Source organism: Musca vetustissima, unplaced genomic scaffold (assembly GCF_032173495.1).
Source record: "Musca vetustissima isolate MV318-11 ecotype Yass unplaced genomic scaffold, APGP_CSIRO_Mvet_v1 utg25102, whole genome shotgun sequence".
In the NCBI taxonomy this organism is placed as follows: domain Eukaryota; kingdom Metazoa; phylum Arthropoda; class Insecta; order Diptera; family Muscidae; genus Musca; species Musca vetustissima.
In genome coordinates, this window is record NW_026889474.1 from 48,143 (window position 1) to 120,231 (window position 72,089).

General features: G+C 34.9%; 3 protein-coding genes across 3 annotated transcripts; 1 reads left to right on the forward strand and 2 right to left on the reverse strand.

Annotated features, from left to right (window-relative positions):
- Nucleotides 1–9,084: 9,084 nt before the first annotated feature.
- Nucleotides 9,085–40,031, reverse strand: LOC133337182 (phenoloxidase-activating factor 2-like). The gene is made up of 3 exons (XM_061545436.1): nt 39,952–40,031; nt 39,652–39,706; nt 9,085–9,918 (listed from the first exon to the last, which is right to left on the reverse strand). Exons 1-3 carry the CDS (start codon nt 40,029–40,031, stop codon nt 9,085–9,087), a joined length of 969 nt encoding a protein of 322 aa, XP_061401420.1.
- On the forward strand, nt 30,769–48,418 carry LOC133337183 (synapsin-like). Its single transcript, XM_061545437.1, has 7 exons — nt 30,769–30,890; nt 39,957–40,324; nt 44,335–44,495; nt 44,564–44,635; nt 44,712–44,855; nt 48,247–48,351; nt 48,401–48,418. Exons 2-7 carry the CDS (start codon nt 40,087–40,089, stop codon nt 48,416–48,418), a joined length of 738 nt encoding a protein of 245 aa, XP_061401421.1. The 5' UTR covers nt 30,769–30,890; nt 39,957–40,086.
- Nucleotides 48,419–48,831: 413 nt separating this feature from the next.
- LOC133337181 (tissue inhibitor of metalloproteinase-like) lies at nt 48,832–52,432 on the reverse strand. The gene is made up of 4 exons (XM_061545435.1): nt 52,300–52,432; nt 51,782–51,867; nt 49,131–49,349; nt 48,832–49,035 (listed from the first exon to the last, which is right to left on the reverse strand). The coding sequence occupies exons 1-4, from the start codon at nt 52,430–52,432 to the stop codon at nt 48,832–48,834; spliced, it is 642 nt and encodes a 213-aa protein (XP_061401419.1).
- Nucleotides 52,433–72,089: the final 19,657 nt, after the last annotated feature.

Sequence of the window (72,089 nt, forward strand, 5' to 3'; positions counted from 1 at the left end):
TAAATATCCCCATATAAAGATCCCGATCGGTTTTCGGTAATTTGAGGTCTAATTTTGTCTTTCTGGTGGTTTGGAGTCTGCCCTGCATCCGAAAATGATTTCTATCTCTATGGAAAATGATCTCTATAGGTTCATACTTTGTAAATAGCCGTTCCGCCCAATTTTCGGTATTTTGAGAATTATAACCGCATCTTCCCACTAAAGCGGCCTCAATTTTTGGAAAATGAAAATTTTCAATTTAAAATGTATATTTTGACAGAGCCCTCAATAATGGTTCCGTCCAATTTTCGGTATTTTTAGTATATTAGATGAATTTTCCAAATACACAGTTTATAAATTGAAATTCCAGATTTTTGGTAAAGAGAAGACTTTTCTGCAGAAACGTTAAAACCAAGTTTTTTTCTTTTTAATTTAATTCTGTCATTTTTACTTCGAAATATTCGTCATAAACTATAAATATCGGGTTCAGTATAAAATTATATTTAGATTTAGACGTTGTTGTCTTTAAATCTATTGAAACCATAGGATATTTGTAGCCGTTTTAAGAATACGATTTAGGAGTAGCATATTTTATCCAAAATATTCGCATCGTAATATTTTATCCATACTTTAATCGATTTTAAATATTGGGAATATCGGTCCACTACAAAATTGGGGAAATATTGTTGAAAATCAATTTAAGGGACCCTCATTCTCGGCTTCACTATACCCTACCCAACTATGTTGTCAGGGTATTACAGCTTTGTGCAGCTTCAAGGGTTTGTCTACCGATCATATCATATCTCTACGGCTGATTCGATCTAAACATGCGTGTCCGTCCGTCTGTCCATTACATTTTGAAAACACGATACAGGTCTCAGTTATAAACCAATCTTTGCGAAATTTCGCATGTAGGATGGGTTCTTGCCAAAAAAGACCCCTATTGTTTTTTTATAATGATCCGTTAATAATTAGGGTATGAAAGGGAACAACAGTTTTATTTTTGTCGATTTTTCCTGGTCACTCTAGAGGCCAAAATGATGACCCGAACATCACGAAATTTTGCACCAGGAAGGGAATCTGGGGAAAAAAAATAAGGATGACTGTTTCGATGGAGATCGATCAATATAATATAGGGGGTCAAATGGACCCAGACTTTTGTATGAAAAATGACAACAGTTTTATTCTGGGGCGTATATATTTACTTCTGAAGCACATAGATCCTCGAAGTTGATAGTATATCCAAGAGGAGTTGTTGACCTATAAATTAATACTAATTATATTGTTGTATGTACTCGGATGTGTGGGTTATACGTGAATATTTAAAGGTGTCTATGTGTTATGATATTGCTTATTTTATTAATTTTACCAAGGCAAGGATGACGCCTATAAATTTTTGGTGATGTGGAAAGAATCGAAAACTTTATTTCTGTCCGATTTTCTATTTGCTCTAGAGGTCATTATTATATGCAGAAGATCACATATTTTATACGGTGAAGGGGATCTGACCAAATATTTAGAACGGCCTTTTTAGATAATGATCGGTCAATAACCAAACCAAAACCCAAAATGACAAAATATTTATTTTACAGCGTAAATATTTACCTCGGGAAAACAAGATTTGAAAAAAGTTCCAGGGTTAGAGAGTGGTGTTGTTGACCTATATTCGGTCAAGAGGGTGCAACTATGGCAAAATATTACCCAGGTTCAGAATATAAAACGGCAGAATGTTAGATTTTTGAGGTAGTTGTGTAGGGTATCATATGGTCGACCTCGTCCTACTATACTGTTCCACTCACAGTTTTTTATATCATTCGATCCTTTAATTATTCAAGAATGTCCATTTTCAAATTTCAAGTGAAAATCTCAACAAAATTCATTTTTTTTTTTTGATGGCGGGCATGATAACTCCTCACTGGAACATCGGAATCCGAAAATTCCAAAGGTGTTAGAAAGAGTACATGTCTGGCTCTTGTACGAACTAGGATTATTGACTTCGCACAAAAATTAACAAAATGGCGGAACTTTAAAAAAAAATTGTTGGAAAATCGCCTATCTTCGACCACAAACTAAGTTAAAAATTAGGGAAGATCTTCTCCGATTATCCTAGTTCATACGAGAGCTATACACTCCCAGAAAAACGTGTAAAAATTTGGAACCGATTGGATTATTAGTTTTTGAGTTATCGTGGTCGCCATTCGTAAAACACTGTTTCGAGAAAAATGCGTTTAAAGTTTGAGAATCACTTTTGCCGTCACTTGATGCTGTCACAAAAAATCGGCTATATCTTCAAGAGTTCTTGAGATTTTCACTTGACAATTTGTAGGGACATTCTAGAATTAGAACAGATTCGAATAAAATTAAAAAAAAATGACACCGAGAATGGGAGGGTCCCCTTAACAGTGATTGTGAAAATAATTTATCACAGAATATGATTTCGGAGAAATATTCCATGAATATGTGACTTTCCAAAGTATAGTGACAAAACATGTCGTAGATTGATTGTGGGAGAGTTTCATAATGATCAACACAATCATCAGATCTTTACCCTATAGAAAAATCTTTGGAATCATGGAATAGTATATCCAAGGATCAAATTATTCATTTTATTGATTCAATTTCTCATAGGTGTGCTCCCGTAATTAAAAATGATGTCGATATCTAGCAATTACCCAAAAAACAGTATCCCTATAGGTCCAGAATTTAACATACCCCCATATAAAGCTCCAGCCAAATTTTCGGTATTTTGAGTGTTTTAGCCACATTTTTCAAACATACTTCTCCCCCGATAATGTTGAATATACAGTGGGTCACTTGCATTTTTTTCATTATAACAAGTAAAAAGTGGCAGTCGGATTTGCCGACAGATATATACCCTCAGCCTATGGTTTACGGAAGTCTTCGGTATTAAACACAGGTATTATTAGTCGCTTAAGTTTTGATCGAATCGGTTATTCTATATGCTTCAATTTAATAAATTTTACATGTTTATAAAATATTGACCCTTTCTGGTGGATGACTTGATCTAGGTTTTGTAAAGATAATTGAATCGCCTTATATTGAATTTATAACTGTTGAATATTTGACCGTTTGTAGGAGTGGGTCAATGGGTCCCATCTTCGTACTCTATCTAGGCTTGGTGAATATAATAGGTTGTGCAAGGTTTGTTTCAAATTGGACAATTCATTCCCATAATATATTGGATTTATCAATATTGAAAATCTTGACCATTTGTGGGAGAGGTACAAGAAGGAATTTGCCAATAGGGGACTCATTTTCCTAATTGATATAGGCTTGATAAAGATAATAGTTTGTTCAAAGTTTGGTTCAAATCGGACATTCCATTCACCTGATATAGGTTTTTGTAAAAATTGAACATATTGAACACTTTGTGGGGGAGGCACCAAAAGGAGTGGACCAATGGGTCCTATCTTCATACTTGATATAGACTTGGTAAAGATAATAGTTTGTTTTGAAAATGTTGGCCTTTTTTGGGGGAGGTGCCAGAAGGAGTGGATTAAGGGGTCCCATCTTTCTACTTGATCTAGGCTTTGTAAATATAATAGGTTGTGCAAAGTTTTGTTCAAATCGGAAAGTCCTGGTTGTTTTCACAATTTGCCCATTTTGTGGTGGATGTACCCAAAGTAGTGGACTGATATTCCCCATTTTCGAACTTGAACTAAATTTGGAAGAAATATTAACATGTGCAAAATTTGGATGAACTCGATTACTCCCTTCGTGCGCACCAGCTGGCCAGACAGACAGACGGACACACTGACGGACGGATAAACATTTGTTAATCGACTCCAAATTTTCTGAAACGAATATAGACCAAAAAACATGGGGTCTAAAATCAATATTTCTATGACGCAAATTTTCACCGTATCAAAGTGTATATCGTCATCATAAATGCAAACGGACGTAACTACACTTTTACAATTTTTACAGGAGAAACAAAAAACGTTATAAAATCTATAAAAATGGAGCATGGCTGGAAATTTGTTCACAGTTTAATCGCACTAATCCGAATTGGATGAAGTTTGGCACAGGTCACTTATTCGGCCCAAGGACGAACCCTATTGAAATTGGGAAAAATCGGTTCAGATTTAGATATAGCTCCCATATATATTTTGGTCCGATTTAAGGTAACGGGGCGCCAAAGTCCCATAGGCATAGCGTACTGAATTAAGTCTAGAATGATGTGTGCAAAGTTTCGTGAAAATCGGTTTAGATTTAGATATAGCTCTCATATATAGTTTCGTCCGATTTTAGGTAAATAGTTCACTAAACTCCCTGGAAATCTTTTGATTTGCACGAAATTTGGCATATCATACTGAATTAAGTCTAGAATGATGTGTACAAAGTTTCGTGAAAATCGGTTCAGATTTAGATATAGCTCCCATATATAGTTTCTTCCGATTTTAGATAAATGGTGCACCAAAGTCCCTGGAAATCTTTTCATTTGCACGAATTTTGGCATAGCGTACTGAATCAAGTCTAGAATTATGTTGCTAAGCTTCGTGAAAAGGTCCATAGATAGACCAATTGACACAACGTACTGAAGTAATATACATACGTCTCTGGCAAGTTTCCCTGAAATCGGTTCAGATATAGATATATAACAAAAACCCGACGTCTGTTGGTTACATATGTAGAATATACCCAAAGTGGTGAAGGGTATAATATAGTCGGCGAAGTCCAACTTTACTACTTTCCATACTGGTTCCTTTTTGCGTTTTTCGTTCTCATTTTCTGGAACCGTAAACCAATTACTACAAATATTCTACACAAAAAAGGTCCCTCATTATTTTTTAAGTAGCATCCTCAAGGACAAGAAAACTATATCTGGTTTCATTGATCTTTTCCTCTTTTACCCGGCACTTCCTCAGATAATAAAAATACTAGTCATGGAACGGTTTAAAGTAATCGATTAAACATATCACTCATTTGCTGCAAGAGAGGCATAACTCACAAAACCCGATTTTCGAGTTAATGATGCACGATTGTTCGCTATAATAGAACTCATGTTGTGTAAAAAATTCATATGAATATATCTCACACACTATAATTGAGAAGCTATAGAAGTTCCTCTGTCCCATATAAAGTGTGAGTAAATTAAAAATTTAAAATGCATTTTCTGCAAAATCGATTTTTTTGAGTTTTATTGCAAATGAGCGATATAATTTTAATGCTAATAAAATTTGATTACTACATGGACAAAATAGATACAGTATAAACTTGATAATCCGGACCTCGACAATCCGGATTATTCGGTAATCCGGACTGCATTTCACAACCCATTGCGTATCCTATAATCCGGATTGATTGACCTATTTGACTCAAAAATCCGGATTGTAAAGATACGTTACTTTTTATTTTAATAAAAAAATCGTTGCAAATTTAATTGAAAATGGTACCTATTATATTCAAAGTTCATATTTTTGAAATGAATAATTTTCATTTTTAATAAAAACATAAAAATACTTAAATTATCACCAAATTAATATAAATTTAAACCAATTAATAAAACTCGATAATCCGGAAATCTCGGTAATCCGGATTGGGGTCTGCAATCAATTATCCGGATTAGCGAGTTTTTACTGTATGTAGTACTATTCAAATTTTGAATTTTTATTTTGTGGAACTTATATTTTATCTTTTTAGATAACGTATCTGCACACAGCCATTTTATTGGACTGTGGATATCAATTTCTATATTTGTTTAGCTAAAAATAATTATCTTCAACATTTTCATTGAAGCTAGTGGCAACATTCTGTAATCGTTAAGTGTGGTTAACAACCTTAACAGGGTACGTCAAGATATTAATAAATAACATCACTACCAGCAGGTGGCGCTCTCTGAGATTTACCATCATATCATAGAACCTTAGCAGGAAAACCACAAAATATGGTAACATGACATTAGTCGTTAAGAATATAAAATCATTCGTTAAGTTTTCTAAATGTCAAATTTCAACGTTAGATGGCGCTTGCATATTTTTTGTATTCCGGTACAATAAATGGATGTTGTGGATTTTATGAATATTTTTCAAACGTTTAAAAGAATTTCCAAAGATATTTATAAAAATGATTTATAATATTTATTATAGGTTTTTTAATTACGTATTTCTTATTATTTTTTGACTAAAGAAATATGATGTTTTTAATAGATGTAAGTGCAGATTAAAAAAATCCCTTTTCCAGTATCCATAAACATATATTTTTAAGATATAATTTTTTTTCTAGTAGTAGCGGTTTTTTAAAAATTATTTTACTAGTACAAATAGCCGAGAACATTTTAATAAATTAGATTTTTTAAATAACATATTTTCTGCTTCACGAATTTTAAATAAATGAATATTGAAGTTTTTTAATTGTTTTTTTAATAGCATGGTTTTTTAATAAAATCCATATTTTTTTAAATATTTATAATATCCATATTTGTTTGTTCATTAGCTATAGGCTTGAATTTTTTTTAATTTATTATTTTCCTAGCAGCCATACGTATGATTTTTTAAAATTAATTTGTATTCAGTAGCCATAGGCGTACATTAAAAAAAATCTAATCGCGATAGGCCTGGATTTTTTAAAATTATGTTTTTTTTCGAAAATTCATAGTCCTGGATTAATTTGAAATTCGGTAGTCATAGGCGTGGATTTTTTTAAGGGAACCCCCCTCATTCTCAATTTTTTATTTTTAAGATTTTAAATGGGCTGGTAAATGAATACCAATGCTTGTTAAGGTTTGTAACTTTGCACAATTTTATTTGAAGATTTAAAAAGAAAGAAAAATAATTTACAAAAAATTTTTGTTGTTGTCTTGTTCTTGTTTTTTGTGATTGAAGAAAAGTCCTTATTTTTGATGGCGGGCATGATAACTCCTCACTGGAACATCGGAATCCGAAAATTCCAACGGTGTTGGAAAGGGTACATGTCTGGCTCTCGAATAAACTAGAATTATTGAATTCGCTCTAAACTTAACAAAATGGCGGACCTTTGAAAAAATATTTTTAGAAAATAGCCGATTTTTTACCAAAAACCAAGTTAAAAAATAAGGAAGATCTTCACCGATTGGCTTTATCCTAGTTTATACGATAGCTATACACTCACAGAGAAACGTGTAAAAATTTGGAATCGATTGGGTTATTAGTTTTTGAGTTATCGTGCCCGCCATTCGCAAAAGAGAAAAACGCGTTTAAAGTTTGAGAAGCCCTTTAGCCATCACTTCATGCTGACACAATAAATCGGCTATATCTTCAAGAGTTCTTGAGATACTGAAATTTTGTAGGGACATTCTTGAATTAGTGTAGATTCGAATTAAATCAAAAAATTTTTTGACCCCGAGAATGGGGGGTCCCCTTAAATTCATTTTTTATTCCACCACACTGTGGTGCAGGGTATTATGTCTTTGTGCATATGTTTGCAACAAGCAAAAGGAATCGAGATAGACCCATTGTTCCTTTTGAGAATATGCATAGAATCACTTTCTGAGTCGATTTATGCATGTCCGTCTGTCCACCCGTCCGTCCATGTATTTTTGTGAACAAAGTACAGGTCGCATTTATGATCCGATTTGGATGAAATTTGGCACATGTGACTTATTTGGCCCAAGGACGAACCCTATTGAAATTGGGAAAAATCGGTTCAGATTTAGATATAGCTCCCATATATATATATATATATATTTAACCAATTTAATGTAAACGGTCCCTATATATCTTTCGATTTGCACGAAATTTGGTACAGCCTAATCATTTAGGTTTAGAATGATGTCTGCCAAGTTTCGTGGAAATCGGTCCAGATTTAGATATAGCTCCCATATATAGTTTCGTCCGATTTCATGTAAATGGTGCCCCAAAGTTCCTATATATCTTTTGATTTGCACGAAATTTGGTATAACGTGCTGAATTAAGCCTAGAGTGATGTATGCCAAGTTTGGAGAAAATCGGTCCAGATTTAGATATAGCTCCCATATAAAGTTTCGTCCGATTTCATGTAAATGGTGCCCCAAAGTCGCTAAATATCTTTCGATATATGGGAGCAAAAAGAAAACGTGGACTTATATACTCCATTTACAATACCAAACTTTCAAGTAATAACCATGAAAGCACGCATTGATAATTATACCCTTCACCACACTGTCGTACAGGGTATTATGTCTTTGTGCATATGTTTGTAACTGGCAAAAGAAATCGAGATAGACCCATGGTTCCTTTTGAGAATATGCATAGAATCGCTTTCTGAGTCGATTTATGCATGTAAGTCCGTCCGTCTGTTGATATTAAATTGTAAATAAAGTACAGGTCGCATTTAAAATCCGATTTGGGTGAAATTTGGCACAGTTCACTTATTTGACCCAAGGACGAACCCTATTGAAATTAGAGAAAATCGGTTCAGATTTAGATATGCTCCCATATATAGTTTCGCCCGATTTAATGTAAATGGTGTACCAAAGTCCCTATATCGTACTGAATAAGGTCTAGAATGTTTTGTGTTAAGTTTCCTGAAAATCGGTCCAGATTTAGATATAGCTCCCATTTATATAGTCGTCCGATTTAATGTAAATGGTGTACCAAAGTCCCTATTTATCTTTCGATTTGCACGAAATTTGGCACAGCGCACTGAATAAGGTGTAGAATGATGTGTGTTAAGTTTCCTGAAATCGGCCCAGATTTAGATAGAGCTCCCATATATATTTTCCAAAGTCCCTATATATTTTTCGATTTGCAGGAAATTTTGCATGGCGTACTGAAATAAGAGTTGAATGATGTGTGCTAAGTTTCGTGAAAATCGGCTCAGATTTAGATAAAGCTCCCATAAAGATTTTTTACGATTTGATGTAAAGGGGGGCACAAAAAACACAAAGTTACGCCGATTGTCACAAAATATTGCACAACGTACCGAAGTTAGAGGAATCTAGCTTATGGCAAGTTTTGTTTAAATTGGTTCAGATTTGGATATTTGTTTAATATACCCATAGTGGTGAAGGGTATCATATAGTCGGCCCCGTCCGACTTTACTACTTTCCTTACTGGTTTAATTTTTATTTATTTGCATTTACAAATATTATATCAAATTAAAAAATGATAAGTAGTTCCATATATTTTACTCATATGTGTAGGTTGAGGTTTCCAGTCCATGTTCTCTCATCTGCGAATCAATCCATCCTCGTAGTCGGGCAACATTGGTATAACCCCCGGGAATGCCAGCAAAACATGCCGCACCAAAAGACGTGATTCCAATTTGATGATAAATTTCCTCCTCCGCTTCGATACGACTTACCAGCGGCGCACCAGAATCGCCAGCACATGTATCATTGCCATTTTGCCCCAAGCCACATATCACTGAACTATGTAATTGTGTATTCATTTCTCTCTCACAAATCTCCCCCGTTAAACTTGTCAACGTTACAGGCTTCATTCTGCGACTTATATCACCAAACATTGATTGTCTACCCCAACCGGTGGCATAGCACAGCGTTCCATTGGGTGTCACATAGTCCGCTGGAGGCAAACACACGGTGTTGATATGATCTGCCAACACAAATGATTCATTAACTATCACCAAAGCTATGTCGTATTTTCGTGCAGCCATCTTCGGATGAATGATGAACTTTTCAATTGATCGCACTTGATAAGGGTAGCGTTCATTGTTGTCTTCGCGATCCCAAAGGCCAGCGCGAATTGTTAAATTTTTATTATCAATTTGTCGCAATAGGCATTGACCTGCAGTTAGTACAACTTTGGGATGTATGAGAGAACCGGCACACAGCAATCTCTGATTATTTGTAATGTCAATGGTCCAGGGAAATTCTCCAAATTTACTTTCACCTGGGGGGCCAGAGGGAGGAATGGCGAAATTGAGGGCTCCCAGAACACCTTCCTTATTTCGTTGGCCACATTTAATTGGTTGGGTTTCCTCAGCTTGGCTACAGGGGCACTGTAACCAAATAATTCCAATAAAAATTAGAATCCGAACTAAGGGTCTTTGAAATCTGCTCATCTTCTTCGTGGGATGTGGTGGTTACTTTAGCAACTCGCGTGATAATGAATCATTTTTATAATTTGCAAGATTTTTATATTCTTCACAGGCATTCATTTTTTTTGGAACAATTAATTGATAAGGTCCGAAAATTTTCGCCGAATATTTGTTATGAGTTCAAATGCCCCCATTGGAGAAATACGTAAATATTTTACACAGGCAAACATATTTTGTTTTTATTAATTTCTCTTTCGAGATGAGCTACATGATCGCAGTTGCAATGAAAAGGTAAGCCAGAGAGATACTACATTCCCACCACTATGCGACGCGTTTAACCGTTGGTTATTTTTGCCTAGGAATGTTGTTTTCAAGGTGTCAACATAGGCGTGGATTTTTCAAATTCATTTTTGCCTAGTAGACATAGGCGAGGATTTTTTAAAATTCATTTTTTGCCTAGGAAACATTGGCGATCTAACACAACACGGAAAGTCGACGTCGAAAAGCTGCAAACACAACAGGTAGCCAAGGCCTACTCCGCTCAACTTACCCACCTGCTTGATGAAAGCACTTCTTGTCCCGATAATAGTATAGAAGCACAATGGCAAAGAATTGCCCACTCCCTACAAACTGCAGCAAAAGCAACACTTGGGTACCACAAACCACCAACAAGAAACCCATGGTACTATCAGGTGTGTCATAATGCTACTGATGTGAAAAAGGCAGAGTATAGGGCAACCCTGCAGACAGTAGCAACAAGTAACGTGATGGAAAATTATCGGGAGAAAAGGAGAGAGGAGAAACGTGTTTTCAGAAAAAGAAGAAAGAACAAGAAAATACGTGGGCGTGAGCAAATCGAGATGTACAGGAGTCAGAATTAAGTCCGGAAATTCTACCAACGACTAAACCGAAGGCTTTGTTGCAGGCACATCCTCCTGTATAAATGAAGAAGGAAACCTGGTGACAGATACAGACAACGTGTTGAGGATCTGGAAGGATCGTTTTGAAAAGCTTCTGGTATCAAATAGTGGCATTGAAGAAGATACCCCAGAACCAATAAGAGATGATGGTATAGAATGTATACCACCTAGCCAAGATCAGGTCATAAAAGCAATTAAACGGCTCAAGAACAATAAAGTAGCAGGAGCCGATGGGTTACCAGCCGAACTATTCAAGATTGGTGGCCAGATGCTGGTCAGGAGCATGCACCAGCTGATTAGTACAATTTGGCTAGAGGAATGCATGCCCAATGATTGGAACCTCAGCATCCTGTGTCCCGTGCCAACTATAGAGGAATAAGTCTCCTTCCCATCGCATATAAAGTGCTATCCAGTGTGCTGTGTGAACGATGGTCAATGTCATCATTGGACCATACCAATGCGGCTTCAGACCTGGCAAATCCACCATTGACCAGATTTTCACTCTGCGCCAAATCCTGGAAAAGACCCACGAAAAACACATTGACACATACACCTATTTGTCGACTATAAAGCCGCATTCGACATCCCTATCCGTCCAGAGGTGTTTAAAGCCATGTCTGTGTATGGTATTCCTGCAAAATTAATTCGGCTATGCAGGATAGTGGCACAAGGTCAGCAGTTAAAGTAGAAAAGGACCTATCGGGACCCTTCAATACCGAACGAGGATTCAGACAAGGTGACAGTTTGTCGTGTGATCTTTTTAACAACCTGCTGGAAAAGGTCATACGACAAACAACACCAGTTACTCGCCTACGCCGATGACATCGATATAATTGGTCGAACATTGCGAGCGGTAACAGCTACCTTTGAACAAATTGAAAAGGAGTCTGCCAATGTGGGTCTGGCAGTAAACGGCGAAAAGACCAAGCTGACGGTATCAACGCGCAAGACGTCCAGTAGACTCGGACCAACTGTGGAACTTGAGAACTACAGCTTCGAGGTAGTCAAAGATTTTATATACCTTGGTACCGCCATAAATAAAACGAATGACATCAGTTTTGAAATTCGGAGAAGGATAGTGATGGCCAACAGATGCTACTATGGTCTAAGTAAGCAGTTTAGAAAGAAGACCACCTCCCCCCAGACGAAACTCACACTTTACAAGACGCTGGTACTACCAGTGCTATGGATCTGAAGCATGGGTACTTGCGCAGCTCTTGGGGTGTTTTTAAAAAAGAAAAATACTCCGAAAGATCTAGGGGCCGATCTGCGTCGACGGTGAATATTGGCGTCGAATGAACCACGAGCTTTACAATTTATACCCAGACATCGACATAGTCAGTCGTATTGAGCTGCAGCGACTACGCTGGCTAGGCCATGTTGTGCGAATGAATGAGAATGCCTCAGCTCAAAAGGCATATAAAAGCGAGCCTACTGATGGTTCCCGTAGAAGGGGAAGGCCACGAATTAGATGGAAGTTAATGGGTCAAAATTTTTTTAGATTTAATTCGAATCTACACTAATTCAAGAATGTCCCCACAAAATTTCAAGTGAAAATCTCAAGAACTCTCGAAGATATAGCCGATTTATTGTGTCAGCATCAAGTGACGACTAAAGGGCTTCTCAAACTTTAAACGCGTTTTTCTCTTTAGCGAATGGCGGGCACGATAACTCAAAAACTAATAACCCAATCGATTTCAAATTTTGACACGTTTCTCTGTGAGTGTATCGCTATCGTATGAACTAGGATAAAGCCAATCGGTGAAGATCTTCCTTATTTTTTACCTTGGTTTTTGGTCAAAAATCGGCGATTTTCCAAAAATATTTTTTCAAAGGTCCGCCATTTTGTTAATTTTAGAGCGAAGTCTATAATCCTAGTTCATACGAGAGCCAGACATGTACTCTTTGTAATACCGTTGGAATTTTCGGATTCCGATGTTCCAGTGAGGAGTTATCATGCCCGCCATCAAAAATAAGGACTTTTCTTTAATCACAAAAAACAACAACAAGACAACAACAAAAATTTTTTGTAAATTATTTTTCTTCCTCTTTAAATCTTCAAATATATATGTGCAAAGTTACAAACCTTAACAAGCATTGGTATTCATGTACCAGCCCATTTAAAATCTTAAAAATAAAGAATTGAGATAGGGGTGGTTTATAAACATCAATAAGTACTATATAACCTTCAAATATACCTCAACATTCGCCATTTATATATAAAAAGCAATTGCCATCAACAATACTACAAAAACAACAATAAGTCCACAATCAATAAAAACAGCAACAACAAATGTAATGTTTATTCCACAACAACAGCAACAACAAATGTAATGAAAAAAAAGGAAGAAAAAATGAAGGAAGTAATTCATCGATTTATGCTTGCTTGCACAGACTACTGGTCGTGGAGTTTTTTTGATGTCAGTCGTCGTTACGACGATATACACGCATACTCACACAGACCCTCACACTCAATGACATAACGAGATTATTGAGGATTTCTTGTGACAAAAATATGGGTAGTTGATAGGCCAAAAGCCATTGCCATTGATATATCCTATGATGCGGAAGTCCTTTGGATGTTTGACTTCGTTTGGATTTTTATAAGTATGTGTGTAATTATAGAAAATTATTTTTTGTTGTTTTCTTTATTATGTTTATTTGAACGTATGTTGGATTAATGGATATATCGTTTTCGAACATTTTCGTACTCTTGACATTCGACGAACGTACACCATGATATATGAGTTTAATTAGTAATAAATTTTGGGGAGACATGTGGTGTTCTATCAGAAGAGGCCTCCATCTATAATGTTTCTTTCTACTTATAGAAGACCTGTTGGAAATAGGTCATAGGTTTAATATATAGAAAATCAGCAGGAGGTAAATGTGCATTTAGGAGACAAAAAAATCTTCTTAAAAAATCCATGCCAAAGAATGTGCCTCAGAAAAAAAATCTTTTTTAAAAATCCACGGCTAAGTCAAAAAAAAAAATCTTCTTTAAAAATCCACGCCTAAGTCAGAAAAAAAATTTTCTTAAAAAATCCACGCCAAAGAATGTGCCTCAGAAAAAAAATTTTCTTAAAAAATCCACGCCAAAGAATGTGCCTCAGAAAAAAAATCTTTTTTAAAAATCCACGCCTAAGTCAAAAAAAAAATCTTCTTTAAAAATCCACGCCTAAGTCAGAAAAAATCTTCTTAAAAAATCCACGCCAAAGAATGTGCCTCAGAAAAATTTTTTTTTTTAAAAATCCAAGCCTAAGTCAGAAAAAAATCTTCTTTAAAAGTCCACGCCTAAGTCAGAAAAAATCTTCTTTAAAAATCCACGCCTAAGTCAGAAAAAATCTTCTTTAAAAATCCACACCTAAGTCAGAAAAAATTTTCGTTAAAAGTCCACGCCTAAGTCAGAAAAAAATCTTCTTTAAAAGTCCACGCCTAAGTCAGAAAAAATCCACGCCTAATTCAGAAAAAATCTTTTTTAAAAATCCAAGCCTAAGTCAGAAAAAATCCACGCCTAATTCAGAAAAAATCTTTTTTAAAAATCCAAGCCTAAGTCAAAAAAAAAAAAATCTTTAAAAATCCACGCCTAAGTCAGAAAAATCTTCTTTAAAAATCCACGCCTAAGTCAAAAAAAAATCTTCTTTAAAAATCCAAGCCTAAGTCAAAAAAAAAATCTTTAAAAATCCACGCCTAAGTCAGAAAAAATCTTCTTTAAAAACTCACGTCTAAGGTCATGTTTCAAAAATGTATTCTTTAAAAATCCACGCATCCAAATCTTGGGAACATTTAAAAAATACTTCCCGAAAAAAATCTATTTTTATCACACTCCGAATTGTCAACCAGCTACCAGTGTATATAACGATTAGAAAATTTGAGGAATTGCAATCAACCACGAACTTATTGGAATATTACCTATACAGATATTTGTCCCTTGCATCGGAATTTGTCCCGACATATAAGAAAAACGTATTCATTTCTGCTTCTTCACACGAAGAAGTGTCATTTTGGTTATATGCATTCTGATTCTCCTCTGTTGTTCTATGTATGCTGAATAATATTGGCATACGGCCTGGGCGACTACATCTGTATAAATGCTATTCAGACCTGCCAGATAGTCCTGTTGATCTAGAGCTTCACATTTCTGACCTCTCTCTATAGATCATGAAGACCTCTCCTGACGAGCCTAAGCGGATGAAGAGTATTCCCGACGATAAACGGGTATGATCATCACCTACTCATGAAGACGGTTCACCGGTGTCTTGAGGAGAACCCCTATTGCACTTCTAAGTTAGGCCAGAATATTATTGTATCACTTGTACTCGCAAACCTCTCTGACGTCGCACGGCACATCACTGACCAGTCTATTACTTTATATGCCGTGTTCTTGACAGCAACCCCAAGGGTTGCCGGCCAGCCTTGTTCCTACTTCTCAGGTGATCGTTAGCAGCAGTTCCTTTCAAGGGCGATTTAAATCTGCTCCCCATCGGCCGTTATATTCAGCTGGAGTTTCACTTCAACTGCCCAAGTGGTCACTGCACAGAGTGTTTGATTTGATGGGCCGGATACACGAGTGTTTATGGTCAATGTCCTGTGTGGGTGTTTAGACCGATGGGAAGACGTGGGGCTGTTGATCGCTGGTGTCTGTATGCTGGTGCCGAAGCGTCTATATGGATTTTTTTTGGCTAACGACTTTTGGTTGTTATTTTCGGGTGCCTAGTCCGATGGGCTGGATAGTCGTGATGGTGTCTAGTAACTGTCCTGATTCTTTGATCCGACGGGTCGGATACACGAGTGGTTATGGTCACTGTTCTGCGTGGATGTGTTATTAGTTCTAATGGTAGTAGTTTCGGCTAAGTGCAGAGGCACGCTTTCGTACTACCAGGATTGTGGAAAAATTTTGGGAGAGGTGGAATGCATTGTGGCTACCAATGTCGTATGATGTTGGTGATCACTTTAGCTTTTTATCCCCATTCAGAGATTGTTCCATTGTAGAGAGCCTACAAATATTGGTTCTAATGTAGCTATGAAGCTGGGCAGAGGCTATAATCTGTGGGTGACCAGTCTCGAACAGTTTCGTGTTCTACTTATAATAGCTTCCTCTATGAACCTGACCAAAGGTTTCGGTAGCACTTGTGTCAGGGCCTCTAGGTCTTCGGATTTAGCCAGGCAGTTGATGTTGGCCTTGGGGGAGCATCGTGTTGGATTTGGTTTATAACCAAATCGCGGGTTGAGTTTTGGCTCGGTGTGGAGTTGCATTACAACCGGGTGCCTGACCCATAGAAATACAGGAGATTTATATGGGCTCCGCTTCCCAAACAAGGAGGTCATCATTTCCATATATTTGTGATCGATTGTGTATATGATGAACAGTGTGACTTTGAATTTAGTGGCGGATGTTTTCATATTCATCAAGGGCCTTAGATAGGTCAAGGTCCAGCATGACTTCTGTTGTTGTGCGGTGCAATTTACGGAATCCATGTTGTTGTCCGGCTACTAAAAAACTCCTCGTCGATGGACTGTGTAGGGCCTCAAGTGTTTCAGCTGCTATCGAGAGAAGTGAAATTGGCGGGCACTATTTTCCAGGCTTCAGGAACTATATGGGTGACTATCGACAAATGGAGGGCTGATGTTAAGTACTCAACTCCAGGTTCATCCAGTTGCTTAAGCATCAACGTGGAAATTCCGTTCGGACTTAACGATTTGGATGGTTAGCATTCTTGTTCCGATCAAAATGTTACATTGCTTCAGGTGATCTAGCCAAATATTGTTCTTTTGTGCTCGCATTCAAGCCTTCTGATTTTAGAAGTAACTTCTCTTATCATTCAAGGCTCGCACGACGACGTTCGTCACGTTCATTGGCCAATACCGTAGTCGCTGCTGTGAAATTTGGTCTAACTTCGGGTATTCGTCCATCAAGTACATATAAAGCATGGGGCAGCAATAGTGAACTTTTTCCAAAAATTTCTCTCAGGTTCTCAAGGATCTGACGGAATGAGCAGCTGTCTAAAACGGCGTTAGGAAATATCCCTGAAACCTAACCAATCGGCATTCACATAGTTTAGGAAAGTACGGAGTTCAGATATTATGAAGTCAATGGGTCTGTTAACGGAGACGATGATAGAAAGGTGGTCTGACTCAAATTACTGGTTGCCAGGTTACGACATCGATTAGACCTGTTGTGACTATGGTGATATCTGGCGAACTGTGGAAATCTCCCCTTATGTGCAAAATGTTGAGCTCTTAATTTGCTCGGCGAGGACGGAATGCAATAACTCATGAGGGCATTGAAAATCCCCTGTACCCTGTAAAAGTGACCTAATATCAGGTATTTAACGCGGTTTCATAGTCGGTATGAATACAGTAAGCAAGTCTAGAAAGATAGGTATGTGCTGGACAGAATGGTGTAATGTGAATGCATATCCCCTCCGCATCTCGTACAGAGTTGGAACCATTTAAACGCATTATGCTTTAGTTCTCGGTTAGCTTGGTTTCTTGGATCGAAAAGATCAATATACATCCTCGACTCATACACTCCAGAATTTCGCTGATTTTGTTGAGGATATTAATTTAATGGCTCAATGAATTATCGAGGCGTTTAACAGCAGAACAGACGAATACTGCTGTTGAGGAAACTGCGGAGGTGTCTCGTATTCCGCCGACGATAAGTCGGACGACGAACATTGAAACACACTCCTATCGCAATATCCGGTTTAATCCACATCAAACTCGAAAATGCGCCTATTCCCTATATCCTTTGCATTACACCGATACTGTTCTGTTGTCGATGCGGTTCTGACAAAAATTATGTAGCCAAGAGTTGAAGATGTACTATCAAAAGAGTCCATTTCAAATAAAAGTGGTTTTGATTAGAATATCTGTTATATCTCTTCCAAAAATCGCCTAAACAGTTTCTTCAAAAAAATTGCCTAAATGTCTACACTGATTGTTGTTTTCTCCATGTGACATGCGTCGTACTGTTCGACGACATGGTTATGCAAATTGCTCTCCATCCATCAACGAGAATGATTTGCTCCAATTGTGGCACAAACTGAACTGAACGCACAACATAACTAACTCTAGTCCAGTGTAAAAGGAAATGTCAAAAGTCCATCACATGCACCTGTAAGCTAGCAGTCGGGACAACCAACCAACCAACCAACGGTGAGCGGTGAGTCTGTTGGAGTTTTTAATTAATCGAACGTCAAAACTAAACTCTGTCATTAATTATTGGAGTGATTTGTTCGAATCCAAAATAAATTACAAACTTATTACGGAGCGGCAAAAAGGGAAGGAAACGAAAAAGAAACAAAAAGGGTAGAAATTGTTATACACTGTAGGGTTTGTGTGTGCGAAGAGTGTTTGGGGTTGCCGTTTTGCTACCAAAATTTTTTTTTTTTGGAAATTGACCAAATGTGTGAAATAATTATAAAATAAATAAATACCAGGGAAAAATAAATAAATAAGGACATAAAACACAAACTATATCTATCAGAACCAATCCTATTTCATTGGGGTTGCCCATATTAAACGTGATGTATCATTTAGTACCTTGGGATGTGGGAAATTCATTTTGGATACGAAAGTCCTCGGCGAGTATATTGAGAATCCAGAAGAACAGTAGTGTTGGCGGGTTAGTTGTGATACCATTTGCATTTTGTTTTATCAGGCAGAATCGCAGTTTGTTGTTTTTATAATTAGTATGGAAAGTGTGGTAATGTCCACAAAGGTGTCATCCCACTGATCCCTATCAGTTCCATGAGAACATGTCTGGGTCTCGTATGAACTAGGATTATTGACTTTGCCCAAAAATTAACAAAACGGCGGACTTTTGATTTTTTTTTTGAAATTCGCCTATTTTTGACCCTTAAGTTCGAGTTTAGTATACATTCATCATTTAGAAGATCCTAGCTTAATTTTTAAGGTAAATAAAGACATTTATTGATTTCTATGTGTAGCAGAACAGAAATATGTAAATATCGGACAATATTTGATGTTTGTCAGGGTATTATGGCATTGTGTAGCCCCAATAGTTTGTAACGCCACCACCTTTAAGTATACCGATCGTCATATCTCGACTAGCTGAGTAGATCTGTGTCCGTCTGCCTGTCTATAAAAATTGTAAACACGATACATGTCACACTTATGGACCAATCTTCACGAAATTTTGCATGTAGGACCGGTTCTGGCCAATGAGGGCCCCTATTGTTTTTGTTAAAAGCGGTCAATATTTGGGGGATGACCCTGACTTTTGTATGAAAAATGTGTATTCTGGGGCGTATATTTTAGGTTGGGGAAAGAGAAATCCATTATTTTTCCGGCAGATAGCTGTACCGATAAATTTCTCGTAAAGTATCATCGATCAAAAATTTTCAGATTTATGCTCGTTGGATAAATGACATTTCGCAGTAAAAAAAAAACTAAAATTGTGAATGGTGTCTATGGTTCTGATAATGTAACAGCCAATTATGTACAATTTTGGTTTCGTAGCTTCCGTTCAGGAATTTTTGATGTTAAAGACGCATCTCGGAAAGGTAGGTCATTCGTCGAAAATGTCGATAAAATCGGAGAAATGTTTGAAGTTGATCGGCATGTTAGCAGTCGTAACATCGCCCAGGAGCTAAAAATCGACCATAAAACTGTTTTAAACCATTTACAATTTACCAGAAACGGCCGTACACATCTACAGCGACTCGCCAGAAGCTTTGGGATCTTGGTTCGCGTGTTTTAATGCATTCGCCATACAGTCCGGACTTCGCACCAAGCGATTATCATGCTTTTTTATATTGCAAAATTTATTTAATGATAAAAATTGGTATCTAGGGAGGATTGTTAAAATCGACAACTAGAGAGCAGGACTTCTATGAAGTTAGTTGTGAAGTTACCTTTAAATCATACAAAAAAACGGGGCATATTTGGACCAAGTCCTATAGTTCATATAAAAAATAATGGATTTTAAGGTTAGAAAGTGGATCTTCATATGTAATGAAACCGCCCAAAAATAGTTGGTTCTTAATGTATCCAGTCTCGCTGCAAATGTAAGATATGGTTCTCAAAGACACGAAGTCTATATCGGTATTGCCTTGATGTATTTTTATGCAAACACAATATCTGAAAATGAGTGTAGCCCTCAAACTGACATTAAACTATTGAAAAATAGGGAATTAGCGGTAAATAAGCGGATCGAATCGAAAATCTGAACAAACCCGGCACTAATTACTTCACATCATCGTGAGTTCATTGTTTTGGATGTTCACATTATCGAGACTTCACTGTACTTCCCACATATTCGGTATTTTTTGAGGACTTTGAGCACATTTTTAACCGATTTGATATTTTGGCTTCTTATCTTCGTAACAAAAATTAACATTATTGGTACGTGTTTTGGTATACTTCCAATTAATGGTCACACCTCATTTTCGGTATTTTGAAGCATTTCTCGCATTATCTCTGCCAAAATCTGTCGATATAAGTCTATGTTTTAACACAGTCCCATTTCCGGTATTTTCATATTTTAGCGTCTGTTTTTAGCAGAAGTGGCTGTAATTTGCATACTGTATTTTTGGTGAGATCCCGTCTCATTTTCCATATTTTCAAGTGTTTTGCCGCAAATCAACAATGTGGCTTAAATTTGGCAATCCCGGTTTTCGGAGTATGATAAAGATAACATCCGTAGAAAATTGTCGATATAGGTCTTTGTTTTGACATAACCCCCCATATAAAGTTTCGTCCCAATTTTCGGAATATTGAAGCCACATTTATCAAAGGAGTTGGCTGTAATTTGGTGTACCGAGCGATAAGATATTTTGAAGGTTTTTTTGCCGCATTTTCTAATCGAAAAGGCTGTAAATTGGCATTTCGGTCTCGGGAATTTTGAAAAAACATATTTGCCAAAATTGTTCAAAGTAGAATCATATTTTTTATTATAGTTCCATGTTTGTTAGTCGATATAGGCGTATGTTAAGACATAACGCGCCATAAAAAGTCCGTCCGTCACCAATTTCGATATTTTGAAGGTTGTAGCCACATTTCGAACCGAGGTGACTGTAATTTGGTATACCGGACGATACCATGTTTTGAAGGGTTTCACCCCGTTTTCTAATCCATAAGCCTGTAAATTGTCATTTCAGTCTCATAAATTTTAAAAAATATATTTGCCGAAATTGTTCAATATAGAATCAAATTGTTTAATATAGGTCCATGTTTGTTAATAGCTTACATACCTTATTTTCGGTATGTCGAAGTTCCTGGCCCATTTTTTCAATCTGAGTGTCTGTAATTTTCTCTGAGCTTTAAACCCCATCTATCTGAAAATTTAAAGCGACACATTTTTCATATAAAAGTACAGACCCATTTTATGCGATATCGATCCGACCGTATATAATGACCTTTTTACTTGCCAACTTTTATGTGGACAAAAATACCCATTTAAACGACCAACAAATTATATGGAAATTATATTCTAACCAATTTTTCCCAATGGACCCGATGTTGGCAACATTTATTGTGATACATTCCTATGCTCTTTGTAGCATTTCCAAAAGAGAGAAATAGAGAAAACCCCAAACTGAGTACAGCGAGAAGAAAGCCAAAAAGTAACTGTATCGCAATGTAAGTAATATGGGTATAACGGTAAATGCCAACGGCTCTCACAATCAGTTAAGTTTTTAACGTCGAGTAATAAAGTTGGATTTTCTCTCTAAAGAAACTGAAACAGAAATTCGGAAACGGAATTTTTTCTTCTGCTAAAAAAAATTAACAAAAAAAATCAATTCTTTTCAAACAAAAGCTTTGTGTGAAACTTAAAGTTATCCAAAGAAGTTGTAAGTTTATGGTGTAAGATATAAATATAAAAGGTATATTTGTCGTTTGAGAGGAAAGAAAAAAAAAGAAAAAAAGATTCTTTTACGTTTTCATAATCGAATCGATAATAGGTTTGTCTGTCTACCCACATTTTCATAAAGGAATTTCGTTTCGTTTTTCTTCTTCATAAAATAACGTTTGATACCAACAAAAATTTTTCGGAGAAAAGAAAAAAATTGTAGAGAAAAAGTGGCAAGAAAACCAAGCACAAAGAAGGACCCGTGTGTGTGTGACACCAAGCAAACAAGAACCAAAAAACAAAAAATCGAAAACGGAAAAAATTCAATTCAAATCAAACCGAATCGGGTGTGTGTGGTGTTTTTTCTATACTCGCATCACGTAGCACACATAGCGACCCCCCTCCTTCTTGAGGAATTAAAAAAGTGAAAAAGAAAAGAAATAAGAAACTCCTTCGTGTCCTGTTTGCGTGTTTGTGAGTGTGTGTCTGTGTGAATTTATTTTTGAGAGAGTGCGAGCAGAGAGTGATTTGCCGCAGTTGTGCGCATTTGTTCGACATCGTAGCCGTTGTCGTTATTGGAGTTGTGATAAGAAAAATATTTTTGCTTCGTCTGAGTATACACACGGATACAATCCTCCCCAAAGGATACCGCTTAATCCTCCTCGCTGCTACTACTACTACTAACAACCCCTCACCAGGAAAAGTACGCGAAGTAGCGGCAGTCTCATAATATATGTGTCACTGTGCTCCATTGAAATTCTGAGCCGCTGTGTAGTAGAACACTAAAAGGAAAAGAAAAATACAGCCGGACAAAAGGACACAGAAAGAGGGTAAGCATTTAAGGATTACTAGTTTAACTAGAAGCTCTAAAAGCATCCCTACCTCCCTCCAAACTCACACCCAGCCACCTAAACAAGGATTCGATTAAAAATATCTTCAACAGATACCAAGAAAAAAGAAGCCACAACAACAACAAAAATAATGTTAATGGACTTTATGCTAAATTTATGCAAATATTTATATAACTGTGTGTATGTATGTATAAGTGTTTGTTTGTGTGTATGTTAATGTGTCTGTAAGTGTTTGCATTTTGGACAAAAGACGACATGTGGTTCAACGACCGAACGTTTGGCTATATTATAGTAGTCGGACGTAATCGTCGGTAGTCAGTCGGCCGGATGGTTGGTCGTCATTCATACAGCGTCACCTGTAAACCATCTAAAGTCAACATTGCCATCATCACCGCCAGCCACCATCATAACTATCACATGATACAGATAGAGAAAGAGGCACACACACTCTCATACATCCATTGAGACACTTCTGTGTGTGTATTTGTCGGTATATCTATGTGCCGAAAAATATATAATTTTTTTCGATGGCATACACACCTCTTGTTGGGCATCCTATTTTTTTTTTATTGCTGAGTGGATACAGCCATTTGGGAGTATGGAGCATAAACGAATGAATGCAAAACTTAAACACAAAACTCACTATGGCTAGATTGCTATCTTCAGCGTTTAATAGCTCCCGGGAGACACATTTTATTTTAAATGAAAAATCCGTTCCTTTTTTAACTTGGGAGATTCGGATTTCTATTTTTATTTCGCAAAAGTGAAATATTTACTTTAGCGTTAACGACACTTCAGTGAACAAATACAAGATATCCTTTTAGGATATTGAAAGGGGTTTTTCGTAGGACTGTAAGCTAAAATGTTGTATGAGATGTTTCCTGTATAAATTAAATTTTGCAGATTTTTTTCTAATCTGCTTCTTTTCCTTATCGGGTTTTAAACAAGAAAAAATTTCATTAAATTCGGTAGAATTTGGTTTAGTATAGGATTATAACTGAAACTGATCAATGGTTTTATAAGGGGAAAATAAAAATTCATGGACATTTTATATATTAAAAGAATAAGTACAAGAGTGGTTAAGCTTGGCCGGGCCGAACTTATTATACCCACCACATTTTGGTTGATGTACATTCAAAATTTCTTTATAAAAGTCAGGACCTTTATATATCATTGTAAATTATCTGATAGTTTATACTTTTGGAAATAAAAATGAAATTGGACTTTATTTATCATGCTTCGGAATGTCCGATTTGGGCCAAATATGCACCGTTTTGTTGTATGATTTGTTGCCATTTTAAAGGCTTTTCTCGAGCATTTCTCCAAATATATCGACATTTGCGACGACCGAATTGAGGTGCATCTTTAACATCAAAAAACCCCTGAACGGTATCTAAGAAACCAAAATTTCACATAATTGGCTGTTACATTATTCACAATTTTAGCCGCCTGTCTTGCATTTTCGCCTTTGTCAAAAAAAAAAAAAAAAAAAACTGTAAAATGTACCGAATTTTCTCTTTGTTCACTTCCATTTTTAATACCCTGTAACTCACAACTGAATACACCGAACAAAAAACAGCAAAATAACTTTTTTACTGCGATACCCTTCCAACGAGCATAAATGTAAAATTGTTTGATCGATTCTTTACGAGAAATCTGTCTGCCCGAAAAATAATGGATTTCTTTTCCCCAACGTAATATTTTCTTTACCGAGAAACTGGAATGCCAATTTAGTGCTTTTTATACCCTTCACCACACTGTGGTACAGGGTATTATGTCTTTGTGCATATGTTTGTAACAGGCAAAAGGAAGCGAGATAGACACATGGTTCCTTTGCCCAAGGACGCCCAAGGACGAACCCTATTGATATTGGGAAAAATCGGTTCAGAGTTAGATATAACTCCCATATATATTTTCGTCCGGTTTAATGTAAATAGTGCACCAAATCCCTATATATCTCTAGATTTGCACGAAATTTGGCACAGCGTAATGAATTAGGTCTAGAACGATATGTGTTAAGTTTCGTGAAAATCGGTTCAGATTTAGATATAGCTCTCATATATATTCGTCCGATTTAATGTAAATGGTACACCAAAGTCTCTATATATCTTTCGATTTGCACGAAATTTGGCACGGCGTAATGAATTAGGTCTAGAATGACGTGTTTTAAGTTTCTTGAAAATCGGTTCAGATTTATATATAGCTCCCATATATATAATTTCGTCCGATTTAAGCTAAATGGTGTACCAAAGTTTCTTAATATCTTTCGGTTTGCACGAAATTTGGCACAGCGTAAAGAATTAGGCCTAGAATGATGTGTGTTAAGTTTCCTGAAATCGGTTCAGATTTAGATATAGCTTCTATATCTGACGAAATGAAAATATTAGTATCGGTTGCAGAATGACATGTTTATGGATCCAATTTCATTTTACTGGTCCTTTAAAAATGCGACTCCAAGTAGTGAAGGGTATCATATAGTCGGTCCCGTCCGACTTTACTACTTTCCTTTCTGGTTTCGGTTGAAAATGCGGCTACAACCCTCAATATACCGAAAATTAGTCGGAATCTTTCTATGGAACCTATGTAAAAAAAGTTGACTTTTATATATAATTTTGTGCGCTGATGCATGTCATTCTTCATAACTCTGGAATTTCATATTACAGCCTTTTTGTTTGAAAAATGCGGTTAAAACTCTCAAAATGTTAAAAATTGGGCAGAACCTTTAATGGTTCCTAATGCTCATAAAACCTTATAAATATAGAACATTTTATGTATGTATTAATGTAAGGTCATAATTGACAATGGAATGAAGATTAAAAGATAGACTTCATTATGGTGGAAGGTATAATTAAAGTTAATTTTCTTTAAACAAAAAACTTTTAAAAATGAAAATTATCTCAAATACTTAAATTACAGCCACTTTAGTTGCGATAGGGGACTTATATCAATAGGCGGACTTAGAAATTAGTATAACATTTTTCTTCAGAATTATTTTTTTAACTAGGCTGTGATTTTCAAAATACAGAAACTTTTATGAGAGTCAGTAAGCGGAGTATATGATACCTAAACATCTACCCATGAACTTGTACTGTTGATGAACTAAACCCCGATATTGTCAAAATTGCGGGATATAGACATTCTCTTTTGTAGTAATAATAATATTATACAATATCTTACATATTCAGAATTGATATCGGATGTCAACTATTCAACTATTTCTCTTTCCTCTTTCAAACAGACTTTTCTTGTAGTGACGGACTTTTTTCCATACGAACTGCAATATTTTTTCTTCCATGGTATGATAAAACTTTTGTAATGATTGGTCTAAAATACGGCCCGTACTTTGATTACAAATTATATTGGATAGACGGACCGAGACACATAGCTAGATACACTTAGCTAGTCAAGATTTGATGATCGGTATATTAAACCAATATTTTGTGGATATGAATAAATGTTAAAATTTTTGCACATACCTGGGTTAATAGGGTGTTATTTTGTATTATTATTTTGAAATTCGGCATTCCAGAAAATGTCAATATATGACATTTTGCATAGCAGAATAGTTCCTTTCAACTAACTTATTTCGAAACGACCCTACCGTTTTGTCATGTCAGTCTGTATGTTGAAATAACCATGGATCTCGCAATATTGAAGTATAGATATGAAATGTTACATATATATTGCTATATTTTACGATAGCCTCCATATAACGGTTGGGTATTTTGGGTAAGTTTTTCAAACTGATTAACTGTATTTATACCTTTCACCACACTGTGGTACAGGATACTATAATATGTAACTTGCAAAATTAATCGGGAGAGACCCATGGTTCCTTTTGAGAATATGCATATAATAATTTTCTAAGTCGATTTATACATGTCCATCTCTAGTCCATATATTCTTGCAAACAAAGATACAGACACAAGTCACTTAATTGGTACAAGGACGAACCTTATTGAAACTGGATATATCTAACATATATATTTTCATTCGATTTTATGTAAATGGAGCACTATATGCATTTAGTGCTCCATTTATTTCATTTCTTTGTGTGTGGTCTACAAAGATATAGACATTTGTTACAATATAATATAATAATATACAATTTCTTCCGATTCCATGTAAATAGCCATCCTGTTCTATCGACAGATTATTATACGTATGAGCGTCTTTACTTGGATCTAAAGTGGTTAAAGGTGTCATATAGTCGATTATTAACTTTTCTCACAGGCTTTTATTTAGAATTCTCTTCATATATAAAATCATATAAACATACACCCAATATTCAATATGTTGGGGATTTTATTTGGTTCTCAATGGGTCACAAATATCGATCCATGATTGATATAATGGTAACCCAAATTCTGGGTATTTTGAGGATGTTTTATTTCAAGCTCTCAAAGCTTAAAACGACATCGCAAATTCTATATTGTTTATATATTTACATATATTATCTTCCGATTTCACGATAATGCACCAAATAGCAAACGTTCAGTACACCGAATGACGTTTATCAAGTTTGTTATAAAACGGTCCACAATAATATATAATTTTATCCTAATTTATATAAATGGTACGCCAAAGTCCCTAAGTATGTCCGATTGATATGAAATGTTGCATAGATCGCCGAATGACATATCGATTAATTGATTGAAGTCGGTTCATATATAGAAGGCTTCCCCAAAGATACTTCGTCTGTTCGATTAATAAAATATTGTATACATACAACCAAAATCGTTAGATAGGACATTTGATAATTTTCATTTACAGCACCTCATGTACTGTAGGGTATCATAACCCGCCGTCCGACTTTAGGTTCCTTACCAGTTATGAATTAAAATGTTAGAAAATCGTAAAATACCTATCAGATATTAGAATAATACGAATCTAGTGCATTCAATTGGGAGCAAATATTTTAAATGTCATCATATAGCTCATCCATAGATTTTTTTTATATTCATTGCATCCCCACATTTCACTATGTGCCAGCGATTCCATATTTTGGCCCTTATTAAAGCAGTGAGTGTATGAAAAATACATATCTGATATGGTTGTTTCGTGGGCGCTGATTATGATTCTTCTAGATAGAAGTAAAAATTCAATAGGGGGGATCGAAAATGTCGGTCATTTTTTTTTAATTTAATTAATCAAATTTTTTTTCAACAAATTTGTTAGTGCTAGGTCGCTGATTACAAATGTGAAATCAGATAGTGGATGTAAAAATAGACATAGACATGGTGTCGATTGGTGCTATAATCGATAAAATATTCTCTGGCACAGCTTGGAACCAGGTTGTGAAAGTCAAATGTTTTGTTGTCGACAGATACATTATATTCCCTCAACCAATGGTTTGCGGAATTGCACACATGTTTTATCGGACATTATTTTCGGCTAATATTGAATTTATTTACCAAAAGGAGTGGACCAATGGGTCCAATTTTCAGACTTAATCTAGGCTAGGTAAAGATAATATGTTGTACAAAGTATGATTAAAATCGGATAGTCCGTTAAGAAAACAATTTTATGGTGCAAAGTTTGTATGAAATCGGTTACTCGCTTCGAGATTTGTAAATTGACTCCAAATTGTCTGAAACGGATTTCTTCTAAAGAAACATGTGGTCTAAAATCAATATTATTAAATGTGTATACCCTCATTGGACATAAGGCTGAGTTTTTTATACACTTAATCTTCATTCGATTTGACTGCAAAAATGAGGTCTCAAAACAACCATCAATATTATTAAGCTTTTAGGGTCACCAGAAAAAATGCATCACGTCCTCCTGGGTTCTTAATATACTCGTCAAGCGCTTTCATCCCCATAAGGATTTTTCCATTCCATGACATTTTGTGGGACATTCTAATTCATGTTGAATAATAATCAACTATTTCAAATGTTGATATTGATTTTCCAAGTATTGACCTTTACGAATCCTATTTTGAACATCATCTTTTCACTTCGTATAATAAATATAGCTTAGAATTCAGCTACATCGTACAAAATATAATTGAATAAGAAACAATTCTTAACATTTTTTTGAACTTCACATAATTCCATAAACTGTATAATATGTTTCTGTATCGCATTAGCATAAAGGATAATCCACTTAAAAAATTGCATGCCAAATAATTCATTCCTTGATATCGAATATTTTGCTGGAATCGCATGATTTTTTTTTTTTTTTTTTTTTGTATAACTTAATTGTATAAGTAATGAAGCTGCCAATCATATGTCCACATCATAGTCTATAACTATTAAGAACTCATCAAAGTATCCTGCGGCAACAAATGATTTATTCTAGTCCTTAGGGGCCATTCTGCCAGTTTAAATAAATTTCCAATAGAATTCCACTTCTATTACAATTACAACAAATCCGCTGACGTCTATGTATTACAATTTCCACTACTCTATAAAATTAGAATAAATATTTATTGTTTACATACAGACATACAGTGAGTGTAATAAGTATTTTGCCTCAACAAAAATTTGAAAAAATTCCAATATATACGCCTAAAGCCAGAAAACTAAAGATATAAAAAGAATTATGGATGATGGAGTATGTTTGTGGACATATTTAGATCATATTTCTGCAAGAATCACAGCGTAAGACCTATTGGTCTCGAAGATATCGGCCGAAATATATAACAATCCAAAAACGTTTATCACCAAAAAGTATTTTGCTTTTTATTATTATTTTAGAAAAAATTGTTATATAGAACACGTTTGGTCTTTTTATAGTTACCATTGCGGGTAACGACATACTATAAGTGATTTGGCAACGATTCCAATAAACCACGGCATTTGTTCGCGAGTATTTTCTCACATTTACGTTCATTACATTCTCCAGCAATATTTCATTTAATATTTGGTAATTTCTCGTCCTAATCTCAAAAGCAGAGTATTAAATATAGTCGTCGCGGATTCAAAACATCCCAAATATGTTAAGAATAATAAAAATGAGGTTTTACAAAACATATCGCGAGGACAGGACCCTTAAAACTATTGAAACCAAAATCCGACAAATAAATTATTTAAAAAAATATCGCGAAACCCCATTTTTCTATCTTCGAAAACTTTATGGTTCATTATTACTGATCTAGGAACCAAAATATACTATGCAAATAGCAATAAGGAGGTCAGATTCAAAGATATCGACGGTTTTCTGGCAATAGAAATACATCTTATTTCGAAAATAACTAGATCGACCCGTTTATTCCCTACTGCATTTTATTCGCAACTGATGGTGTTAATCGGAGATAAAATATAGAATGCGTATTCGCCACCAGCAACCACAGTTTTTCAAAAGACAATAGGATTTGACGAATAATGATGTTTTCTCCTAACTTCATGTATTGTTGTTTATTACTATTGTTTTAGAACTGTCCATATCTTTGAATCTGACCCCCTTATTGGTATTTCCATTGCATATATTGGTTCCTAGATCAATATTACTGGACCATACAAATTTCGAAGTCAGAAAAATTGGGTTTCGCGAATTTTTTTAAATAATTTGTTTATCGGATTTTGGTTTTTATAGTTTTTAAGGTTCTGTCCTCGCGTTATATTTGGCAAAACCTCTTCTTTATTATTCTAAACATATTTAGGATGTTTTGAAGCCGCAAGGACTATGTTTAATACTCTCATCTTAAGATTAGGACGAGAAAATACCAAATATTAAATGAAATACTGATGGAGAATGTATTGAATGTAAATGTGAGAAAATACCCACCAAAAAATGCCGTGATGTAATGGAATAGTGGTCAAATCGCTTATAGTATGTGGTTAAGCGCAATTGTAACAATAAAAAGACCAAACGTGTTCAATGTAACAATTTTTTCTAAAATAATAATAAAAAGCAAAATACTTTTTTGTGATAAACATTTTTGGGTTATTATATATTTCGGCCGATATCTTCGAGACCAATAGGCCTTTCGCTGTGGTTCTTGCAGAAATGCGATCTAAATATGTCCACAAATGTACTTCATCATACATAAGTCATTTTACATCTTTAGTTTGCTGGCTTCAGGCGTATATATTGGAATTTTTTCAAATTTTTATTGAGGCAAAATACTTTTTACACTCACTGTATTTATTTTTACAATATCTAATCAATATCCTTATTTTTGCAGTGTCCACAAAAGCAACAGCAGCAGCAGCACCAGCAGTTAAATTAAATCAAACAACCAACCGACCGATTGTTTTGAATTCCTGCTAAAGGCGAGACAAGTGAACGACAGCAGCAGCAAAGCGCGCCAAGAGCTGTGTCAGCCCTCTTTCGTAGTCGGTCAATATAAGTGCAATAGCTACTGCTGGGTGCGGGCGAATTTGTGCCCCACCTCCGGTAAGTCATCACATAGCCAGCCATGTTATCCATGTTCATGTCAATGTCATTTTTGTGTTGTTCTTGTTCTTGTTTTTCGTTTTCATTTTTTTGCTTTACAATTTTTTACACACTCATTTGTTGTTTTTCTTTTTGTCATTTGTTTACTAAATTCAATCAAAAAAATAATGAAAGAAACGCGAGTAAATAATTTGCATACAATTTTTTTTATTTACACACACACACATATGTCTATATAATGTGTATTTTTTTATTTCGAATTTATATGTACATATGTATGTGCTGCATACACTTGTGTGAGAGTGTGTGTATGTGTGCGAAAATAATTTCCATTATTTATTTACATACTTAATACATATGTAATGTACATATGTAATTCGTCTAATGTGTGTAATTTGTATATTTACTTAATATATTATATTTGATTTTATTTTTATTTTTCATTTGAATTATTCAGTTTTTTGTTTATCTGCACCAAACAAAAAAAAGAAAAAAAAAACGCAACGAAAATTGAAATCCATTACAGAATCAAATAAATTATGAAAATTAAAAAAAAAAATCCGAAAATTGTTTGGCTAACTTTGACATTTATGTCTGCACGTTGGCCACCCTCTATCCCACAAAATCAAAAATGAAATCTGTGTAACACATGTGACCACTACCACTACCATTACCATCACCACCACTACCACAATAACCATTTCGAATTGTTGGCCATCATCATCATTACCATCCTCGCCATCATCTCCCTCCTCCGACGTCGTCGCCACCTACCGCCACTACTGTTTTGCTACCTTTGACATTTGAGAGAGAAATTGGAGATGAAAAATATGTGATGTAATGCCAACCTACGCTTGTTCGAGTTCTTTGCCAATTTGTTTTTCAGGAGCGAACTGTTTTTGGTGTGTATTAGGGTGGATCACATTTATAATTTTATAAAAGGATAATTTAGAAAAAATGCGTTAAGGACTTCAGAATAAAAAGCTTTTAAATAACCTGTATAAATGCTTACTTTTCCCTACAAAGATATTCTATGACTGGAAGGCCTGCAGGCGGTCTTCTATGTCCAGAAGCCCATCACTGCCATTTTGTGTCTAGAAGATCTTAAACACAGAATTTGTGTACCGGTTCCTTTTTTCCAGTTAATCATAACAAAAAAAAATAAATAAATAAATAAAGTGAGTTTAGTGGCCAGGAACGGGTAAAATTGAGAATAGACAACCTATATATGGATTTTTTTCCACACCGCAGAGCGTAATAAGTCTTATGTGTCTAGAATAACTTTAAAAGGACTTTTGTGTTCCCAACACATATACTAGGTCTTCTATTTCTAAAACATCCTATAACACGTATTTTGTATCTATAAAGCCTAAATCAGCTCTTTTGTGTTTAGACTACCTACAGGCGGTCTTATAAGTATAAAATGCCCATAGCAGGTCTTTTATTTCTAGATCATCTATATCAGGTCTTCAATGTCTAGAAGGCCCATAGCAGGTATTTTTGAATATGTTCAGCAAGTGTTTTATGTCCATAGACTTCTAACAGGTGACCTAAGCATAGCAGACCTAGAACAGGTATTCTCTTATATATGGAAGGCATATAACTGGTCTTCATTGTCTAGAAGACCTTTAACAGGGTTTTTATGACTGAAACAGATCTTACATTTGGTGAAAAAAGTCCCGTAAAAAGTTTTTATGGGTAGAAGACCTATAGGTTCTTTACTTTGACTGAAAGCATTCTAGGTGAAAGCATTTTAGGTGGTTTCCTATATCTAGAAGACGCACAGGCGGTTTTCTAAACATTCGAATGTCTCATATGTATAAAAACCTTTAGAGGTCTCCTATTTCTAAACGAAAATATATAAATTGGAGAAGACCTGCTGGAGGTCTTCTAGGTCTATAAATGGTTTTCCAAGTCTATATTTAAAAGACTTAAAAGTATGACATGTCTAGAACAGGTTTTCCATGACAAAAATACGTCTATGAGGTTATCGACGTCTAGAAGATCTATAGGAGTTTTTCTACGTTTAAAATATCTATAAAAGGTATTCTAGGTATATAGAGAGGATCTCAAGTCTATGTCTAGACTACTTCAAAGTCGTCAATATCTGGAAGAGAATTTCGTACTGTAGAAAGTTTTCTAGGTCTAAAATATCTATGGAAAAAGTATCAAATGCGTAGAAGACTTGTATGTGTTGAAGAGATCTTCTAGAAAATCTGTAGGATGAAGTTTACGTCTAGAGATGGACCTCTTCTATACACGGACGACTTCCTTTTAAGTCTTCTAGACATATAATACCTGGACATATAATATATCTAGAAGACTTAAAAGGAAGTCGTTAATGTATAGAAAAGGTCCTCCACATCTAGAAGGTCTATAGCAAGTGTTCAATGTCTAGAAAATCTATAGGAGAACTTTTACGTCTAGAATACTAATAGAAGAGTTTATTTCCATAGAAGAGCTAAAGCACTTCTATTCTGTGCGGAAGGTCTATAGTTTGTCTGTAAAACCAGCATGAAATCTGCTATGTATAGATCTTCGATGGTTAGAAGTAGGTATTCTATTTCTAGAAGACATATACGAAGTATTCTGTACTAAACGACCGATAGGAGGTCCTTCTGTAGGACCTATATGAGTTCGTACAAGGGTACCTTCGTATATTTCTGTGCAGAAATCTTTTCACGTATATATGTTCGATGGATAGAAGGAGGTATTCTATTTTTAGAAGACCTATTCGAGATATTTTGTACTAGAAGACCCATAGGAAGTTCTCAATGTATAGAAAACCTTCAGTAGGACCTACAGAAGATCATACATGGGACATATATTTCTGACCTGAAAAATCAGAATCACCTTTTCCACTCCGATTGAGACAACATCCAAATTTGGTTTTTCGATCGCTTCATTATCATCTTCTGGTGAGGAAAATCGTTGAACACTCATTTTATGTGCAGGAATCAGAAGATGTCAATTGTGTGGCAAACCTTAGATTTGATTTATCCATCCAAAAATCGTTGCTTCGAACCGATATATGGGAGTTTGTAATGGTGATTAGTATTCTCACCGTCGCTTTTCAGTTTGCTCTAAAGACTCCAGGCATTTCATTTTTCCAATCTGATTGAGGCAGAAGATGGCATGTGGAATTAGAAAAAAGATTGGGTGTCAAGTTGGAATTGCATGGTGAATGATCCATCCACATTTTGGCGGGTCAAATAGGAACTGCTTTGTTAGATGAGTAAGAGCTCGTACAATGAGACCTCTCTGGTTCATTTTTCGATTTGTTCCGATGATTTCAATCATATATATTTTCACTGCGACTGTGACCCGAAATATGGGGTTTGAAAGCATCAAAAACTCCTTCTGGCGGCTATCAACATCTTGGTTGACCACGAATTTTTTCCCTGATTTGCGGACAAAAATAATTCATTGTATGCCAAGCGGACTTTTACGCTCAAAACGTCACTGGTTTGAGTGGATGTGAGAGAGAGCTCGCATGATCATGGTGTACAATGATTCACTTTCCCTTGCTCGTATTCCAACTTGGTCCGAAGTCTTCACCCATTCACTTTTCCACTCCCATTGAGACAGCTGTATGGTAGATGATTTTGGTAGGTTAGAAAGTGCTGCTTTGAACCGATGTTAGAGCCAGCATAGCTGTGGTTCAAAATAGTTCGTCTTGTTCAGACCTTTCTTCGGATTTTTCCGAAGCCTTTAGGCAAACAAATAGTGGAAGAAACAAGCGACCAGTTGCTTGGAAGTATTTCTTCTGCAAACTACTTTCCTTGAATTTGACATCTCTTCGAAAACCAACATTCGACTGGCATTTTGCCCAATCGGAACCGTCGTTAAATGTCCACTTTTGTCGAAGAAACAGATGACCATTTGTTTTGAAGTGATTCTTCTAGGAACAACATTCGTTAGATTAGATTTCTTCGAAGACCCTCACGATCGATGTTTCGGACTCATAAGCTTAGTTCTGTGATTCATCACCTGTCGGCCACGATTGTAATCATTAAACCAGTTTCTCACGGTGCTATGGAATGGTAAACATTTTATTTCATCGATTCACTATTGCCTTATAATCCACGTCGAATGATGTCAATAATGGCCTCAAAGTTTGGAAAATTTTCTTGAACATTTAAAAAAAACAAAAAATTTTATACACAGTAAGCAACACAACACATGGTGGTACACCAAACCGTACTGAGTATGTTTATGCAAACAAATTCTAAACTTGACAATTTAAATGGCTTGAAGTGTAGACCTCGTAAAATGTCTCAAAAATGATTTCCTATTGTATTCTTCTTTCTATCTTCCAAAGTTTTAAACAAAGTAAATTATCACACCCTAATGTAAATCGGTGTTTTGTTTGTTTGTATGCGTGACCAACAAATAACCATGGTAGTAATAACAGTTGTTTTTTCTACAATCATGTCCTTGATGATTTCCCCCCAAACTCTGTTATTAGTGAAATACGGCATCACAATCGTCACCCATCACCCACAGTCCTTGTTTGAATGGCTGACAGGCAGCCTGTCTAAATAAATGAATGAATAGATGGATGGCTGACTGGCTGGATGTTTTGTTGTTTACAATATTTATAAGATTTCAGTAAATACTTAATTGAGGGTGAATTTGGGTTTTTTTTATTTCTTCTTCTTCTGCTTGTCTGTCAGCCAGTCTTTAAGTTAACGCTTAACAGCTAACAACCACAGAAATGTGGGCGGCTAAGGTGTGCGTTGAAAGTATGTAGGTTAGATTTCCTGCAACCCACAGCAGTTTTATTATATTCTATTTCATTTGTGTTTTTTTTTATTTTAATATAATGAAATGAAATAAATGAACAAAAGAACACCTAGATAAAAACAAAAAAATTTATTTAGATCTATGTAACCAAGGTAACGTTGTAAATATAGGGTAGCATGTAGAATGTTGTGGGTTAAGTTAGATTAAAGAAAAAATAGAAATAATATATTCTGAGAAATCATCAAGCACTATTCTACAGAGAATATTTTCCAAGAAAAAATACATAGCTCGTTGTCATTGGTTTGTCATATTTTAAAGGTCGTAAAGATCTAATCGAATATACTGGAATGTATTTTAAAATTGGAAGAAGAGGATCTCTATTTTCCGGCGCCCGAGCTTATTTTTATTGAAGGTTGCTTAAAACGGAACCCTTATCTATTATTAATAGGGTCATTAATTAGTTATTTATAAGGTCATCATAATAGTTTTCAATAGATTTTTTTTTATAACCGAACTTTTCGGTTTACAAATGTATTTGAAAAATATATAATATATGAAAAAGATCTCGTTTTACCATATCTTTAATAAAATACATATCTGATACAGTACTCCAAAGGTGTCGGCAAAATTGTCATAGTATTTTAAAATTTTGACATTTAAAACATTTACATGGTGGATATCCTATCCAGAATACGTTTTTTATCGACATTTGAATACCGTATATAATCTATAGTTGAAAGGCTTTCCTTCATGGCTAGAGGCCCTCTTCCAGATTACGTTTTATATGTACGAAGGAATTGGTAATGCAATGGAATAGCAGAAGCTTCTGTAGGTCAAAACCTTTAAATTAATTTTTATTTCTTTGGGAAATCATCGAAATATATTTGATCTCCAAATGGTCTTTTCTATCTTTCAGAGATCTTTTAAGAAAGAATATTCGGATCTTTACGTAATTTTTCCCAAATTCTCCGAAAGATTTTTTTCGACGGATTTAACATTTTGAACATCTTCAATTGATTGAAGGCACCATGGTCACATATCGACCCAAAAACTGCTTAATTATATATAGACATTGCCCGAAACATCACCTGCCCCATCGCTTAAATTTGCAAGTTAAAATATTCGTGGCGTTAACAATGAGAAATACTCAAATGGCTTATGCGAGCTAGTTTACAGGACTTTACATGCAATTTTTCATAGTAACTGTCCTATGTACTCGATAGCCTCATGTATTCCAGCATTGGTTCTAGGCCTTCTATGGCCCCAATGGAAGAAGTTCCAAGATGTTAAATCACAAGATTTCAGCAGTCAATTATGATCACCTCTTCGACAAATAACACGGTCCGGAAACCTTTCCCCAAAAAGGTCAATGGTTTTGTTGCTTATGAGGCACGTAGCGCCGTCTTGTTGAATGTAAATGTTACCCTTATTAATACCATCAAAATTTTCACTTATTTGACCCAAGGACGAACCCTAATGAAATTGAAAAAAATCGGTTCTTCCGATTTTATGTAAATGGTGCACCAAAGTCCCTATATATCTTTCGATTTGAACGAAATTTTTCATAGGGTACTGAATTGAGTCTTGATTGGTGTGTGCCAAGTTTCGAAAAAATGGGTCAGATTTAGATATAACTCCCATATATAGTTTCGTCCGATTTTATGTAAATGGTACACCAAAGTCCCTATATATCTGTCGATTTGCACAAAATTTGGCACAGCGTGCTGAATTAAGTCTAGAATGATGTATGTTAAGTTTCGTGAAAATCGGTTCAGATATAGATATAGCTCCCATATATATTTTCGTCCGATTTTATTTAAATGGTGCACTAAAGTCCCTTTATATCTTTCGATTTGCCAGAAATTTGGCATAGGGTACTGAATTAGGTCCAGAATGATGTGTGCTAAGTTTCGTAAAAATCGGTTCAGATTTAGATATAACTTCTATATCTGACCAAATGAAAAAATTTAATATCGGTTGCCGAATGACATGTTTATGGGTCCAAATTCATTTTACTGGTCCTTTAAAATGTGACGTCTGTTAGGATTCAACTGTTGAATATACCCAAAGTTGTAAAGGGTATCATATAGTCGGCTCCGTCCGACTTTACTACTTTCCTTACTGGTTTTAAAATATGAAATAAAGGCATCCTTTGGCATTTCCTCAATTAGCACCCATGCTATATAGCGTGGAAATCTGGCCGTGAAAAAGGTTATTTCTCGTTGTATTCCGCACAATTGAAAAAAAAAATTCGTGTCATTTAGTGCAAAGATATTTTGAAAAAATATGAGGGCGGTGTTTCAAACTCATATCATCATAGGCCTTCAGTTCGTCCGTAAACACTTCCTTCAACTTATCCATTAAGACTCCCTTCACCTCGTCCATAAAGAATCCCTTCGGCTCTTCTATAGACTACCATTAGCTCTTCCATGAAGACTCCCTTCAGCTCGTATATAAAGACTTCTTTCGGCGCGTCTATAAATACACATTTCTATTAAGACTTCCTTCAGCCATTTCTGAAGAGACTACCTTTAGCTCTTCTCTAACAACTCCCCACAGCTGGTCTATAAAGGCCAACCAATAAAAAAACTTCCTCATACCACCGCCGTGTAACATAGGCTACCATAACCCTTTTACACACTGTTTTTTAAATTATCTGTATCATGACAATTTTATTACATTCTATTTCCACTGTTATTGTCTAACTTCGCCTTACCCCTAATGAAGCCATAATTTCATTTTGGCATAACACCAAATTGCAATAGAAAAACAAATTATTGGTCTGGCAAACCATCAAAAACCCTGATTTTATTGTCCACATTATGAAGCAGCTGGGGTGGGAAGCAGTATTTAAGCTCAGTGACATTTCACAATGTGAGAGACAACAGGATTATATTACGCTTTCTTGCGAATGCGAAAGAGTTCATTTATTCAGTCATTCATTTATCATCATCACCACACCACCATCATTACAATTCTCATTATCCTTATAGAATTCATTTCACTCTTTTGTCACACACACACCCTGTGAACAATTGTTGTTGTTATGTTTTTGGCGGCTGTATAAATGGCAAAACAATGAGGTTAAGTATTTGTGTTACATATATTTTATTTCTTTGTTGTTTTCATTCTCCATCCTTTATCATCATAAATACATTTGTATATTTATGTAAGTGTGTGTGTGTTATTTTTATTATGTATAAGTGTGTATATTATTGTGTGTGTGTTTTTTTTTTATATAAGAAAGAAAAAATATTTACACACACTCGCCAGGATATATTTTCCTTCCACTCTCCTCTCTCTCTCTCTATCTCTGTGTTTTTTGAACCATATTCCTCTCAATATTATAACCCAAAAAATAAAAAAATCATCTACTAATCGAATTGAGTGGGAATCCTAAGCATATGAAATTTTAAAGAAAAAAGATCCGGTGGTACCTTTCAAATTTCGGTAACAGAAATTTCGAGAGGTCCCGCACACCAATAAATACCGGAATCTCGTTTTAATGTTTTTTACCATCTTTGCTGGTGTGAATTTTCATTTGAAGTATACCAAAGCAAGAAAAAAGGAAATGAAGAAGAAAATCTAACTACAACAACAACTATCTATTACTAAAATTACAACAACTGCACCTTTCTTAAAAAATATTTTCTTAAGTTCTTCTTTATTTTTAATTTTGGCTTTTGTCTTGTGTTATTGTCTTCAATTTAATTTTTCGTTTTTTAACAACAACAAAAACGCTTTAAATGTTTATAACAACAATAACAAAATTGAAAAATAAAAAAAAAAATCAAAATTCTAACCAAAAAAATATTTTTTTTCTCAACAAACTTCTATCTCTCCCCCGTGTCTCTCTTTCTACGATTTTATTCCATTCGAATTTGTTTTTCTTTTTTTTTTTTTTGAAATTCCTAACCAACAAACGATGTTCGTTAAAATTTCGCATTTTTAACAAATCGTTTGTTAAATCAACGAAATGAAAAAAATCTACAATCCTGCAGAAGGAAACTAAAACCGGCACCCTGAATTTCTCATCGTTCAAGAGCAGTTTTACTTCCAATGTTAATTTCCTGAAGAGAAGGTAAAAACGTTTAAAAAAAATCTCGCTACGTACCCCCAAAGAACAACTAAGTCGTACTAATTTAAAATTTCATATGGTTTGGCTCTCTTTGTTCTCTCTTCTTGTTCTTCTTCCATTTTTTTTCTATTGTTCTACACTATTTTTTCTCCTACATAATACAACAAAAACACATTTTGAAACCTCCCTCATCTAAAACCAACAAATAAAAACACTACACAAACACACCACCACAACCACAGATTCAGCTCGGGAGATTTATCTTCCGAGGCTGATGACATCGATCCAAATGATTTGCCACCGGCAGCTCGCCCCATCCAGGAACAACCAACGAAACCACCAACGGCGGTTTCGTCGGGTGGCCCCCCAAATATGCCACCACCACCGGCACCGGGCACCGCCAACATACCGCCACAACCAACGGGCAATGCACCAGACTTCTCGTTAAGTTTTGGCAAGACAACAACAGCTACGAATAATCCAACGGCCAGTGCTGCTCCACCGCGTGGAGTCAGCGCCCCCACGAGTCCGGCTAAATCGCGTGAAAGTCTGTTGCAACGTGTTCAAAGCTTAACGGGAGCCGCACGAGATCAAGGCGCTTCAATTTTGGGTATATACAAAAATAACCAATTTTTAAAATGTTTTAAATTAATGAATCGCTTATGATTTTGAATGCTCTAACACCAATGTCACAACAACAACTACTAATATACTAATGCACGAATGTCACAAAAAAAAAAAATAAAAAAAATACTTACTAACACCTATTGCCGTATACTTTTATAATGCACTGTATTATAAGCCTTAACTGAGTATTTAAGTTTTACGAGAATATATGGCATCCAAATAAATTGAGACCTGTGTTTCGATAATTGTAATATCCGTAGATATACCTTGACCTTGTACAATTACGAAGATTCAGAACTAGAGTTATATATTGCAGAAAATAGGATAGATTTGAATACCAGCATAGATAGAAAATTATTTTCAAAGTTTTCGAATATTTTTGATAAGAGGCTTTCACCCTCTATAAATACTCTTTTCCTGGTAAAACGACGAAGTTACGGAAATAGGGTGGGTTCTAATCCCAGCTTAGATGGAAAAATTATTTCAAAGTGGTTTTCGAATGTTTTTTTAAAGAGGCTTTCGCATCCCTCCAAATGAGATGCATCCGAATCCCCCGACATTCAAATAACCAAAATATGGCAATGACTATACTAAATAAGCAACGACTCCAATAACTGCACACAATTTACAGAAGCATTGTTTCTAGACAATAATAGATGTCACCCCCATCACCTAGAAAAGGCTGCAGCAGACCAATAATATATTTAGCTAGAATAAAAAACATCGATTAATTAAACAATTAAAGAGTCATAGAGGGAATATAATGCATTGGACAATTCCCTTGCATTCTAAGAACAAATTCCCGCCTTAACACAAATGAGCAATAGAAGAAGATAACACCACCCAGAGGAAAATTGCAAAACTAAATAAGCAAAGACCCCAACCACCACACAAAGTTAAATTCGGTGTTGTTTCTAGGCAAGGATAGATACTTAGCAATAATCTACCTAGTTATAATAAAAAAACAAAGATTAACGAAACCATTAACCAGCCGGCCTGGACAATTCCTTGGTCCTAGAACCAATTTAATATTCCGATCGCCTACCCATTATAGAAGAAAAAAATAGATGGAGATAGCGCTACACAGAGAAAAATAGCAACACTACCACTACATAAAGTTCAATTAGGTGTTGGTTCTAGGGATCTATAGATGTCAGCCCGAAAACTTAGACTACAGGCTACAGCAGACCAAACATTAACTTATCTAGAATAAAAAACAAAGATAAACGAAACAATTAACCAGCTGAAATGGACAATTCCTTGCTCCTAGACCCCATTTACTTCACCGATGTTCATATCTCGACTAGCTGAGATATGTGTGTCCGTCTATGCGTCTGTCCATTATAGAAGGAGATAATGCCACTCAGAGAAAAATGGCAACACTTAATAAGATTAGATGTTGTTTCTAGGATCTAATCTAATTCTTAGATGTTGCTTCTAGGAAACGATAGATGTCAGCTCCCCAATCAACTAGGATAGGCTACAGCAGACCGATGATTTACATAGCTAGAACAAAAACGCAAAGATTAAAGAAAAAAATTCTGTCTAACGGGGTTTCAAATTTTTGTAAACAGAGGCATACATATGTATCTGAAATAAAATGCATCGAAGGACATTCTAATAACCCACCTCGGATTTAACATCAGCATATGAGTATAAATCAAAACAGGAATGAAAGGAGATAACGTCAACCAGAGATAAGATTACATCCTAAATAAGTAAGGACCCCAACCACTACACACAATACAAAGTGGCGTTGACAGGTTACAACAGGCCAATCATTTACTTAACTGGAATACAACACTTGCAATTATTTCTGTGCAGGAAAGTTAAAAGTGTAGGTATCCTACATCACTTACCTGCCTCAACGTGCACGTAAGAGATCACTGTATAAAATGAGAGTATGTCAAATTTTCTGGAATATACGGTCAACGCTAAGTATCTCATAATGAAACAGAAAAAATGGTTTTGTGTCTGGTTTTCGAAATTACGACTGTTTTTAATTTGATATTCCCAGTGCAGCTAAATGAAAAAAATTTATGTAATGAGGAAAGTTCAAATATTCTGAGCTGTTATCTTAAATGTGCAAGTATGAATGATCATATCGGATATTCCATTCGTTTCAAATTAAAATTACAAGTTTATAAAATATTAAACCTTTGTGGGGGAGGTACAAGAAAGAAAAGGAAATTGGTCCCAACTTCGGACTTGTTCTAGGCTTGGTAAAGATAATAGGTTAGACAAAGTTTGGTTCAAATCTAATATTCCTTTCGCCTAATATTGAATTAATATACGTTGAATTTGACCCTTTGTGGGGGAGCGACAAGAAGGAATAGACCAAATAGTCCCATATTCGGATTTGATTTGATAAAGAACAAATTGTATATGACCCTGATCTTTAGATGATTTATACAAACGGTTAGACAATTCCCAAAAATCACACTGTGATGGCTTATCTCCCTCCGCGGCTAATCAAGGCTTAAGACACTATCGTAAATGCACATCTTAGACGTCATTCAATCGAAACAACAGATTTTCGATATCAAACTTCACGAAATCTGTGCATTAACTTAAGGTCTCCGATGTCATATATGATTACAGGTGCAATTAAATCCTAAACCCACACCCTCCTCCAATTTTGAATTTTAGACATTGAGATGCTTCTTCCTTGTTTAAGTTCAGGATATTACAATGTTCTCAATTTGTATAGAGAACACATTGTTCCAGGTAGCCTAAACAAGTGTCCATCCCGCCAGCAAGGCCCTCACGACACACGTTATTTATTTAATTCATCTTCTGAGCCAACCAGACTTATTTCCTAATTCTGCTCATACATAAATTGATAGATTTATTCTTCCTTTCTTCCAGTTTGTATTAATATGATCAGGAAAACATTTTCGATTACAGTCGAACTGTTACGACAATCAACTAATTTTATATGATTCCAAAGTCTGTTTGACTTGGTCCAAACATTTTATAATGCGAAGAATAACATTCTTTGATTGTTATCTCCTCAACAATTTAAGAACATATTGGTCGAAATAGTTGCTGAGAACCAGATCTGATTATTAGGGTAGATGACGAAACCAATTCTTGGATTTTTATTTACTCGCAAGGCGATAGGTTCTCTACGCGACTAAGAATATTTTTTTTTAAAATTAGGGATTTTTAAACGGTCTAATACAGACGACCGTGAGACCGATGACATTAGTTGCTATCAAATAATAACTAGAATTTTTTCTGGGCTGTTGGATACCGTCCTTGTAACCAATATATGGCTCAAACGGGATCGTTATAAACGATTTCAAGAAGTTAATGAAAACTAGCCAATACGCTAGTCAAGACACCAAAACCTTGTCAGTCGAATGTTATGTTTCTACGCTTTTCGCCACTTCGGGTGAATTGATATCGCTCACTTCTTATTTCACTCGTTTAAACCTACCATACAAATCCTTAAAAGCTTTTATGTGACAATGTCCGGAAATTTGTCGCCAATTTATGTTTAAGCTCCAATTATAATTGTTACCCTGCAAAAATCAACATTGTGTCAAAAACATTTTATACACTTTTTAATTTTTGGAACATTTGCTGCACACAAAAAAGTTATACAGTAATGATCCGAGAGATGTTGAAATAATCGCATTGATTTAATTCTAGTAGCTTTATATATATCAAATATTTAAGATTAATTTAAATATATATTTTTTTAATATGTTTTTATTACCTTATATATTATTCAATATATTAATATTTATAGCCGGTGTTGAGAAAAATGCGTTTTCTCTCAACATAAAATATCCCGAAAGTCTCTTTATTCGAATGCCTATTTTTCTCTAAATAACATTAACAATACTACAAAATGCATGTTGTGAGCCCAAGCCCATAACCTTGGTGTGCAATTTCAATTATATATTTTACAAAATGTTCACTAATCATATTTTTTCATAAATTTCACACACGACCTACCCACACACTCTCGCAACACAACTAAAGGTGCTGCGGTGCAAAGCGCAACACGTGCTCCGGCCTTTAACAAGGATAAATATTTTACGCTATTGGTGCTCGATGACCACAATACAGATTGGTCGAAATATTTCCGTGGCAAACGTTTGCATGGCGACTATGATATACGCGTGGAACAGGCAGAGTTTAGGGTAAGCTGAACAATTTTTTTGATAATATGTAACATTAATTTTATATAAATGTGTGTGGGTATTTATAGGACATAACCCTTCACGCCAGTGCAGAATCTGGTCCGGTAGTAACTATGGAAGTACATCGTGGTGATTCCAGGGTAAGTTTTTCAAAATTTGTTTGATGGGTGTATGAATTGATATAAAATGTTAAAATATTTGCCTTTTTGTTAACAGATCCCTCGCATGTTCCGACCAGATTTTGTTCTCATTCGCCAGCCACCACGTGACGGTGCTAATGATTATCGTTCAACAATTTTGGGCTTGAAATACGGCGGAGTGCCCAGCATTAATTCGTTGCATTCAATTTACCAATTTCAGGTAAGTTGTCGTTATCGAAATATTCATCGGACACACCAAAAATTATGTATAAAAATCTATGTCTAGGTCTATATTGTACAATGCATAACGGGGCAAACATTTATTATTCAGGAAAGATATTATAAATATATTAAAAAGGCCTATACAAAGCCCTTTGACACTTAAATTTAAGATTTTTTCAACTACTGGAGCTAAGGATAATGATACTTCATTTTTCCAAGCAAAGATACTGTAGTACAGCTTTCGAAAAAGTAAGGTACAATGACCCCGTCGAATTATAGAACGCACCAAACATGCATACCTTTAGGATGGAAACATGCATACCTTGGATGGAAGAGGATGGGTTTTCCGAGCCCCAGGCGCATCCATTTTGCCTTTTGAAATGTCCACCATTTCCGCATTATTTTCATGCAATTCATGGACCCATACAGTAAAGATAAGTCACTGTTTATAATCACGTCTTGTATGGATTAAACATTATAAGCCTTAAGAATCATTACATCAGAAATGGCATGGAATGGTCATTTCGAAAAAAGAGCGAAAAATGGGCAATCCTAGATTTTATTATACATTTTATGTGACCTGTGCAGATTAATTTTTTCAAGCCCTCTCAGTTCACTATTAAAAAAATTTAGTTTAGTTGAATTTATCCTAGTTCATAGGATAGTTATATACTCACAGAGAAACGTGTCAAGATTTGGAAGCGATTGGACTATTAGTTTTTGAGTAATAGTGCTCGCCAATTGTAAAAACTGTTTCTTGCCGTCACTTGAGATGTTGACCATTTCACTTCAAATTTTTTAGAGGCATTTTTGAATTAGGTTCGAATTAAGTCAAATAACCGAAAATGGGGTTCCCCCTAACCCTATATTCCAATAGTGATTTACAAAACACCACTTGCATGAATGTTGGTACAAATTAGTACATTCTACCCCCATTCGACCACGAACTGTGTTACAAACTCCACCTATGCACTACCAGTTATCCTCACGCAAAATTTCAATATTCTAGATCTTTCCGTTCGCACAGTGCCAATTGTACTACATTCAATCTATACTAATAAAAGAGTAAAGTGATTGACTGACTGACTGACTGATTTAACGATTCATCAACAGTAGAGCTAGAACTCTGAAATTTGGATTGAGGGTCACTGGTGGAGCGTAGAATAGATGTAGCAAAGGGCTTTTTGGAAATTCGAACTATGAGAATCCGAAAAGTACTAAATTTGGTACAATTTCGTAGTATGTGAATGGATTGAGATAAAAACTTGAAAATTGGAATGCAAATTAAGATTAAGATCAGGAGAGTTTGGAAAGCGTGTACTCATGTGTACGAAAAATACTATATGGAACTATATTTGGTACAAAATTTTATTTGAATGTACAAATCGAGCTGGAATCCTGAAAATTGAAAGTAACATTACCGTCGGAGTGTAGGATTCGGATATGTACGTAGTTTTGGAGCATTTTTTTTTTTTTTTTTGGATAATTATGTGTACGAAAAGTACTAAATCGATGTAGGATTAGGGTCAGGATTCAGTTTAACAAATTAATACTTATGGGTACTAAATTTGGTACAACTTGAATTTTAGGTGAACCAATAGAGCTAGAATCATGAAAATTGGAGTCAGGATCACTGTGGAGGTGTACGATTGAAATATGTAGGAAATTTAAGAAATTCGTACTAATGTGTACTAAATTTGGTACAATTTAAATTGTGGGTGAAGCGATAGAGTTGAAATCATGAAATTTTGATTAAGGATCACTGTGGGGGTGTAGGATTGGGGTATGTAGGAAGTTTTGGAAATAAGTACTACTGTGTACTAAATTTGGTACAATTTGAATTGTGGGTGAACCGATAGAGTTAGAATCCTGAAACTTGGACTTAGGATCACTGTGGGGGTGTAGGATTGGGGTATGTAGGAAGATTTGAAAATTCGTAATACTGTGTACTAAATTTGGTACAATTTAAATTGTGGGTGAACCAGTAGAGTTGGAATCCTGAAATGTGAATTTGGAATCATTGTGGGGGTGTAGGATCGGGGTATGCATGATGTTTTGTTGGATGGTTGTACCCTCTTATGGAAATAATGTATGCTAAATGGAAAAATTGGATTTGGGTGAACCTTTAGAGCTCGAATCATGAAATTTGGTACTAAATGGTACTCAAATGTAATTTATGGTCGATATTAATGTGTGGATTGTTTTTTCTGACATATGCAGTTTGCTTTGAAAATAAAATAATATGTCAATACATGCTTAAATATTCCCTACATTCGCTAACGAAGTTGCGGTCATATTCTAGTACTGTATAAAAATGTTCGTAACGTACGATTTTTTAAATCACCTACTTACCCCAAAGCTACATCCATTTCACCAATCTCCATACCCAATTTTCAGATTCTTGCTAATATCACTACCACTTATTATTTCGAAAAAAAAATTATAATTTTTATCCTAATTACATACTTGTTAAGATTTTAGCTCTATACTTTTATTTGCTACATATTGTACATAATTTAGTACATATAAGTACTTTTCTAACAATTATAAAACGATTTTTCACTGACACAATAAAATCACCTTTAAAACACATTTCAGGAATCTAGCTCTATTCGATAACGTTTAGTTGTACACTATTAGCAAGAATTTCTAAAAGCACTTTGCTGCAGCCTATCCGCAGCCTTGGGCAGATACATTCCACAATTCTCTAAAATATTGCGAATTTATGGCACACAAATAGGCTTAGAGTTTCATTAGGATGAAGAAGTTGCTTGTAAAGCCAGAATTTATAAACTTGAAAACGATAAAATCAAGATTCCATGGTAGGACATTTGTTGTCCTGATTTTATTTTTATATTCTCAGGCTTATGACTAATCAGAAAATATACACTTTGATATGATTTTTTTCAAACTTAAGGCTGAAGATGTGGAATATTTGTCCACTCTTTGACATTTTGAAACGATTTGAACCATTGCACGTACATTTAATGGTTCCTATATAAAATTAGAAGATTGGGTCTATATGACCACGTCTCCACGTCGCATATGGTCAAATCTATCTTAATATAAAGCAAATCTGGCAGACCTTAATATTTATATTAACTATAGATCGTATGCAGCTATCGACCATATAGGTCCATCATCTCGAGTACTTCCCCACAATCCATCACAATTTTGAAATATAATTTCCACTCCGACACTAAATAGTAATTCCGAAGGCCTCCGAAAACCAGAATAGCATACAAAAGTCAGAATTTAGTGTATATTGCATATGTCATAGGCTGAGGGTTTATATCTCTCGGCAACATCGACTGGCACTTTTGTTTTTTTTTTTATATTTCTACAACTTTATCATATCATATTAATTTATGATATTTTTTTCTTTTCAGGATAAACCTTGGGTATTTGCTCACTTGCAGCAGCTGCAACGCCGTTTGGGTAAAGAAAATTTCCCTCTGATCGAGCAGACATTCTTCCCATCACCCAAATATTTGGTAAGTACAAATAAAGCCTATAAACAAAAATATTTAAAAACATTTATAGTTCGAACGGGGTCGATGATATTCTTGACCTGAAAACTGATTTTTTCTGAACTATTGAAAATAGTGATGTTCTGTAAAAAATATTCTTATGATCATACTCTTAGGTCTACTCGTGTAATGCAGGTCTTAAAGTTTCCTCTTTAAAAAATTATAGGAAGCCGATTTTAATATTTCGCATAACATTTATTTCTCTGTTTTTGTTTCGATTTTTTGTTGTTTTGGTTCTTATTTTTTTGGACTTACATTACTATTAAAAAATAATAAACATTAAAATAAATTAAATACAATTTTACACAAATACATTACGACTACAACTAATGGATAGACAAACAATTGAATTTTTTTTGTAAAACATGACAGCATGTTTTGGCACATAATGAAGATTCAAGTGATTCAAGACACCCCCCGATCTTTCTCTTCGAATCCATTTCTTTATGGATTCATTTTACACTCATCATACTGGACAGTTCTTCGCCAGCGACATTTAAGCATTGGCTCTGTAACACTGAATGGTGAACGGGCTCGGGCGGGCATACAGGCACTGTAATCTGTTTCACATTTAGCAAATGGTGACCATTGACACACATTGGATTTCTGGTCATAGTCCAGGCAACGATTTCCAAAGCAGGGAGTTATCTGGAAACGAAAAATAAATTCCATTAATTATTCAATTATTCTTTATTAAAAAAATTTCCAATATTAAAATTTTATTTTGGTCTTTGATCTATTACCTGACATCCACATCCCTTCTTATAGGCCCCGGTAAATCCAGTCCTCTCAATAATGCTCATCTTTTTATATTCCTTGGCATAATGACACATATTCAATTGATCACCTCGGCCGGCAATTACATAAAGACGTCCGAGCTGCAAATTAACACCACACATACTGTCGTGAGCCGAAGTCATAATGCGGCCATGCTTTAAGGTTCGTTGGCCTTCTTGGGTCATCTGAAAATTGGGAAAAAATATATAAAAAATCAGTAAGGAAAGTAGTAAAGTCGGACTGGGCCGACTTTATGATACCCTTCACCACTTTGGGTACATTATACATTTGTATCCGAACTTAAATATGCGAACTTTATCTATAAGTAAACCGACTAACATTAATCCCATATGGGATCTATATCTAACCGATCCTATATGGGATCTATATGAACCGATTTTCACGTAACTTAGTACACGTCATTCTGGACCTAATTCAGTACCCTGTTCCAAATTTCGTGCAAATCGTAAAATATATAGGGACATTGGTGCACCATTTACATTAAATCGGGGGAAACTATATATGGGAGCTATATCTAAATCTGGACCGATTTTTATGAAACTTAGCAGACATCATTCTAGACCTAATTCAGTACCCTATGCCAAATTTCGTGCGAATCGATAGATATATAGGGACTTCAGTGCACCATTTATCGTAAATCGGGCGAAAATATATATGGGAGCTATATCTAAATCTGAACCTATTTTCACGAAACTTAGCAGACATCACTCTAGGCTCAATTCAGTACGTTATGCTAAATGTCGTGCAAATCGAAAGATATATAGGGACTTTGGTGCCCCATTTACCTTACATCGAACAAAACTATATATGAGAGCTATATCTAAATCTGAACCGATTTTCACGTAACATAGCACACATCATTCTGGACCTAATTCCAAATCGAAAGATATATAGGAACTTTGAGCTCCATTTACCTTAAATCGGACGAAAATATATATGGAACCTATATCTTAATCTGAACCGATTATCACGAAACTTGGCAGACATCACTCAATTCTCAATTCAGTACGTTATGCTAAATTTCGTGCAAATCGAAATATATATAGGGACTTTGGCGCACCATTTACTTTAAATCGGAAGAAACTATATATGGGAGCTATATCTAAATCTGGACCGATTTTTATGAAACATAGCAGACATCATTCTTGGTTCAATTCAGTACGTTATGCCAAATTTCATGCAAATCGAAAGATATATAGGGAGCTATATCTAAATCTGGGGAGCTATATCTAAATCTGAACCGATTTTCACGAAACTTAGCACACACCATTCTGGACCTAATTCAGTACCCTATGCCAAATTTCGTGCAAATCGAATGATATATAGGGACTTTAATGCATCATTTACCGTAAATCGGACAAAACTATATATGAGAGCTATATCTAAATCTGAACCGATTTTCACGAAACATAGCACACATCATTTCGGGCCTAATTCAGTACACTATGCCAAATTTCGTACAAATCAAAACATATATAAGGACTTTGGTGCACCATTTACTATATATGGGAGCTATATCTAAATCTGGACCCATTTCCACTAAACTTATCAGACATCATTGTCGACCTAATTCAGTGCCCTATGCCAAATTTCGTGCGAATCGAAAGATATATAGGGAGTTTGAGCTCCATTTACCTTAAATCGGACGAAAATATATATGGGAGCTATATCTAAATCTGAATTGATTTTAACGAAACTTAGCACACATCATTCTGGACCTAATTCTGTACCCTATGCCAAATTTCGTGCTAATCAAAAGATATATAGGGACTTTAGTGCCCCATTTACCTTAAATCGGACAAAACTATATATGGGAGCTATATCTAAATCTGGACCGATTTCCACGAAACTTAGCAGACATCATTCTAGGCTCAATTCAGTATGTTATGCCAAATTTCGTGCAAATTGACAGATATATAGGGACTTTGGTGCACCATTTACTTTAAATCGGACGAAACTATATATGAGAGCTTATCTAAATCTAAACCGATTATCACGAAACTTAGCACACATCATTCTGGACCTAATTCAGTACCTTATGCCAAATTTCGTGCAAATCGAAAGATATATAGGGACGTTGGCGCACCATTTATATAAAATCGGACGGAACTATGTATGGGAGCCATATCTAAATCTGGACCGATTTTTACGAAACTTGGCAGACATAATTCTGGACCTAATTCAGTATCCTATGCCAAATTTCGTGCAAATCGAAAGATATATCGGGGCTTTGGTGCAGCATTTACCTTAAATCGGACGAAACTATATATGGGAACTATATCTAAATCTGAACCGATTTTCACGAAACTTAGCACATCATTCTAGGCTCAATTCAGCACGTTATGCCAAATTTCGTGCAAATCGAAAGATATATAGAGACTTAGGTGCACCATTTACCTCAAATCGGACGGACGGACATGCATAAATCGACTCAGAAGGTGATTCTATGCATATTCTCAAAAGGAACAGTGGGTCTATCTCGTTTCCTTGTGCCTGTTACAAACATATGCACGAAGACATAATACCCTGTACCACAGTGTGGTGAAGGGCATAATTAAAATATATATGTTTATAGAGATGTACTTGTTAGACTTACTTTGTAGGACTTCTTCACTTCCACCTTGTAGACAATTTTTCCAGCTACCAATTTTGAAGATTTACGCATTACCCGAATGAGAGCGACTGAAAACAGAAGAAAGAGAGATAAATATTAATAGGCGTGGATTTTTTAAATATTTTTTTTTCAAGCTCTGCAAAAGGCGTGGATTTTTTAAAGATTATTTTTTTAAGCTCTTCAAAAGGCGTAGATTTTTTTAAGATTATTTTTTCAAGCTCTACAAAAGTCGTGGACTTTTTAAAGAATATTATTTCAAGCTCTACAAGAGGCGTGGATTTTTTAAAGACTATTTTTCAAGCTCTACAAAAGGCATGGATTTTTTAAAGATTATTTTTTCAAGGTCTGCAAAAGGCGTCAATTTTTTAAAGATTATTTTTCAAGCTCTACAAAAGGCGTGGATTTTTTAAAGATTATTTTTCAAGCTTATAATAGGTGTCGATTTTTTAAAGAAATTTTTTTAATTTTTTTTTTAAACAAAGAATTAATTTCTTACTCACCATAATCTGCTTCACAGTAATGTGTCTGGGGATGGCTGGGTAAGCACATGCATGCATCTGCCGGTGTGGCATAAAATGTAATAATAGCCATTATTACAATACCAAGTAATGTGAGAATTCTTGTTATTTCCATTGTGTATTGAGTTCAGCAGACAAAACGATCACTGGAAAACAAAAAAAAAAAAAAAAATTATTAAAAAAAATAAAAATTACACCAACTAATGAAATTACGTTTGTTAACACTTCAAACTGAAATTTGCAAATGATATTCCCCAGAATTTGTTTTCAAAATTTTAATCATTTTTTTCTTATTTTCCCTTTATCTCTAAAAATATATTTATTTAAATTTCCTATATAAAGGAGATAGTGTAAAGATAAAAGGCGGTAAATTTCCCCCCAATATTTTGCGAATTAATTAATTTAAATAGTAAAAAAACTCTGTAGTGCCATTCTGACCGTTAAGAAATGAAATAATACAAAAAACATTTAAGTAAATATTGAATGTTTTTGTTTAACAACAAAAACTGCTATGAAGATCTGAGAATATAAATTGTATCATTGTTTGCTCAACCTAAATGACTTGTGGAAAAGCAAAAAAAAAAAACTTTATTAGTCACGATAAAGTAATAGTGGTAGTTGTAACTAGAGAAGGTAATTTTTGGTACGGCATATAGGAATCTTATCGGGGTACAAACCGTAACTGCAAAATAAATTTACGATATTGGCAAGCTCGTCAGAAGAATGACATTTAATTGGCTTTTTTTTTAATGTCATGAATATAGAATTTTCGAAGTGTGCTCTCCTCTGATATTTTTTTAAGAATAATTTTCCATGGACTATCAAAGCCATAGTCGTGATTTTTTTAAAAATATTTTCTTAAGGACTATCAGAGCCATAAGTAATGATAAGGAATATTTTCGGAAGAATGTCAGAGCTTGGATTTCTTGAAGAACAGTTTTCTAAGGACTTTCAGAACCATAAGCTTGGATTTTTATACCCTTCACCACACTGTGGTACAGGGTATTGTCTTTGTGCATATGTTTGTAACAGAGCAAAAGGAAACGAGATAGACACATGGTGCCTTTTGAGAATATGCATAGAATCACTTTCTAAGTCGATTTATGCATATCCGTCCGTCCGTCTGCATGTCTGTCCATGTTAAATTGTGACCAAAGTACAGGTCGCATTTATTATTCGAATTGGATGAAATTTGGCACAGCTCATTCATTTAGCCCAAGGACGACCCCTATTGAAATTGAAGAAAAATAATTCGATTTGCATGAAATTTGGCATAGAACTCTGAACTAGGTCCAGAATGATGTGTGGCTAAGTTTCGTGAAAATGGGTTCAGATTTAGATATAGCTCCCATATATACTATTGTCCGATTTTATGTAAATTGTGTACCAAAACCCATATATATCTTTCGATTTGCACGAAATATTCCTAGAGAACACCTTAAAGGTCTACTATACCTCAGAGATCTATCTACGAAACTTCTCTGGGAAAACTTATATTTTTTTAGAAATATACGTATATCTCAAAAGTGTATACATTTAGAAGGCCCTAAAACTCTTGAACGTCTATTATCCCTAGGGTGCCTCTTAAAAGCCCACAATCTGTAAAAATGCTCTATCTATAAAATACCTCTGAAAGGTTTCTGTCTGTAAGAATGTCACAAAAGAATATATCTTCTTCTATAAGAGTCATATGCGATCCCTTCTCTGTCTGTAAGAATGTCACAAAAGAATGTATCTTCTTTTATAAGAGTCATATGCGATCTCTTCTCCCAGGGCCTTTGGAACCTTAAACTTGGAGTTTTTCGTGAATCAATATTTAAATACTTTTCAGAAGAAATTTACATCTGTAATAACAAATTACAAATATGTAAATACGCTGGGCATCTATATGAGGGCCACATAATAATAATTTAAAATTTATCTATTAGGAGTTGTTTTTTAATCTAAGAAAATAAAAAAAAAATCCTCAATTACAAAAAGGAAAATTGCAGGTTGGAAATTCGGTATGTACTTCAAAACACACGAAAATATTGCGGGTATTTTATACAGATCCATGGACAAATTTTTAACATTTTCTGCAAAAATTTTGTGCACCCTTAAATAACCTTCAAAATGTCATTAAAATCTTCAAAATACCAGAAAATATGACGATGTTATATCGGGGCTATACCAGTATTGACAATTTTACCCTCTGAGAACTTTTATTGACAATTTCACCCTCTGAGAACTTTTCACGCCTAAGATCGTCAAAATACCTAAAATGTGAAAGATACTTTTTATTAGACTAAGACCTAAAATAGATTCATTTATTCTCCAAATGTGTATTTGACCCGCAAGAACCTGAAATTTCAAATTACAGTCTCGTTAGTTACAGCTAAGACCTTCAAATTCTCGAAAATCAGGCGTTGTCTTTGTATGGGAGTTATAACAAAAGGAGGGCTAATATATCTCATATCCAATCCTTCAATATTGCTATTGTCAATATTGAAGGACTGTTTTTAGAAGTCCTTTAGCAGGTCTTCTGTTTACAGGGGACCTCTAAAAGTTGTTCTCTGCATAGAAGACCTGTAAGCGGTCTTTAGAAGACCTATAAGCGGTCTATAGAAGACAAGAAGAACTTTTTTGTCCACAGAAGTCCTGTAGATGGTATTCTGACTAAACAAGATCTGCAGAAGACCTTATGTCTGTAGAATACCAGATGTTCTTTATAGGATTCCTGTAAAAGGTCTAATGCCTACAGAAGAGCTGTAGAAGGGTTTCTCTCTTTATAAGACCTTCTGAAGGTCTTCTGTCTATAGGAGATCAGTGGAAGAATTGTACAAGAAGGAGGTCTTATAAATATTAAGCATTTCTATCTATAGAAGGCCCCTTTAAGGTATTTTATCTGTTGAAGATCTCTGGGAGGTTTTCTATCTACATAATACCACTCAAAAGCCTTCTATCTGCATACGACCTCTAAAAAGTCTTCTATATATAAAATATTTCGATCTTTGGAAGCCCTGTGTAATTTCTTCTGTTAATGGAAGGCCTCTGGAAAGACCTCTGTCTATAAATAACTCTGGAAGATCTGTCTAAGTACATTAGATAAGACGTCTCAAAGTTCTTCCATCGGTATAAATAAATTCGCACATCTGTAGTTTCTGTTAAAATATAGAGTCTGAAAGAATATAAAACATGTTTCTGAGACTCCTAATGAAATGTGAAATTGCGACCTGAAAAATATGTTTAAAAGATCTGAGGCAATAATAATTTCTGCAAAATATTATTAAAAATTTATTATATGAAAAATATATTTTTAACTTTCTAACCTTTTGAAGGACACCTGACTATAAATTAAAAAAAAAAAAAATCAAGCACTCCTAGATAGACCCCTTTTAAAAAATCTACGCACTTTGAAAAAATATGTAAAAAACTACGCCTTATTATAGTCTGTGAAAAAACGAAATAAAAGTAAGACTTTTGATAGACTCCACAGAATATTTTTCTGTGATTTATTTTCCTATAAAAAATATCTGTGGATGGTTAATAGCAATATGCGATAATTAGCTTATATATAGACGACCTCTGCAAAATCTTCTATCTGTAGAAAACCTCTATAAGGTCTTCTCTCTATATAGGAGGCCCTTGGAATCTCTGTAAAAGACCCTGGTAAGTTGTATTTCTAAAGAAGTCCGCTCTAAGGTCTTCAGTCAGTAGAATTTTATTGAAGGTCTATGAAAACCCCCTATAAAAAATGTATAGAGGATATCTGAAAATTGCCCTCATCTGTAGAAGTTTCTTGGAATATATGTGAAATAACTCATGAAAGTTTCTATCTGTTGAAGGCACCAGGATGGTGTTTGTTCTACTACATACGATTTTTTTAAGCAGGCCTTTAGAAAACCGTCAATATTATTTGATGGGAATTATATCCATAAAATTTCTCTTCAAGGTATTGTTGCTGCAGAAGATTTTTAATATATTCGATCCATTGATAACCTTTATAAGTGTTCTGTTTCAGAAAACTTGTAAACCCCATTTTCTCCTTGTTGTTTGCTCTATCATTCCATGTGAATCAAAATAAAATATATCTCCAATTTATTACAAAATTCAATCAATCTCTGATCCATAAAGTTTCCAAATCTTTAACCCATTTATGTATCACATGAACATTACAAATCCCCCCGAGTGTCACAGACAGATTTCCTAACAGACAAAACAATATGAAGACATTCCCCCCAAAGAATTTTCTTGTCTGTCCTTTCTAATTCCCCATTTGACTTTGATCATAATTTCAAATTGTGTATGTGAGTGTGTTTGTGTGTGTGCGAGCGCCCACAATGGAGCATCATCACAGTAAATTTATCGCTTCAATCAATAATCCATGCTATTCAATTTATTATTATCTACTGTTAAGCGCCTGGTGCTCACCCCTCCCCACCCACCATTCAAAAATATTAGCCATTTACGGAGAGTATCATAAAACATTGGCAAAAGTGGGGGAAACAAATGGGGGTGGGTGTGTTCCAAAAACAAAAAATTCTTAAGTGAATTGAACACACATACGCTCACACACACACCCGATCTAATGCTCACTGCTATCTATGCAAAGATAAATTAACATTAAATGTTTGTCATGTTTGACGTAGTTGGGTTCTTGAAGATCGCTGGAGCTCTATTGGCGAGGGAGGGTGGTGGTAGGTGAAGGTGAACCATATGTTGTTTATTTTATTAAAACAGAAAAAACAGCAACAACAACAGCAATATATTTATGTGTACAATATTTTTGCATAAACATTTGAATGTTTTCAATTACAACAAAGTTAGGAGAAATAAAAACAGCAACAACCATGACAACAATAACAACATGAGGGAGAGAGAAAACAAAACGCCAAAATAAATCCAAAACAAACATGTGAATATTTTGTATCGAAATAAATATACTCAGGCACAGTGTCGCACGACTTTCAATGAAGGAATGTGGGACCCTACAGAGTTGGGGGTGGTATTTTCGGGTTGGTTATCAATATGAGAGCGGTGGTGTTCTGCTACCCGTATAAGAACATTGAAATCATCTGGATGACCTTGTATAACATTTGCTATCAATTGAAGACATCAGGAATATTATGTGTTATTAGAAGATCCGGAAAGTCTATAGTCATAAAATATCACTGAAAGTGCTCATCCATGGGGAATCTACTGAAGTTGTTTATCCATAAAAAATGTTTGAAAGGTTTTTTTTTGTATACGTCACCTGAGGATATTTTAGTGATCTTCTATCGACAGAAGACCTCTCGGAGCCCAGCGGAATTCTATCCACCACAGACCTCTGGAAGCTCTTCCATCTATAAAATACCTCGGGAAGTGGCCTAACAGAAGGCTTTTTATATGTTGAAAACATCAACATTCCTTTTAGTATCTAGAGAAGTCATCTGTCATCCCTAAAGAGCCTCTTGAAGGTCAAATATTGCTCAAACACCTTCTACCTTTAGAAAATATCTAGAATGTATATTAACCCTAGAAAGCTATATAGCTACAACAGGGCTCTGGGAGTTCTTGCCTCTAGAAAATGGTTTTAAATTTGCAGAAGTCTAACTACCTTTAGAAGGCCGCTGGAAGGTCTAGTATGCGTAGAAGGCCTCTTGAACGTCTATTATACCTAGATGACATCATGAAAGTCTACTATCGCCCCAGAGGATCTTCTTTCTATTAAATATCTCTCATATGAAGACCTCTTAAAGGTTTCTTATCCATTGAAGTCCTCATCAAAGTCGTCCACCTAGAAAATAAGATATTTTCTCCATACAAGATTTTTGAAAGATGGTATCGGGAATATCTTCTACGTATGGAGAATATCGGGGAGGTTTATATACGTCATCTATGGTCTTCTATCGATAGAACAACTCCGGTAGGCCTTCAATAGATGACCTCTAGACGTTTTTCCAGTACTTTTAAAGGACTGAAGACCTTCTGGAGACCTCTGGAAGATGTCCTGTCTGTAGAAGACCTCTGGAAGCTCTTCTATCTACTGAAGACCTCTAGAGAGTACTACATACAACTTTAATCTATAGCTCTTCTATCTTAAGCAGATCTCCAGATGATGTTCAGTCTCTAAGTTATTTTACCTATGCAAATTCTTTCGAAGATTTTCTAGAAGACCTTTTAACTATTACTTTTTCCGAAAGATATTCTGTCAATAGAAAAACTCATGAAGATTCGTAGAAGATATCTGGAAATTCTTCTAGAGATCTTCAATATAGCCTTTGAAAGCTATAGAAGATCTATTAAAGATTTTTCAGAAGTTCCTCTATCTGTAGAAGTTCCCTAAATATAAAACTCCTCAAGAATGACTTCTATATAGGAGAACTCTAGAAGATCTTCTAAATATGAAAGAACTCTGAATTTTCTTCTATTCATAAATAAACATATAGGAAAGCTTCTTAAAGGTTAGCTATCCTTAAAAGACGTCTGGAGGGTACCAGTCCTCCGAATGGACTCTTACCCATTAGCTATCTCTAAAAAATCGGCCAAGTACGATTTCTTTCTACAGAAGACCTACAGAAGTTCTTCTATCTGTAGAAGTCCCCTAAATAGAATTCTGCCTATAAAATTCCTCAAGAATGGCTTCTATCTATTGGAGACCTTCTAAATTTGGAAGACCTCTGGATTTTCTTCTATTCATAAATAAACCACTATGAGACCCTCTGAAAGGTTAGCTATCCTTAGAAGACGTATGGAACCATTAGCTATTTCTAAAAAATCGTCCAAGTACGAAAGACCTCTGTAATTTCTTCTTTCAAAAAGTAACACTCTAGAAGTTCTATCTCTATACGGACTCGAAAATGTCTTCTGTGTCCTCTATCTCTGGAAGGTATTCTATTTACAAATATTTGTCTGTAAAAATACCTCTAGAAAGTCTTCCATCTATGAAAAACTTCTGGAAGGTCCTCCTATCCATAAACGTCCTAAGGAAGATTTTCACCCACAGATGATCTCTATACAATACCTCTCGAAGGTCTTCTACAGAATTTGAAGTCCTCTGGAAGGTCTTTCTATCTAAGAAAGCCTTAAGAAGGCTTCCATACACAGTCGATGGACCTTCTCTCGAAGTTCTCCATTTCTATAGAATTTCAGAGATCTTGAATGGTAGTATATCTATAGAAGACTGGAAGGTCCTCCTATACTCAGGAAGGCTTCCTCCTATCCTTAGGAAGGCTCCATCTACCATCTATCATGTTTTTAGAGGTCGTGAATGGTATTTTATCCATTAAAGACCTCTGGAAGGTTCTCCTATCCAAAAAACGACCTTAGAAAGGCTTCCAACCACAGACGATCTCTATAAAATAACTCTCGAAGGTCTCCCTTTCTACAGTATTTAATATTCTCTGGAAGGTTCCACTATCCAAGAAGGGCCTTACGAAGCTTTTTATATACATACGATTGATTTTCTCTCGAAGGTATTCATTTTTATAAAATTTGAGAGGCCTTTGATGGTCGTATATCTACAGAAGACAACTGGAAGGTCCTCCTGCCCAAAAAGACCTTAGAAAAGTTTCCATCCACTGGCGATCCCTATATTAATACCTCTCGTAGGTATCCTTTCTATAGAATTTTTGCAGCTACAGATTTCCTGAGGCAATTTTTAAACATTATTCTTTCGATGCCGTGCAACGCTCGTAACATAAACCCACCTGATCGTAGCCAATAAATAATCAAATCCCCTTAAAACTTATTGCACTTGACACCTGTCTGCCCAACGAAATATACAACTCATTTTTTTCAAATATGTAATTAAAAATCTGCCGGAAAATCGAATACCTGTGGTCATCTAGAGTATCAGTTGGTTTGCTGCTGCTCACATGTGACACATGTCATATAGAGTATCTTTTCGGGCGACCACAACGACGACGACGACGCCACTGCTGCCGTTTTGCCATTGATTGGGCGCTGTGGTTAAAAAACTACATGTGATGTGGTTCACATTGTAGATCGGCAGATTTCTGTTTTTTGTTGATGGTTTTTTATGGCGTCGTTTTTTTTCATTTATTTGTTTTGTTCAGTGGTGGTATAGGTCTGTATGTACGCACGTTTGTCATTTATAAACAAATCGCAAAACTAAAAATAGCTGCAAAAAAGCGGACATTAAAAACGGTGACGATATATTTTTGGCGTTTAGTTTACACAGGACGTAGCGTAGAAATTTGAATGAAAGAACAAATTCTGCTGTTCTGATGTTTGTCAGCGCAAAATTTATCACCGTTGCGAGGTTGATGGTTTCCCTCCTCCCGGACGCAATAAACACAACCCGCATATACTGGCATACACACGCACATTCAGGAGTGTGTGTGTGATAAATCTGTAATGTAACCTGAAAGATGTCAAATGCTCAAAATAGAATTAAATGAACATAACCAAGTGATCGTTGATCACAGTGGTGTTTTTACTGATGTTTTGGGTCGGGGTGGAGTTTTGTGTACTTGTTAAATGTAAATACTGACCTTTAACACTCGGAACACTTGTCGAGTGAAAAATCGTTAACAAAATTAGAATGTATTTGAAAACCGTTTGAAGAAGAAAATTGGACTCATACTTGTCTGATATATAAAATAATAATATCTTTTATTTTAATAGGCTATAGAACACTATAATTTAAGGAACTATGGGTACGGTATACAGAATTATCAAAGTCAATGGGGAGTTCGAAATGACAAATTATAATTAGGACCCATGGTATTAAATGTTCTGGTGATAGCCGTGATTTGGAAACTAAATGACTGATTGAGTATTCAATGAACAGAATACCACTTCTAGATACTTTATTTTATGATGACCTTGTATAGGTTTTCTATAAAAAAAATATTCTTCAGGTTTTTATGGAAAGAAGAGCATTTAGTGGGAAAACCTTCTATAGATTGGTGTGAGGGCTATGCCATGGTAAAATGCTGCCAGAAAACTCAGGTTGTAAAGATGGGCTTAGATTCGTGACGATTGATAACAGTGTTACCAAAACGTCCTACGAAATTATTTATTTATGGAGGAAGATGTACGACCTAATGAGAACACAAATAAAGTACAGGCTACAATCGGATCCTCAATCAGTAGCTTTGAGTCTGACCGAATACCTGAAACGAACAGAGAGTCAGAGAGCAAAAATGTTACACAGATGCCCCCCACCAACCAGAAAAGATGGGACTGAGAATTTTTATTGAAGAACAGGTGACCGAAATTTCACTTCGCCACCCGATTCAACAGGCGGAATTTCAAGAAACCAAATTTTATAACAATGAATACCTTCGAGATAAAATCCAGCGTATGTGGATAAAAACCTTCGTGAGGCCCTTCTTGGATAGTGGGACCTTCCAGAGAATATTAAATTCTGTAGAAACGGAGACCTTCGAGAGTTATTTTATAGAGATCATCTGTGGACAGAAGCCTTTCTAAGGTCGCTTCCAGGGACCTTTAATGGATAAAATAACATTCACGACCTCTGAAAACATGATAGACGGTAGATGGAAGCATTCCTAAGGATAGGAGGAAGCCTTCCTGATGATAGGAGGACCTTCCAGTCTTCTATAGATATATTACCATTCAAGACCTCTCAAATTCTATAGAAATGGGGACCTTCGAGAGGTATTTTATACAAATCATCTGCGGATAGAAGCCTCATAAGAACTTTTCAGAAGTTTTCCATAGTTGGAAGACTTTCTAGAGGTATTTTTATAGAAAAATATTTGTAAATGGAATACCTTCCAGAGCTAGAGGGCATAGAAGACCTTCTAGAGTCCGTATATAGATTGGACACATTCCAGAGGTATTCATTTTAAAGGTCTATATAGAACATGGCTTCCAGGTGCCGTTTCAGAACTGAATAACTTTCAGAGGTATTCTATACAGAACATTTTTCTTTTGGAACCCTTATAGAGATAGGAAACCTTGGTCCATACTACCTTCTAGAGGGTTATTTTTTAAAGAAGAAATTACAGAGGTCTTTCGTACTTGGACGATTTTTAGGAAAGGAATGATTTTTTTTTTAAATTTGAAAGAAATATTATGATATGGAGGGTTTGGATCAAAGCGGACATTTTATTCGCCTAATATTGAATTTACAAATATTTAAAATGTTAATCCTTAGTGGCGGAAATACCAGAAGAAGCGGAGAGGGGTCCACTTTTTTACTTAATCTTGGCTTGGTAACACTTATGGCTTGTGCAAATTTTGGTTCAAACCGCGTAGTGTGTCCGCATGCCAGTATAAAAACTATTTGTAACGGAATTTTGATCATTTTGTGGGGGAGGAAGAAATGAACCGATATTCCCAACCTTCGAGATTGTCTTAAGTTTTCAAAAAAAAATATTACGATGTACAAAGTTTGGATGAACTCGGTCACACCCTTCGAGAGTTATCGTGTGCCTCAGCCGGCCAAACAGACAGAAGGATGGACATTTATAAATAGACTCCAAATTGTCTGAAACACCAATATTTGTATGAGTCACAATTTTGCCCTTATCAAAGTGTTTATACCCTCATTTGCCATCAGGCTGAGAACATATAAAAATTAGAGCCAATTCATTGGAAAACGTGTTAGTAAATCGCATAAGTATCGTATAATGAAACAATCCTTATATACAGACTAAAATATGAAAATGCTCTACCCAATGAGAGCACAAAGTGCCAGATTGCAGTCAATTCGGTTAATCAAGTGACCAAAATCACAAAAATACCGGATATTTAGCGGTACTGTTAAACAGTCCTATATCCCATTTTCAATACCAAACATTCTGGGTTCGAGCTCTATTGAGCTATATAGTGATTTCGATAGGCAGACATTCGGGCATATCTAAGCCAGACCTAATTCATCAAATTTTAAAATTTAAGAAAATCGAATTTATAATATACGAACGGAGTATCCGATACCATTCAAGTGCTGCACAATATTATATTTTCATCAGTGAAGTATTCAATTTGATTCCAATTCATTTCCGAAATTTCAGTCAACCGATCCGCTGTTTCTGATAACTCTCCCAGAAAGGTTCAATTTCATTTTTAAACGTTGGTCATCATATCCGAAGAATTTCTATATGGGATCTATATCTAAATCTTAACGGATTCTTTCCTATTTCAATAGGGTTCGTTCTTGCGACAGATATTTGATAGTAAAATAAATCTGCTATATAGTAGATTTCAAATATGCAAAACGGTGCATTTTTGTTGTATGATTTGTTGCCATTTTAAAGTTAACTTCATTGTGCCTCTCTCATAGCAGTCCTGCTCTCTATTTGCAAAAAACTGTAGTAGTAGATTTTCACAATCCTCCCTAGATACCAATTTTTTATCATTAAAGAAATTCCGCAATGCAAGAAAAATATGACAATCGCTTGGCGCCATGTCCGGACTGTAAGGCGGATGCATTAAAATTTCCCAACCAAGGTGCCGAAGTTTCTGGCGAGTCACTGTAGATGTGTGTGGCCTAGCGTTGCCTTGGTGGAACACGACACCTCTCCTGTTGGCCAATTCTGTTCGTTTCTGGTCAATTGTAAATTGTTTAAAACAGTTTTATGGTCGATTTTAAGCTTCTGGGCGATGTTGAGTCTGCCAACATGACGGTCAACTCTTCAACATCAAAAATTCCTGAACGGAATCGACGAAACCAAAATTGCACATAATTGGCTGTTACAGTATCGGAACCCTAAACACCAATCACAACATTAGCCGCTTGGCTTGCATGTATCGAATTTTCTCTTTGTTCACTTCTATTTTTCACACCCTGTAACTCACAACTGAATGCACAAAAAAAAAAAAACAGCAAAATAATTTTTTTTCACTGCGAAATGTCACCCTTCCAATGAGCATAAATCTGAAATTGTTTGTTTCGATACTTTGCGAGAAATCTAGCAGTACAACCATCTGCCGAAAAAATAATAGATTTATTTTCCCCAAACTAATATTTATGCTTATACGCTGGACAGATCACCTTCTTCGTTTAAAATTTCGTGATTATCGGATTATGAATCTATAGCGATCATGGTCCACCAAATACTAACCACACATTTGTCAAAATGACATTTAGTCAGAACCGATCCTACTTTGATTATAATTGATAATGGGCATGGACGGCACACATAGCCAGATTGATTTACCAAGCGATATATGACGATCGGAGTACTAAAAGCTGGCTCTAGGATAAGATTTGTTCCTTTTAGATAAATCATATTTCCAAATAATCCAAATCGAATCGAATTACAAATAATTATCTAAATTTTGTTAAAAAAAAATATTTTATATTTTTGAATAACGTAATGATGACAAATAGGTTCTGATCCAATATTTCCATTTCTTCCCCAATCGATCAAATAATTTTCTTGGCACCAAATCAATCAACAGTCTAAATGCCTCTGCTTCCTAAATGACAAATGTTGCCAAGAAAAACCAAAACAAAAAAATCAAATGCAGAAGATCCGCCTTACTGCATTTGCACCTATTTCGTAAAATTTTTGAACGATGCGTAAGCAATATCTTTCATCGTTTATCGTGTTGTCTTTGCGATCCATTTAACTTACCACCATTTAATTAATTACAAAGTTCGATGTATTTTGTGTTGGGTGCGTGCGTTCACGTACACGTAAATAGATCCGCAAAATTGTTGTTGTTGTGTGTTTCTTTTCCCAAATTAAAATGATTTATTTTTCACTGCACACTTTTTTGTAACAAATTTGTTTTTCAATTTATCTTCTTCAAGAAAAAATTAAAAAAAATTGAATGTTTTTTCTTCTTATTTAGAAATTCAAACACACTGCCAATGTACGCAACTTGTTTTCTGTTTTTTTTTTTTATTTTACGCGACAGATCAATTTTTAAATGTAACGCAAAACATCAAAACAATGTTGAGAAAAAAGAAACAACAAATTTGAAACGTTCAAAACACTTTCAAGGAGATCCCGTAGTAGAATTGTAACGCGACGCCGACAAGCTAAAGTTCTTCTGTTCGGTTGTCTAAGAAATGCACGACTGAATGAAATCCAAAGTGTTTCAGTTGTTTTTAGAGAAATTCGAAAAACAATCTTGAATCGTTCAGAAATTACTCACCGCAACTCACTTGTTCGATCGCTTGGTTGCTCACTCGCCAGCGGCTGCCACCGGCCCCAAATAAAACGCTTTGCATAAAATTATGCCGCCCTCAACAGGCTGTCGCTGTGCGATGGGTGGGGGTGGTGCTGATCACAAAAAAATCGAACAGTGTTTGTGGATTCTCTGTATTGCCAATGATCTGCTGCTGCCAATCGCTGGCGGTTTAGCTTGCTCATCATTTTCTATTTGCTGTATTTGGGGTTTATTGAGAACAGAACCGAGTGAATATTCTCATTTTTTTAAGTTTGAGAATTTTTTTTTCATATTTTATGAGAATTGACCAGAAATGCAGTTTGCATTCCACCGCTCTTCTCTGCGGAATGTATTTGATTTTCGTTGTTGTTTTTGCAAATTTTTAAAAATAAGAAAATAATTCGACGCTACTGTCAAGTGGTGCACAGTGTTCGGAATGTGAAAAAATTCGAAAATTTAAAAAAAAAATTCAAGAGGCGTGGATTTAAAAAAATATTTTTTTCAAGAGGCGTGGATTTAAAAAGAAAATTTTTTAAGAGGCGTGGATTTAAAAAAATTCAAGAGGCGTGGATTTAAAAAAAATCAAGAGACGTGGATTTAAAAAGAAAATTTTTCAAGAGGCGTGGATTTAAAAAAAAAATGCAAGAGGTGTGGATTTAAAAAAATATTTTTTCAAGAGGCGTGGATTTAAAAAGAAAATTTTTCAAGAGGCGTGGATTAAAAAAATATTTTTTCAAGAGGCGTGGATTTAAAAAAATATTTTTTTCAAGAGGCGTGGATTTAAAAAAAAAATATTGTTTCAAGAGGTGTGGATTAAAAAAAAATATTGTTTCAAGAGGCGTGGATTTAAAAACATATTTTTTCAAGAGACGTGGATTTAAAAAAATGTTTTTCAAGAGGCGTGGATTAAAAAAAATATATCTTTCAAGAGGCGTATATTTAAAAAATATTTTTATAAGAGGCGTGGATTTAAAAAATATTTTTTCAAGAGGCGTGGATTTAAAAAAATATTTTTTCAAAGGCGTGGATTTAAAAAAAGATTTTTTTAAGAGGCGTGGATTTAAAAAAATATATTTTTTCAAGAGGCTTGAATTAAGAAAAATATTTTCAAGAGGCGTGGATTTAAAAAAATATTTTTTCAAGAGGCGTGGATTTAAAAAAATATATTTTTTCAAGAGGCGTGGATTTAAAAAAATATATTTTTCGAGGCCTGGATTTTTTTAAAAAATATTTTTCGAGGCGTGGATTTAAAAAAATATTTTTTCAAGAGGCGTGGGTTTAAAAAAAATGTTTTTTCAAGGTGGGTGGATTAAAAAAAAATATTTTTTCAAGAGGTGTGAATGTAAAACAAATATTTTTTCAAGAGGCGTGGATTTAAAAAAATATTTTTTCAAGAGGCGTGGATTTAAAAAATATTTTTTTAAGAGGCGTGGATTTAAAAAATATTTTTTCAAGAGGCGTGGATTTAAAAAATATTTTTTTAAGAGGCGTGGATTTAAAAAATATTTTTTCAAGAGGCGTGGATTTAAAAAAATATTTTTTCAAGAGGCGTGGATTTAAAAAAATATTTATTCAAGAGGCGTGGATAAAAACAAATATTTTTTCAAGAGGCGTGGATTTAAAAAAATATTTATTCAAGAGGCGTGGTTAAAAAAAAATATTTTTTTCAAGAGGCGTGGATTTAAAATAATTTTTTATAAAGAGACGTGGATTTAAAAATATATACATTTTACGAGAGGCGTGGATTTAAAAAAATTCAAGAGGCGTGGATTTAAAAAAAAGGTTTTTTTAAGGGGCGTGGATTTAAAAAAAATATTTTTTCAAGAGGCGTGGATTTAAAAAAAATATTTTTTAAAGAGGCGTGGATTTAAAAAAATATTTTTTCAAGAGGCGTGGATTTAAAAAAATATTTATTCAAGAGGCGTGGATAAAAAAAAATATTTTTTTCAAGAGGCGTGGATTTAAAATAATTTTTTATAAAGAGACGTGGATTTAAAAATATATACATTTTACGAGAGGCGTGGATTTAAAAAAATTCAAGAGGCGTGGATTTAAAAAAAAAAGGTTTTTTTAAGGGGCGTGGATTTAAAAAAAATATTTTTTCAAGAGGCGTGGATTTAAAAGAAATATTTTTTAAAGAGGCGTGGATTTAAAAAAATATTTCTTAAAGAGGCGTGGATTTAAAAAAATATTTTTTCAAGAGACGTGGATTTAAAAAAAATATTTCTTAAAGAGGCGTGGATTTAAAAAAATATTTTTTCAAGAGGCGTGGATTTAAAAAAATATTTCTTCAAGAGACGTGGATTTAAAAAAAAATATTTTTTCAAGAGGCGTGTATTTAAAAAAATATTTTTTCAAGAGACGTGGATTTAAAAAAAAAAATTTTTTAAGAGGCGTGTAAAAAAATATTTTTTCAAGAGGCGTGGATTTAAAAAAACATTTTTTCAAGAGGCGTGGATTTAAAAAAATATTTTTTCAAGTTCGAACAAGTGGCGTGGATTTTCAAAAATAAAATATTTTGTTCAAGTTCGTACAAGAAAATATTTTTCGAGAGGCGTGGATTTAAAAAAAATATTTTTTCAAGAGGCGCGGATTTAAAAAAAATCAACAGGCGTGAATTTAAAAAAATATTTTTTAAGAGGCGTGGATTTAAAAAAATAGTTTTTCAGGAGGAGTGGATTTAAAAAAATATTTTTCGAGAGGCGTGGATTTAAACACATATTTTTTCTAGGGTCGTGGATTTAAAAAAATATTTTTCGAGAGGCGTGGATTTAAAAAATATGTTTTCAAGAGGCGAGGATTTAAAAAAAAATTTTTTTCAAGATGCGTGGATTTAAAAAAATATTTTTTCAAGATGCGCGAATTTAAAAAAAAATATTTTTTCAAGAGGCGTGGATTTAAAAAAATATTTATTCAAGAGGCGTGGATTAAAAAAAATATTTTTTCAACAGGCGTGGATTTAAAAAAAAATCAAGGGGCTTGGATTCAAAACAATATTTTTTTCAAGAGGCGTGGATTTAAAATAATTTTTTATAAAGAGACGTGGATTTAAAAATATATATATTTTACGAGAGGCGTGGATTTAAAAAAATTCAAGAGGCGTGGATTTAAAAAAAAGGTTTTTTTAAGGGGCGTGGATTTAAAAAAAATATTTTTTCAAGAGGCGTGGATTTAAAAAAAATATTTTTTAAAGAGGCGTGGATTTAAAAAAATATTTTTTCAAGAGACGTGGATTTAAAAAAAATATTTCTTAAAGAGGCGTGGATTTAAAAAAATATTTTTTCAAGAGGCGTGGATTTAAAAAAATATTTCTTCAAGCGACGTGGATTTAAAAAAAAATATTTTTTCAAGAGGCGTGTATTTAAAAAAATATTTTTTCAAGAGACGTGGATTTAAAAAAATATTTTTTCAAGAGGCGTGGATTTAAAAAAACATTTTTTCAAGAGGCGTGGATTTAAAAAAATATTTTTTCAAGTTCGAACAAGTGGCGTGGATTTTCAAAAATAAAATATTTTGTTCAAGTTCGTACAAGAGGCGTGGATTAAAAAAAATCAAGTTCGAGCAAGAGGGGTAGATTTTAAAAAATATTAATTTTTCAAATGCCAAACATTGGAACTCCCTATTTCCTTCTTGTTCTTATTCTGTGTTTCTTCCGACCCACAATTCTCCATTTCGGACAAAAATATTCCCCAAATTACTGTGCCATAATCCACTTGACTTATTACCGAAGCTGCTGTTTCTAATTACTTGCAATTGTTTCACTCCTGTCCACACTACTGCGGTACTGGTGGCCGAATAAACAGTAAAAATGTTTATTTCTTTACACCGAGAAAAAAATATCGAGAACACCACCCACCCAACATGTTTTCATTGATATTCAAATCTAAACAGAATATCGCATAACTGTGGAGGCGGGTTACAGTCATATCGGTTTCGCTATTAATTTGATGACGCCGCAAGAAGCGTCATCGTTTTTTTATTTTTGTTTATATAATTGATAAATAATAATAATAGAACACTGTCGTCCCGACGTTCTTCGCAGTGTTTGACTGCCAGGCAGGCAACCCCGGCATTCCGTCATCATTATTCATAAATAAATACAGACTATGACATCATTTAATGGCCTGGTCGGTCTGCTCGCCTGACAGCCTGCAATGATTTAATGTGAAACAGAAGTGTGTTGTAATGTTCGGTCGAACTGTCTTTTAAAATACAAATCTACCGACAACGACGACGAACTACATCATTACTGGCATCATAATACGTAATCTCGTAAGACATGCAGTAGCCGTACTCTGCACTGCCCTGCACTCTAATTATGACCGATATGTGCAATGCCTCGTTCTCCGTTTCGCCAGAATGCCAGTTATGTGGTTGGTGGTGCACTTAGCCAGCAGCAGTAACACTGGAAGGCAATTAGTGCAAATATGCCAAGTGGCTCAATGTTTACACTTTTCGCCTTTTCGTGTGGCTCGTTTTATCTTGAGTTTTTTTCTCCTGTCATTACATTTAGGCCAGACTTGTTTCACACCCACGCCGTGACGACGACGATGTTTGTTTTTAAAACACTTGAATAATTAATTTTTTGAAAACACATTAAATTTTATTTGCGAATTTTTATATGTTTCGTTGTTGTTGTTGTTTTTGCTGTCAATATAGGCCGAAATGATGATGCGAGGAGGTTGTTATAAGCCAAATGGAATTTCATTGCCAAGATCAACAAAAATGTAAAATAAAAACAAAAACAATAACCTCACGAAAACAGGAAAAATTATTGACAGCCACATTACGTATGTGGGCAGTGTAATAAGCTTACAGCGGGAGACAATATTGTATATTAATTAAAATAATCCGCTTAGGTTAATTTTCAGTTTTTTTTACGGTGATATATTTTTCATTGTAATATGAATATTTATCAATTGATCACACCAATGACCGTAAAAGGTAAAATTTTGATAAAAAAAATAAATAAAATATAAAAGTAATAAGTCGTTAGGTACAGGTCGAACACTTTATACCCTCCACCATAAGCCGGGAATTCAAAATGCTTAAAATCAATGGGAACTTTTGTACGAGGGCGTTGGTATGGTGAATTCCGTTGAAGAGAACCCCAAATACCAAACTGCAGACAATCAGGCAGGAAAATTAGGCTAGGACCTTGGACATATCGAAAATGGTGCGTGACCTTTGTATGGGTGATATGTAGAAACGTGGAATTATATTGAAAATTTTCAATGAAGAAGTTGTTTAACCACCATGATCCGAAATAACAATAACATCCACTTTGTGAAGCTGAAATCTTCGCTTCCGTGGAAAATTCCCTAAAAAAGCTGCTGAAAGCCATAGACTGGCAAATATTTGTAATTTTGGTAGGGGTATTTACCACACAACTAGAACCCACATTATCAAAATTAGAGCCAACTCGGTTGAAAAAATTGCATATTCGTTTTTATAACGTCTTATGTGGGTTATCGTAAAACGATTACCAATATTCAAATTTTCCCCCAAATAGAAATGACCCCATTAGAATACACATATCATTAAGACCCATTTCAGTTGAAGAACGTGTCTTAATTCGATGATCATATGCAGAATATTCTAGTCCAAAGTAACGTATCTACATTACTATTGAACGTAGGAAGAAGTGGTGATGATTTGACAAGAGTTTATGAAAAAATTACCATAACATAACAATGGAATATCAAAGGACCACTAAATCGAGGACGACCAGAAACACTTGGCGACAAACATTAACCCAAAAACTATGACGAAATATCCTTTAAGGGGACCCCCCCATTCTCGGGGTCAAAAATTTTGTTGATATAATTCGAATCTACACTAATTAATAAACGTCCCTACAAAATTTCAAGTGAAAATCGCAAGAACTCTTGAAGATATAGCCGATTTATTGTGTCAGCATCAGGTGACAGCTGAAGGGCTTCTCAAACTTGAAACGCGTTTTCTCTAAACTTTTTTTTGTGAGTGGCGGGCTCGATAACTCAAAAACTAATAACCCAATCGATTTCAAATTTTTACACGTTTCTCTGTGAGTGTATAGCTATCGTATGAACTAGGATAAAGCCAATCGGTGAAGATCTTCCTTATTTTTTAACTTGGTTTTTGGTAAAAAATCGGCGATTTTCATACGAGAGCCCGACATGTACTATTTCTAACACCGTTGGAATTTTCAAATTCCGATGTTCCAGTGAGGAGTTATCATACCCGCCATCAAAAATAAGGAATTTTCTTTAATTACAAAAAACAACAACAAAACAATAACAAAAATATTGAAAATCTTGAAAAATTAAAATCGAGAATGGGGGGGGGGGGAGGTGGTTCCCTTAAGTGGCACCCATTCACGATTTCAAAAAATAGTTGTAATACCATACACAACTATGTTGTCAGGGTATTATAGATTTTTGTGGCCCCGATATTTGTAACGCCGCGAAATATTGGATCATTTCATATCTCGCATCTCGACTAGTGTCCGTCCGCCTGTGTATTTTACTTAGTAAACACTATATAGGACACAGTTATTTTCCAATTGTCAGGATATTTTGCTTGTAAGACGGGTTCTGGTCATAGAATATCCCTATTGTTTTTGGCAATAATCTCTTTATGTTTGGGGGATGAAATGGACCAAACACTTTATCCGATCCAAACATCACGAAGTTTTGCACAGAGAAAGGGTTCTG

Coding starts and splice junctions, on each gene's coding strand:
- LOC133337182 (XM_061545436.1), bottom strand. CDS start 40,031: ATGGGGCGAGCTGCCGGTGGCAAATCATTTGGATCGATGTCATCAGCC. Junction 39,707..39,951: donor TCTCCCGAGCTGAATCTGTG/GTTGTGGTGGTG, acceptor CCTTCTCTTCAG/GAAATTAACATTGGAAGTAA. Junction 9,919..39,651: donor ATGAGAAATTCAGGGTGCCG/GTTTTAGTTTCC, acceptor ATTTGGTTACAG/TGCCCCTGTAGCCAAGCTGA.
- LOC133337183 (XM_061545437.1), top strand. CDS start 40,087: ATGCCACCACCACCGGCACCGGGCACCGCCAACATACCGCCACAACCA. Junction 40,325..44,334: donor TCAAGGCGCTTCAATTTTGG/GTATATACAAAA, acceptor ACACAACTAAAG/GTGCTGCGGTGCAAAGCGCA. Junction 44,636..44,711: donor TACATCGTGGTGATTCCAGG/GTAAGTTTTTCA, acceptor TTTTGTTAACAG/ATCCCTCGCATGTTCCGACC.
- LOC133337181 (XM_061545435.1), bottom strand. CDS start 52,432: ATGGAAATAACAAGAATTCTCACATTACTTGGTATTGTAATAATGGCT. Junction 49,350..51,781: donor AAGTGAAGAAGTCCTACAAA/GTAAGTCTAACA, acceptor CCCAATTTTCAG/ATGACCCAAGAAGGCCAACG. Junction 49,036..49,130: donor AGAAGGGATGTGGATGTCAG/GTAATAGATCAA, acceptor TTTCGTTTCCAG/ATAACTCCCTGCTTTGGAAA.